Source organism: Helianthus annuus, chromosome 9, assembly GCF_002127325.2.
Source record: "Helianthus annuus cultivar XRQ/B chromosome 9, HanXRQr2.0-SUNRISE, whole genome shotgun sequence".
Lineage (NCBI taxonomy): Eukaryota > Viridiplantae > Streptophyta > Magnoliopsida > Asterales > Asteraceae > Helianthus > Helianthus annuus.
In genome coordinates this window covers 37,426,787-37,498,875 of record NC_035441.2, presented here as the reverse complement: position 1 = coordinate 37,498,875, position 72,089 = coordinate 37,426,787, and positions in this window count along the sequence as shown.

Here is a 72,089-nt window from a genome sequence, read left to right as displayed (position 1 = left end):
GTTAAAGGAATTAACAATTTACACCATGGTGTTTTGCTTACAATTATCCTATATATTATCCTATATATTAATAATAGAACCTTATGAATAGTAATTTTTATATTATAATAATATATAATTTTTTTCTTTATCTTTTAAGTTGGATAAGCCTGGTGTCAACCGGCACTGGTATCGAAGATACTGGTACGCTTTGGTTCGGTATCATTAGTGCATTTTATATTATAATAATTTTTAAATTTGTATCACGGGTTGAGATAAGCTTGGTGTCAACCGGTACTAGTATCGAAAATACCGGTACTCTCCGGTTCGGTATCGGTAGATGAAGGTAAAAACCGTCACCAGTCTGGTACAGAAAACGTCGAAAGTTGGTACCGAATTTATATTGAAAATCTTTTAGTTTGGGAAATTCGATACTGCTACCCGGTACCATTTCCTCATCCCTGATTACGGGCACCGTACGAACAACAACGGTATCGTACAACTTTTTTTTGTTGATTTTTATCAACTTTTTTTAATGATTTTTTTTTTTTAGTTTCAAGGGTAGGGATGAGCTCGGTGCAACTAATACTGAATTGGCACTGGTACCGAAAATACCGGTTATGGTACAGGTATATGAAGGTAAAAACCGGTATCAGGGACGCCAAGATTCAGTACTGAATTGGTACTTAAGATATAATTTGGGTTCGGGAAACTCGGTACTGGTACCCAATACCATTTGCTCATCTCTGACTACAAGTTTCATACGGACAACATCATTACCATACAACTTTTTTGGTTGATTTTTTTCGCTTATCTTTTGGTGTTTTTTTTCTACATTTTAATTTTATTCTTGTCAACGGTTCTGTGCGCAACGCGCTCGTAGTGATTTCAATACACAAGTAAACACAGACTAAATAATAAAAGAAGTTAGCCGCAACGCGGCGAGATGATAAAACTAGTTATATTAAATCCTAAAGTTTTGTAAAACCTATTAAATAAATAACATTATTTCCGTTAAATAAATAATATTATTTTTCAAATAGGTATTTTGAGCTAGGTATATTAATTTTTTAGATTTAATTTATAAATTAGTTGTTCGGAAGTTAAGAGTACTCGGCCTAGGCAAAGAGTATTCGAGGAGAACTCGTACATATTAAATTACAAAGAAATTAGTTTTCAGATATATGTCAATTAACAAAAATTTATTAATACTTATAAAAAAATATGTGAAAACCACCACCATGACCGGACTGCAACCCTAACCACCATGAAACACCTTCCTCCTTCACACCTTAACTTTGACCAATCCTATCACCAAAACCAATGTTGGCCTCCACACCACTCCCCCAATCACCAATCACTACCCTATTCCCTATCGAAAATCACCATCATGATCGGACTTCAACACGAACAGTTGCACTTCACTTACCACCTGTAAAATTTAATAATATTTATTCAAACAAAATAATTTAAACCGGTTCTATACACCAGTATAAAAGATATCATACAAGTTATAGAGATATCATACAAGTTATAGAGTATTAAGGACCACCGGTTAATGAATCGCTACTTTGATATAATGGTAGGCTAGTTAGTCTTGTTAGTCCTCTATTAAAATGATGATGAAACTCGTCGTTGAATAATCCCAACTATTTTTCGTTGGCCGCCAACAGTCTCAACTTTAAAAATAACTACTGACAGTATCAATTATTAACATATTGGCCTCCAATGGACGCTGATTAAAAGAACCCTAATGCCGTCAGTGTCCGGTCGCCGGAAAAACGTTTTTGGCCGGAAAACTCGATCTTTTTTGTCCCAAAGCTCTTTGTAACCTTATAACGGACCTTTAGGAACCTTTTCTAGTAAAAGCCACAACTATTGAAGTCGTCGGAAAAAAAAATTTCGCCAGAAATCTTCTTTTAGGTCGGAAAACTCAACTTTTCTGCCGGAAAACTCAACATTTTCATCTCAAACTTCTTTGTAACCTTTGATCGGACCTTTAGAAACATTTTTCTAGCCTAAAACGATCTTCTGACGACCAGAGACTAACGACGTTAGGGTTCTATTAGTTAGGGTCCATTGGTGGCCATTATGTCAATAGTTGGAACTGACAGTGGTTATTTTGAAGTTGAGACTGTTGGCGACTAACGACGAATTGTTGGGATTATTAAAATCCAATATTCCTTAATATATCATGTTTGTTACACTAGATATATATACTCTCACTTAAGGGTGTTGTTCGAGTTAATCGGGTTTACGGTTGATGATAAAACCCTACAAACTCTTATGTAATAAGCATATTTTTAGGGCATATAATATACATATTTTCAAGCGTTTTAAGTAAAATAATCCAAAAAAAGCGCCGAGAATTTCAATTACACTATGCGGCGGTTTCTTATGTCGTTATTTAATGACAATAGCGAGAAATGAGTTTGTTAAGTATAATATTCCAACAAGTTTAATAAACTTTGTATGTTATAATGTAATTAAACATGTTTCTATGATTTGTTTGGGTTTGTTAGCCTTTGGCTGGATTTATATACATTTGCAGCTGGTTTGTTGCATTTCAATAAAGCTAACTCTTTTTAATCTCTTTCTCCTGGGTAGTTGCCCAAAAAAAAATGATAATAATTTTGGGCGTATGTTCCTAAGTTTTGTTCGGTTCAAGAAAAGAAAATTAGGCTAAAGATTAAATACAAAGAGCCTTATCATATAAAAAGTAGGAAAAATATAAAAAGGTAAAAAAAATACAGTGGTATTTTCGTGATTATTTATTGAGTAAACTGTCATTTTGGTCCCTGTGGTTTGGTCTTATAGGGTAATTTTGTAAAATGACATTGTAGGGTAATTTTGATTTTTCAGGATAATTTAATAGAGTATCAAAGTTACTCTACAAATGATATTGTAGGGTAATTTTATCTTGTAAGGTAATTTTGATCTTGTAGGATTATTTTGTAGAGCATCACAATTAGTATACAAATTATCTTTTAGGGTAATTTTAATCTTGTAGGGTAAATTTTTAAAGTATCATAATTATTCTACAAATAATCTTGTATGGTAATTTTGATCCTGTAGAGTAATTACAATTAAAATAATTATGAAAATGCCACAGCGTACGTTTTGTACAATAAGAACATGATTTTTACCCAAGAAAATTAAACTCTTGTGTTTTCGAGCTATTTTTGGGTGTTTTTCTTGACCGTCAGCTACCTATTTTGGCCGGTTTTCAAACTACCAAGAATTCTAAACTCTAAAACATTTCACCATTCAAAAAAGTATTTTTTTTCTACTTGAGGGGTTACAGAAAGGCTAATGTGAACGTTGTAAGGCTCATGATTTTTTTATTTACAGGTTAATGAATCTATACACAACACATGGGTGCCATGTTGTATTAAATGTATTTCATTCACAACAGTTAGTTAAACACATGTTCCATCAGCTTGCATCGTTGGATCGTAACATGTTTAAAAATAAGTCCCAACATGTAAGATTACGTATATTTAAACACAACATGCAAAGCAAACAAATTAAAAATATACTTTTAGGGTGGATAAAATAATGGAGCGGCAAGTTAGGCACGTGATTCCTTCACTCTCGGCAAGTAGCATATGAGAAAGTAGCATATGAGAAGTTTAGATCAGCAAGGTTGTTAGCGGCTACGTGGGTTCCGATTTTTCCGGTGACGTCGAGAGAGGGAGGGCTTCGGGTGGGACCCTCCTCCTTCAACTAGCCACTGATTAAGAGGGTGTTTGTGGTTGAGTTTTGAAAATAGATTATGCGTTTTGAATAATCAGAATCAGATAATTAACTAATTAACCGGAACAAAACATGATGTTGAAAGATACTGTTTGGATTTAATTATGTTGATTGATATCACAATAATTAGATAATCAACTATTTGAGTGTCTGACAAATACATATTTAAAAAAAATAAACAAGTGAATATCCTTTTCTAAACGCAACAAATTAATTTTTGGAAAACCGCGTTTTGTTGCACTAGCCACTAGGGGGAGCTGCTTTTGAAAACTGCGTTTTGTAACTTTCTAAACGCAAATAATCAATTTTTTAATATTTTTACCCAAACACTCAAAACTGATTATTTACGATTTCAAAACTCAATAATCTAAAAATATCCTTCAAAACTCAACCTCCAACACCCTTTAAATCATCAAAATCCTTAAAACTTTTGCCGTCGGCTAAAAAGCTAACCCACCCTTTAGAACACGGGGAGTGGGGTGGCTTGGGTTGGGGCATGGAGCCACAAATGGCAAGCTGGTGGGGTCACATGGATGGTGCGGTGTGACGAGGCTGCTGGCTGGGTGTGGGTTGGCGTGGCCACACATGTGTTACTTCTTATTTTATTTTTTTAACTATTTAAAATTTCTTTTAAATAAAACAGAGAGTAAACTGCCATTTTCTTCCTTGAGGTTTGGGCAGTTTTATCACTTTAGTCCAAAACTTACATTTTGGTTCCTGTGGTTACAGTTTTGTGCCATTTTGGTCCAAAAGTTAATTCAGCTCATATTCCTCAAATTAAATCCTTGTTTTTTGTCCTTATCTTCAGGGGTAAATTGGTCATTATCATTTTATTATAACTGATTATTAATTAATAATAAAACTATATAAAAAATCTTCATCTTCCCCAAATGAGTCATAAGCAAACCCTAATCCAAATCCTAATTCTCTACAACCATCACCTTCGCCACCCCATTCTCCTCTCTACAACCATCATCTTCTACACCTCATTCTCCGCCACACCCACCATGCTCCACCACCACCCACATCCCACAGCCACCCGCCTCTAACCCACGAGTTTGTTCTAGCACCCAGATCATCAAAATAATCATCAAACTGAGTATCATCATTATCTCTTCTCCAAACTGCTACAACCATCATCTTCAAACAATTTACAGTTCTATGATATTCTCAAACAGAGTATCATCATCATCATCAATCAATGGGGAAAGAGGAAACCTAAATTCACAGGCAACACAATAGTTGTACTCGATGTTTCTCTCGCTGTTCGAACCAGAGCCAAAACCCTAGCATTACAGAAACTTCAAGCTCTCAATTTGTCCATCGCAACACCACCGTCTCCGGCGACGGTGACGGAACAACATACGGAATCATGTTATTTGGAACTACGCAGCCGTAGGCTGGAGAAGCCTGGCTCAACGATTAACGTGCTGCCGACAACGAGACACTAACCCTAGTGGTTTGAACTCTTCTTATTCCAGCGATGGCGGCTGGTAGCCTTCTAGGGCTCCGATCCGGTGGTGGGCGATGGCGGTTAGAGGTGGTAGAGTGTTTCTAGTTGGCAATGGCTATTAGAGGTGGTGGTGGATGTTATCCGGTTGGTGGTGGGTGTTTGATTAAGTTCTGTGTGTGTATGGTGATAGAGTTTAGAGAGAGAGAGGGGAGAAAGAGACTGAGTTTCAGTTTTTATAATTTAGTTTTTATTAATTTTAATTGATAATCAGTTATAATAAAACGTAAATGACTAAAATACCCCTGAGGAAAATGACAAAAGTTGAGGGTTTAATAGGGGAATCTAGTCTGTTTTCTTTCATTTTGAACCAAAATGGCAAGAAAATTGAAACCACAGGGGCCCAATTGCAAAAAGATTGAGATTTGGACTAAAGTGGCAAAATTGACCAAACAACAGGGACCAAAATGGCCGTTTATTTTAAAACAGAATACTAAATATAATTTTAAAAAAACTGCAAATAAAATTAGGAAAAAAAAACTACATAAAATAAAAAAAGGTACATAAAATAAAAAAAATAAATACTTCAAGATTCGCCCATATCAGATTTCTTTAAGATTTCTTGTTTCATCTTCAACATCATTTCCAATTATGGGCCGCTAAGGTGATCAACATTCGTGGGAGAAATTTCATGTCCTTGCGTTTTTATTTGTTATAAGCTTTTTTATCGTACGCGGCTTGGATATTTTTCCTGATCTTGATCCTTTGTTGTTCGATGAAATTGAATGTGTCGATTGTCATTCCAATTTCTTCCAACTGGTTAGTGTACAACCCTTTACCCGAGGCCGAGCTAGGGCCGAACCCGACCTCCCTCTTTGAACCCGCTTTTTTGACGTGTCTCTCTACCTGGTGGGTGAGGAGAATCATCAAAATCATCCAAATTTAGATCAAGCTCTTGATCACGAGCATCGAGCTGAGCTTGGGACGAGGGTATTCGTGCTCTTTTGGATGAAGTTGATTCGCTAGTAGTAGGAACTTTCGCCCATTTAGAAGCGTACCTACATACATATACATGAACTCATGCTTCTTGTTGTCTCTGTATGCTATAATGGCGTTCTCGATAAAGTCCGCATACGTTTCACCGCTCCTTGGCGAGGTCCTAGCCTTATGGATAAATTCGTTGAACGTGGTGGCTTGTGTATTTATGTCACCCCACTTGCACGAGAGATTATCATTTTCATGATACACCTCCTCGCTTTTCATTTGCGTATGAAAGGATCTCTTAATGCAATCCCAAAAATGTTGTTGCTGTCGTGAATTCCCTATTCCAAAAAAATAAGGCATTATAAAAAAGTTATATTAAAACTAAAAAAGTAATATTGTTATATAAAAATACATTCAATTGGATCCTGTGATTCGTTGATATAACATTTTGCCAACACGGTTTCTTTTTTGAGGCGTCCACTTTATTTGTGTTCATTAAGCGGCCGCTAGTGCTTTCTCCTCATCCATTTTTTTGTGACTTCTTTTTTTTCGTGGGTTTTGATGACGAAACGCTCATGTCTTGCGGTTGTGTTTCGGGAATGGAATCGGGTTGGGAAAGGTTAATGATGGGAATAGATGATTCGTCGTATGGAAAGTTCGTGTAAACACGGTTTCTTATAAACAACGTGATTCCCGCTAGGTTGGGAACCGGTGAGTAGATTAAACGGCCGCTAGGTCGGTTTGTTGGTTGACGTTTTTGTGGCGGGCTAGGGTTCGGGGTTTTTTGTATCCAAAAGGGTTGGCCGGATCATATCCACGATTATAAAGATGCATTGTAGAGGATGCGGGTTAAATTTATAAACAATATAGAAATTGAAGAAGTAGAGATGTAGAGAAAGTGGTAAAAAATGTAAAAAAGGGTAGTATTTATAGGGTATAAAAAGATTTTTTTTTTTAATTTAATAGCCGTTTGGTTAACAGCTACCCTCAACGATCGGATTTCCCCAACCAATCCCAGCTAGCCAGCTCACCCTCCCCCCCCCCCCCCCCCCCCGGCGCAATGCCGAGCTTCAAATCAACGTTGGCTGGACAACGCCAAACCAACACTGGCACGGAGTGGGCTAGCCAGCATTGCCTGACTTTTCCCGTCCAAACCAACGCCACCACTTCCCCTAGTTTTAGGTCAAAGGAATTAACAATTTACACCATGGTGTTTTGTTTACAATTATATTGAATCCTAATGTTTTGTAAAACCTATTAAATAAATAACATTATTTCCATTAAGTAAATAATATTATTTTTCGAATAGGTATTTTGAGTTAGATATGTTAATTTTTTAGATTTCATTCATAAATTAGTTGTCCGGGAGTTAAGAGTACTGGACCTAGGTGGAGAGTACTCGAACAAGTTAAAATACAAAGAAATTAGTTTTCAGATATATGGTTGATGTGTGTAAAATGCAACATATAAATCACATCAATTAAGGCATAAAACTAACCCTTTTTAAGTACTAATGTTGGAAAAAGAGTGTTTTTGTCTTCCTTTTGTATTTTCAGGATGAAATGAGCTCAAAATCACAAAAAAAGCAAAAAGACAACTAATTCTAGCATAAATACAAGAAAAGGAACAAAAGTAGACTGCCCGGACCCTCAACGGCACCTCCCAAGGCAAAGAAGAGAAAACAGAGACTGAACACGCCCCGTGTCCAGCGAACACGGGGGCGTGCCCAGGAAGCAGCAGAAAAGACAAACCAGTAGAAGCTTCCATTGCCCACCACGGGGCCGTGTCCAGCGGGCACGGGGGCGTGGTGAAAGTACAGCAGGCGCATTAATTGTAATTGCGAATTACAATTAATGAAGAGAGAGAATGTCAGACGGGCACGGGGGCGTGTCCAGCGGACACGGGGCCGTGCCCAGCCTTCTGTTCAGCCTATAAATAGGGGTGCTTGGCTTCATTCCATTTCATCCCTTGGCACACCACCTCTCTCACACTTCATCCACCACCCACCACCACCATAACACCATCATCCACCACCATCATCCATTGTCCATCGTAGAGTGTGTGAGTCATCTCGGGATCCAAGATTGATCGTAAGAGTTCTTGACAATCAAGGCCATGTTTGCCTAAGTCTCTTACATCACTTGGTGAAGACAAGTGTTTAGTATAATACTTTTTATTTTTAATCTTTTGCACTTTTTATTTGGTTTTGTATTAATGACTTTAATAACTAGTTACTTATGTTGAAGATGATCTTTCCTTATCGTTTGTCCGTGGTGTCTTGGCGTTATTTTACTGTCTATATAAAATAAAAGATTTTCACCATTCATATCTCCACGGTCTATATGGAGGTATGTTGGCTACCTGGTTGGGGGTTAAGGGAACGGTTTGGTAAGGGTCTTGCCCTTGTTCAGCGTTTAGAGGTCCTGCTTGGGACCTGGGTCAAATTTAGTAGGATCTCCTTCAATGCCCATAGGTATTGGATGGCGGGGATCCAAACTCTTTGACCCCCTCATAAGTTAACTACTATTAATACTATAACCCGGCTATTTAGGACTGTATCCCTGCTGACTCAGACTACTTAGCCGAGGGTAACGTCACCGCCGAAAGCGGGGCCTACCACAATTTGCATTAATAACTTAATTCATTATCTTTCAATAATCCGACCCTTTAGGATTGTATCCTTGCTGACTCAAACTACTGGGTTGAGGGTAACGTCGCCTTCAAAAGAGGGGCCTACTACAATAACTAAGATAATCTCTTAAACAAGTGCAAAAGTGCGAAAATAATCAAAGGTTATACTAATACACGTGTCGGATCCAAGTGATTCATCTTGTCTATCTGTTTTTATTTTATTTTATTTTTCAGCATTTAGTTAGTTTTTATTTTTCTTAGTTTAAAACATTTTTCTCACTTTTTGATTTGATTAGACGTTGAGGATAAACCGGTATTAAAAGCTCTTGTATCCTTGGACGACCTCGGTATCTTACCAACACTATACTACGTCCACGATGGGTGCACTTGCCCATATGTGTGTTTAGTGTTAGTAAATATCGTGTTTTATAAATTTAAAACTTGGCTAAAAGTGTAAAAAAGGGCTTAAATATACATCTAAAATATAACACACTTCACGCACATCAAGTTTTTGGCGCCGTTGCCGGGGACACAAGGATTTTAAGAAAGCTTAAAATCGACGGCCTAATCAGTTTTTCAAAACCTTTTCAAAACGCGCGCACATTTTTCTGCATTTTAGTTTAGTTTGCATTTACAGTAGCCTGAACACGGGGCCGTGCTCACTCAACACGCCCCCGTGCTGCATATTTTTAGAGTAGATACCCAGATACAGAGTCTGAACACGGGGCCGTGCTCGCTGAACACGCCCCCGTGCTCAACGTGACCAGTAACTTTAATTAAAACGCCCAGATACAGACCCTGAACACGGGGCCGTGTTCACTCAACACGGGGCCGTGTCCAGCTTCTGTTTCCGTCTTTATTTTTGTTTTCTGGTCCCGAGACTCAGTTGTGGTCTGTTGAGTGATTCTCATGGATCAATACTCAAGAGGTTACAACTACACCTATGATGAGGATGATTATAGGGGTAATTATTGCACTAATTGTCGTAACGCACGCTCGGTTCAATATAATACTTCATATCAACCATCCAATTCATACAACTACTATGAGGAGCCCAGGTACGAGCCATCAACTTCATACACATCCTATGAAGACCAAAGGTATGAACCTCCTCCCTCATACTCATATTTTGATAAACCAAGGTATGAGCCTTCATACTCATACTTTGAAGACTCAAGATATGAGCCACCACCTTCATATACTTATTATGAGGAACCATGGCGTGAACAACCCACCTCATATGAGTACTATGAAGAACAAAGTTTCGACCCTTATCCATCATATACTTACAATGAAGAACAATGGTGTGAACCATCTACTTCATATGAGTATTATGAGGAGCCAAGGATCGAACAACCGGATTCAAGCTTTGAGGATCCAAATTCTTTTTCTCTCACCGAAGTGACCAATAGGATATTAGAACACATTAAAACTATCGAGCGTTACATGAAAGAATCTCGCGCAAGGGAAGAGGAATCCCGCGCAAGAGAAGAATTAAAAAATGATAATAACGTAGAGATAGTTGAAAATGTAAAAATGGAAGAACAAGAAAGTGAAAAACCGACACATGAGTTAAACAACGAAAGAGGTGAGGTCGATAACGCTAAAATTCAAGAAGAGTCTAATTTTGAAGAAATTAATCTCTTGTCACCTACTTTCGAAAATCATTGTTTAGTAACCCCTCATGCTAAGTTTTTAAAAGAGTTAAACACTAGTGCTAAAATCAAAGAAATAGTGAGTGTTAAGTTAACTAATGATCAAACCTCGCTAATAAAAGAAGATCCTTTTGAAATTAACATTACACCGGTTCCATGTTTCTTTCAAAATTCCTTTATTAGTAATATCACCATTGATAAAGATCTTTGTGTTAACATAATGCCTAACTACATTTTTGAAAAATTAAGTATTAGTGATTTTACTCCACTTCAAATTCCCATTTTTCTATCCGATCGAAAAGTGATAAAATCAATCGGTGTAGTTGAAGATGTTTTGGTTCAAACAAATCAAATGGTAATCCCAACCGACTTTGTCATCCTTGATGACGCCCCGCTAGTCTTGGGAAAACCTTTTGTACAAACTCATAAAGCTTTGAAAAACCGGAAATTCAACAATCTACCTCTTCAATTAGGGGCATTCAAAAGGAGCATAGATCTTGAGCGTTCAATGAAATATCCTTTTGGCAACAATGACCCCCTAATTGAAGATAAAGCAGAACCACCCGATACAACTAACGAAGAAGACCACTTTGTCGAAGAAGAGATAGCCATAGAACAAACCTTTAAGGTTCTTAATCTAGATGAGCCACAAAATAAGGTGTCTTCTAAAGACCCACCCATTGAGCTCAAAGAACTTCCTAAAGGTTTGGAATATGCTTTTCTAGGCAAAGATGGTAGTTTACCTGTAATCATTTCATCTAAATTAAGTAACATAGAAAAAGAAAAATTAGTTAACTTGCTTAAAAAACACAAAAACGCGATCGCTTGGAAGCTTGTAGATATTAAAGGAATAAGCCCTTCCATGTGCACGCACAAAATTTTAATGAATGATGACTACAAAACGGTAATTCAACCACAACGAAGAGTGAACCCCAATGTTCAAGAAGTGGTTAAGAATGAAGTCATCAAACTACTTGACGCCGGACTAATCTACCCTATCTCCGATAGTCCGTGGGTAAGTCCCGTTCAAGTAGTCCCAAAGAAAGGAGGTATGACGGTAATAACTAATGAGAAAAATGAATTAATACCAACAAGAACCGTCACAGGATGGAGAGTTTGTATAGATTATAGGCGATTAAATGAAGCAACAAGGAAAGACCACTTTCCTTTACCCTTCATTGATCCAATGTTAGAAAGATTATCCGGTCATAAATTTTATTGTTTCTTAGATGGTTTTTCAGGTTACTTTCAAATACCGATAGCACCAGAAGACCAAGAGAAAACAACTTTCACATGCCCCTACGGAACTTTCGCATATCGACGCATGCCATTCGGTCTATGTAATGCGCCTGCAACATTCCAACGTTGTATGGTCGCCATTTTCCATGATATGATCGAAAAGACAATGGAAGTCTTCATGGATGACTTTTCCATCTTTGGAGACTCATATGACCAATGCCTCGATAATCTTGAACGAATGCTATCCCGATGTGAGGAAACTAACCTCGCCCTTAACTGGGAAAAATGCCATTTCATGGTAACAGAGGGAATAGTACTCGGTCACAAAATCTCAAGCGAAGGAATGGAAGTTGATCGAGCAAAAATAGAGACTATTTCTCGATTACCTCCTCCATCCTCCGTACGAGCAATCAGAAGTTTCCTAGGACATGCCGGATTTTATAGAAGGTTTATCAAAGACTTTTCAAAAATCTCAAGGCCTCTAACAAAATTACTTGAAAAAGATGCACCCTTCATCTTTGACAAGGAATGCAATCAAGCATTTCTAACCCTCAAGGAAATGCTAGTCAATGCACCTATCATGATAGCGCCAGATTGGAAACTTCCTTTCGAAATCATGTGTGATGCAAGTGACTTTGCTGTGGGAGCAGTCTTGGGACAAAGAAAAGAAAAGCATTTCCACCCAATTTATTATGCTAGTAAAACTCTTAATGATGCACAAGAAAATTATACAACTACAGAAAAAGAATTACTAGCAGTGGTATTTGCTTTTGATAAATTTCGTTCTTATCTTGTTCTTTCTAAAACAGTAGTCTATACAGACCATGCAGCCATCAGGTACCTCTTCAAGAAGCAAGACGCAAAACCCCGTTTGATCAGATGAATTCTACTCCTCCAAGAATTCGACATCGAAATCAAGGACAAAAGAGGAGCAGAGAACACTGCTGCAGATCATCTCTCACGCTTAGAAGACCCAGCTTTGGAGACAACCAGAGACGAGCAAATCAATGAGAAATTTCCCACGGAATCCTTGGAAATGATGGAGAGTAGACAAGAGCCATGGTATGCCGACTACGCTAATTTCCTAGCTAGCGGTATAGTCACCAAAGGATGGCCACATCATCAAAGAAAGAAATTCTTTGCTGATGTAAAGCATTACTTTTGGGAAGACCCCTATCTTTTCAAAATGTGTGCCGACCAGCTCATCCGAAGGTGTGTCCATGGTAATGAAGCACGAAGAATTCTCCGTCATTGTCATGAAGGTCCATACGGAGGACATCATGGTGCCGCAAGTACCGCACGAAAGGTATTTGATTCTGGATTTTACTGGCCAACCATTTACAAGGATGCACAAAACCTTGTAAAGACATGTGATGCCTGCCAGAGATCAGGTAATATTTCTTCCAAAAACGAAATGCCTCAAAATGGCATTCTCGTCTGTGAAATCTTTGATGTGTGGGGACTCGATTTCATGGGACCTTTCCCACCTTCAAAGGGAAACAAATATATACTTGTGGCAGTCGATTACTTGTCTAAATGGGCGGAGGCCGAGGCTCTTCCAACAAATGATGGAAGAGTAGTGGTAAAATTCTTGAAAAAACTGTTTTCTCGCTTCGGGACACCAAAGGCTTTAATAAGTGATAGAGGTACCCATTTTTGCAATCATCAACTCGAAAAAATATTAACAAGGTATGGGGTCTATCACCGGGTCTCAACAGCATATCACCCTCAAACAAATGGGCAAGCCGAAGTGACTAATCGAGGTTTAAAACGAATACTTGAAAAAACCGTAGGAATAAATAAAAAAGAATGGGCCGACAAATTAGACGACGCTTTATGGGCTTTTCGAACTGCTTATAAAACCACTATAGGCACAACCCCATATAAACTCGTCTATGGAAAAAGTTGTCACTTGCCAGTAGAAATAGCTCACAAAGCCTACTGGGCAATAAAAAACGTAAACTTAGATTTAGAAAATGCAGGTAAAAATCGATTTTGTCAAATAAATGAATTAGACGAGCTAAGGAATTATGCATATTCTAACTCCGAAATTTATAAAGAAAGAATGAAAAATCTACACGATAAATATATTAAATCTAATGAATTTCGGGTAGGAGATCAAGTTCTATTGTTTAATTCACGACTTCGATTATTTCCTGGTAAGCTAAATCTAGGTGGTCAGGACCTTTTTCCGTCACCCATGTTTTTCCACACGGTGCAGTAGAAATTAAAACTCGAAATGGGATACCATTTAAAGTCAATGGCCAACGGCTAAAACTCTACCGAGGATCCATTGAGGATGAGGAAGAGGAGATCTCACTTCAAACGGTTAACGAATAAACTCATACCCGACATGTTACAGGTAAGTGTACGTTTAAAAACCGGTAAGTCTTCTAGCCATTTTCGGAAATAATGGGCATGCACACGAGCACAAAAAAAAAAAAATTTCAAAACTTTGCTCGGCACGGGGCCGTGTCCGCTGGACACGGGGCCGTGTCGAGGCAACTGTCGGGATAAAACCCTCTTTTCCTATCAGTTACACCATTCCACACGCCCCGTATAGCCGAAAACGCTCTGGTTTGAGGCGATTTTCTGCAGTTTTTCAACGTCACCACCGAATCTAACAACGTCAAGGTATGATTCTATCCTCTTTAGTAGTTAGATTAGTTACTTGCATGTAGTTAAAACATCAAAAATTGGGGAAAAATCTAGGGTTCTTCATGTTCATCCGGATCGAACTCAAAATTTTTGATGAAATCTGTTAGTAGTAGTTTAGATTAGTATAGTAGGAAGTAAATAAACATGTATTGTTGATAGATTTGTTCGATTTCCAACTAAAACCCCAAACCCTTGTTCTTGAACCGAAAAACACGAAATTGAAAGGGTAAACGGTTTGTTTTGGGAAAAACGACACTTAGGGTTTCATTTTCGGGGGAAACCGCTACTATTGGGCTAAAAATTTTCAGGTTTTCGAAACCGGGACGAAAAATGAAATTTTTGGGTTACAGACGCCTGGACACGGGGCCGTGTCCGCTGAACACGGGGCCGTGTCCAGCCCACTGTTTGCAGTTTCACTCCGATTTTCCTTGTTTCGTACTAACTTTTGATGTATTCTTTCAGATGTCGAAATTCACGAGGTTTAACGCAAGTGAACTGGACGCTAGGGCACGGTACGAGATTCTACAAACAAGACCGGAGGAGTACCCGAGGCGGGCGTGTACCGACTTGCTAACCATGGTGAATCAACTTGACCGATTCAACAACATTGTGAGAGGTCCACTGGCTGTCGCATTGAACACCCGGCTTCGGTCGGTGCATCAATGCACGATGGAGTTCTACAGCACCTTCATTTTCAACTCGAGATGTGACCCGTTTGACCATGATGCGGTCACATTCCGATGTGGAGGGACCACGTTCACAACCTCCATGGCACAGTTTGGAGCTATCATAGGGCTATATAGTGAAGAGGAATCGGGAAATGAAGAGAATACTGGGGGATTACGAGACTTGGATGCAACTGAACGCCAAGCCGCATGGGCTCAAATAGGTGAAGGAATCTACAACCCAAGCAGCACCAAAAGCACCAAACTGAGGGACCCGCTTTACCGCTACATTCACAGGCTCCTCACCTACTCGCTGAACCAGCGTCACGACAGTAGTGGCGTTGTAGGGTTGAAAGATTTGGTTGTCCTTCACTGCATCCACAACCAGAAGCCTCTCGATGTTCCTTATCTCTTGCTACGGAACATGCACCTAAATCGCCTTGCTCACGCTCCTACACCTATCTTCTTCGGGGGATGGGTGTACCGTCTTTTCAAGCATTTCACGAATATCCCAAGGTCCTTTGAAAGGAGTCCATGGTCGGGACGGGTCGATTACCACATTTGCCGAGCCATGAACTTACTTTATGAGGCGGAAGACGGGACGGTGAGCTTTCAAAGGACGCAAGGCTATGCATGGAACCCGCAGGAGGCTCTAGTTCTTCATGCACCACCTCCCCATTTTCAGTACCCACCCCAAGGCGATCCGGGTCAATCCTCCTCTCAAGGAGGTGGTTTTCCTAACTTTCAAAGTTTACATGATCTTTTGCAGGAAAACCTTATGTGCACCAGGAACACCTACAATCTCGCCAACAACACATACCACCGGGTTGGAGCTATCGAGCGCAACATTAACGATATACAAGATGATATCGGTAGCATCCGGGAGTACATGGCGAGGCATGGGGGTGGAGGTGATGGTAGTGATGAAGACATGGAGTAGAAGGCTTGAAGGAACAAGGGGCAGGTTGGTGATGAGCCCACAGGTTTAAGTACCCTTCTCTATCGAACAATTTACGGCCTGCGTGCCGCTTGTTGAACAATTTACTTTCTTAACTATTCTTTTATCTTTGTTTTATTTTTACTTTATGCTTGGATGATACTTGACGATGGTAATTTAGGATGGTTTATGCTTGTTTGGTTTGGTATTGAGTGATTAAACAGGTGCAATGCAAGGGTTAGAGTGCTAAACATTAGCACTTGCAGCCCCAAAATGGAGAAACCGGGAGACAAAACCTGTTTTTCAGGCTCACAGACTGTCCACACGGGGACGTGTCCAGCCGACACGCCCCCGTGTTCATCTCCCAGACCTGCTGTTTGGTTACTGACCTGCAATTTTTTGCCAGACACGAGGCCGTGTCCACCCGACACGCCCCCGTGTTCATCTTCTGTAAGTTTTCGATACTGGCAGTTCACCACGGGGCCGTGTCCAATGGACACGGGGCCGTGTCCAGACTGCCAGTAACAAAATCTTTGCTTTTTAAACCACTTTTACACATTCTAATCAACCAAAAAACCTTATTTTTGGACACATTGAGGACAATGTGTAATTTAAGTGTGGGGGGGATGCTAAAACCTTGAATTTTGCAAATCCTAAACACAAGCCTTACACAAAACTCTATTGGAACCGCTAAACACCCCAAATTTTTTCAAAAACTTTTTCATTTTTTTTTATTTACTTGTCTTAGTTTAAGTTGGGAATAACAAGTTCTAAAAAGGTTATATTTTTACAAGTTTACAACCGATAGCGTCGTGATAACAAAGAACCAACATAAGAAAATTATGAAACGGCATAACAAGTCTAGTTAAAAATTCGATTATATATACTTGATCACATTAAAAACCCATTCCCACAAAAGTGAGTTTTGAGCCTTTATTGAGCATAAAAATATACATATTTAGATTAAATGCTCATTTTTCGTTTCTTGTGTGAATAGCCGCTTGGTTCTTACAAATCTAGAACTTGCCACGACAATACATTCCCGGTCCTTACCAACTTAAACCCAAGTAAGTAAATGATGGAGGCATTAGGACTAACCATTTTTCTTTCAAAACCATTATTTTTCATTTTTTTTATCACCTACCCAAAATCCCCCTAGATAGCCCCTTTGAGCCTAAACCTTTCATTTCATTACCCCAAAACCCTTTTACCCACCAAAAACCATTTTTTATTTTTCACCCTTTATTTTAGTAACAAGCTCGGTTTTTCGTAAAACTCGCCTTTTTATGTGATGAAAAAAAAAAATAATGATGAAGTCAAAAACAAACAAAAGCTATATAAAAGCTTGTTTGGAGAAATACTTCAAAATAAAAAGTCGCTAAAGACAAGGTATTTTACGAAAACCGACGCTTTTACGATTTTCGCCCTTTTTACTAACCACTAACCCAACCACCCACCTTTAACCCAAGCCTAACCCTTCACCCCAAAAGTCCTCTTGATATTTACAAAGGTAAAAAGTTAAAAAGGAGGAGGATTGATTGCTTGGCAAGCCTATGGAAGGCGTAAGTTCCATGCCGCTCTCGAGTGATTCACTAAAAATATACACCTTCGGCCGAGTGTTGAGTGATCCCCCGTGAGGTATGTGAACTTGTATATAAATGGAATTTTAATAAGGCATGCTATGCCCAAATAAGTAATTTATCTTATGAAACGTTCAAAATAAATCATAACGAATAGGATTGTAAATAAATAAAAATAAAACTTACAAAGACCTTGGATTCCCGACACTCTAGGACAAGCTAAAAACTTCTCTTCTACCTATTCCATTTGGGAGTGTAAGCCACATTTAAAGAGTTTTGCTTGAGGACAAGCAAAAGTTCAAGTGTGGGGGTATTTGATGTGTGTAAAATGCAACATATAAATCACATCAATTAAGGCATAAAACTAACCCTTTTTAAGTACTAATGTTGGAAAAAGAGTGTTTTTGTCTTCCTTTTGTATTTTCAGGATGAAATGAGCTCAAAATCACAAAAGAAGCAAAAAGACAACTAATTCTAGCATAAATACAAGAAAAGGAACAAAAGTAGACTGCCCGGACCCTCAACGGCACCTCCCAAGGCAAAGAAGAGAAAACAGAGACTGAACACGCCCCGTGTCCAGCGAACACGGGGGCGTGCCCAGGAAGCAGCAGAAAAGACAAACCAGTAGAAGCTTCCATTGCCCACCACGGGGCCGTGTCCAGCGGGCACGGGGGCGTGGTGAAAGTACAGCAGGCGCATTAATTGTAATTGCGAATTACAATTAATGAAGAGAGAGAATGTCAGACGGGCACGGGGCGTGTCCAGCGGACACGGGGCCGTGCCCAGCCTTCTGTTCAGCCTATAAATAGGGGAGCTTGGCTTCATTCTCTTTCATCCCTTGGCACACCACCTCTCTCACACTTCATCCACCACCCACCACCACCATAACACCATCATCCACCACCATCATCCATTGTCCATCGTAGAGTGTGTGAGTCGTCTCGGGATCCAAGATTGATCGTAAGAGTTCTTGACAATCAAGGCCATGTTTGCCTAAGTCTCTTACATCACTTGGTGAAGACAAGTGTTTAGTATAATACTTTTTATTTTTAATCTTTTGCACTTTTTATTTGGTTTTGTATTAATGACTTTAATAACTAGTTACTTATGTTGAAGGTGATCTTTCCTTATCGTTTGTCCGTGGTGTCTTGGCATTATTTTACTGTCTATATAAAATAAAAGATTTTCACCATTCATATCTCCACGGTCTATATGGAGGTATGTTGGCTACCTGGTCGGGGGTTAAGGGAACGGTTTGGTAAGGGTCTTGCCCTTGTTCAGCGTTTAGAGGTCCTGCTTGGGACCTGGGTCAAATTTAGTAGGATCTCCTTCAATGCCCATAGGTATTGGATGGCGGGGATCCAAACTCTTTGACCCCCTCATAAGTTAACTACTATTAATACTATAACCCGGCTATTTAGGACTGTATCCCTGCTGACTCAGACTACTTAGCCGAGGGTAACGTCACCGCCGAAAGCGGGGCCTACCACAATTTGCATTAATAACTTAATTCATTATCTTTCAATAATCCGACCCTTTAGGATTGTATCCTTGCTGACTCAAACTACTGGGTTGAGGGTAACGTCGCCTTCAAAAGAGGGGCCTACTACAATAACTAAGATAATCTCTTAAACAAGTGCAAAAGTGCGAAAATAATCAAAGGTTATACTAATACACGTGTCGGATCCAAGTGATTCATCTTGTCTATCTGTTTTTATTTTATTTTATTTTTCAGCATTTAGTTAGTTTTTATTTTTCTTAGTTTAAAACATTTTTCTCACTTTTTGATTTGATTAGACGTTGAGGATAAACCGGTATTAAAAGCTCTTGTGTCCTTGGACGACCTCGGTATCTTACCAACACTATACTACGTCCACGATGGGTGCACTTGCCCATATGTGTGTTTAGTGTTAGTAAATATCGTGTTTTATAAATTTAAAACTTGGCTAAAAGTGTAAAAAGGGGCTTAAATATACATCAAAATATAACACACTTCACGCACATCAAGTTTTTGGCGCCGTTGCCGGGGACACAAGGATTTTAAGAAAGCTTAAAATCGACGGCCTAATCAGTTTTTCAAAACCTTTTTCAAAACGCGCGCACATTTTTCTGCATTTTAGTTTAGTTTGCATTTACAGTAGCCTGAACACGGGGCCGTGCTCACTGAACACGCCCCCGTGCTGCATATTTTTAGAGTAGATACCCAGATACAGAGTCTGAACACGGGGCCGTGCTCGCTGAACACGCCCCCGTGCTCAACGTGACCAGTAACTTTAATTAAAACGCCCAGATACAGACCCTGAACACGGGGCCGTGTTCACTCAACACGGGGCCGTGTCCAGCTTCTGTTTCCGTCTTATTTTTGTTTTCTGGTCCCGAGACTCAGTTGTGGTCTGTTGAGTGATTCTTATGGATCAATACTCAAGAGGTTACAACTACACCTATGATGAGGATGATTATAGGGGTAATTATTGCACTAATTGTCGTAACGCACGCTCGGTTCAATATAATACTTCATATCAACCATCCAATTCATACAACCATTATGAGGAGCCCAGGTACGAGCCATCAACTTCATACACATCCTATGAAGACCAAAGGTATGAACCTCCTCCCTCATACTCATATTTTGATGAACCAAGGTATGAGCCTTCATACTCATACTTTGAAGACTCAAGATATGAGCCACCACCTTCATATACTTATTATGAGGAACCATGGCGTGAACAACCCACCTCATATGAGTACTATGAAGAACAAAGTTTCGACCCTTATCCATCATATACTTACAATGAAGAACAATGGTGTGAACCATCTACTTCATATGAGTATTATGAGGAGCCAAGGATCGAACAACCGGATTCAAGCTTTGAGGATCCAAATTCTTTTTCTCTCACCGAAGTGACCAATAGGATATTAGAACACATTAAAACTATCGAACGTTACATGAAAGAATCTCGCGCAAGGGAAGAGGAATCCCGCGCAAGAGAAGAATTAAAAAATGATAATAACGTAGAGATAGTTGAAAATGTAAAAATGGAAGAACAAGAAAGTGAAAAACCGACACATGAGTTAAACAACGAAAAGGTGAGGTCGATAACGCTAAAATTCAAGAAGAGTCTAATTTTGAAGAAATTAATCTCTTGTCACCTACTTTCGAAAATCATTGTTTAGTAACCCCTCATGCTAAGTTTTTAAAAGAGTTAAACACTAGTGCTAAAATCAAAGAATAGTGAGTGTTAAGTTAACTAATGATCAAACCTCGCTAATAAAAGAAGATCCTTTTGAAATTAACATTACACCGGTTCCATGTTTCTTTCAAAATTCCTTTATTAGTAATATCACCATTGATAAAGATCTTTGTGTTAACATAATGCCTAACTACATTTTTGAAAAATTAAGTATTAGTGATTTTACTCCACTTCAAATTCCCATTTTTCTATCCGATCGAAAAGTAATGAAATCAATCGGTGTAGTTGAAGATGTTTTGGTTCAAACAAATCAAATGGTAATCCCAACCGACTTCGTCATCCTTGATGACGCCCCCTAGTCTTGGGAAAACCTTTTGTACAAACTCATAAAGCTTTGAAAAACCGGAAATTCAACAATCTACCTCTTCAATTAGGGGCATTCAAAAGGAGCATAGATCTTGAGCGTTCAATGAAATATCCTTTTGGCAATAATGACCCCCTAATTGAAGATGAAGCTGAACCACCCGATACAACTAACGAAGAAGACCACTTTGTCGAAGAAGAGATAGCCATAGAACAAACCTTTAAGGTTCTTAATCTAGATGAGCCACAAAATAAGGTGTCTTCTAAAGACCCACCCATTGAGCTCAAAGAACTTCCTAAAGGTTTGGAATATGCTTTTCTAGGCAAAGATGGTAGTTTACCTGTAATTATTTCATCTAAATTAAGTAACATAGAAAAAGAAAAATTAGTTAACTTGCTTAAAAAACACAAAAACGCGATCGCTTGGAAGCTTGTAGATATTAAAGGAATAAGCCCTTCCATGTGCACGCACAAAATTTTAATGAATGATGACTACAAAACGGTAATTCAACCACAACGAAGAGTGAACCCCAATGTTCAAGAAGTGGTTAAGAATGAAGTCATCAAACTACTTGACGCCGGACTAATCTACCCTATCTCCGATAGCCCGTGGGTAAGTCCCGTTCAAGTAGTCCCAAAGAAAGGAGGTATGACGGTAATAACTAACGAGAAAAATGAATTAATACCAACAAGAACCGTCACAGGATGGAGAGTTTGTATAGATTATAGGCGATTAAATGAAGCAACAAGGAAAGACCACTTTCCTTTACCCTTCATTGATCAAATGTTAGAAAGATTATCCGGTCATAAATTTTATTGTTTCTTAGATGGTTTTTCAGGTTACTTTCAAATACCGATAGCACCAGAAGACCAAGAGAAAACAACTTTCACATGTCCCTACGGAACTTTCGCATATCGACGCATGCCATTCGGTCTATGTAATGCGCCTGCAACATTCCAACGTTGTATGGTCGCCATTTTCCATGATATGATCGAAAAGACAATGGAAGTCTTCATGGATGACTTTTCCATCTTTGGAGACTCATATGACCAATGCCTCGATAATCTTGAACGAATGCTATCCCGATGTGAGGAAACTAACCTCGCCCTTAACTGGGAAAAATGCCATTTCATGGTAACAGAGGGAATAGTACTCGGTCACAAAATCTCAAGCGAAGGAATGGAAGTTGATCGAGCAAAAATAGAGACTATTTCTCGATTACCTCCTCCATCCTCCGTACGAGCAATCAGAAGTTTCCTAGGACATGCCGGATTTTATAGAAGGTTTATCAAAGACTTTTCAAAAATCTCAAGGCCTCTAACAAAATTACTTGAAAAAGATGCACCCTTCATCTTTGACAAGGAATGCAATCAAGCATTTCTAACCCTCAAGGAAATGCTAGTCAATGCACCTATCATGATAGCGCCAGATTGGAAATTTCCTTTCGAAATCATGTGCGATGCAAGTGACTTTGCTGTTGGAGCAGTCTTGGGACAAAGAAAAGAAAAGCATTTCCACCCAATTTATTATGCTAGTAAAACTCTTAATGATGCACAAGAAAATTATACAACTACAGAAAAAGAATTACTAGCAGTGGTATTTGCTTTTGATAAATTTCGTTCTTATCTTGTTCTTTCTAAAACAGTAGTCTATACAGACCATGCAGCCATCAGGTACCTCTTCAAGAAGCAAGACGCAAAACCCCGTTTGATCAGATGGATTCTACTCCTCCAAGAATTCGACATCGAAATCAAGGACAAAAGAGGAGCAGAAAACACTGCTGCAGATCATCTCTCACGCTTAGAAGACCCAGCTTTGGAGACAACCAGAGACGAGCAAATCAATGAGAAATTTCCCACGGAATCCTTGGAAATGATGGAGAGTAGACAAGAGCCATGGTATGCCGACTACGCTAATTTCCTAGCTAGCGGTATAGTCACCAAAGGATGGCCACATCATCAAAGAAAGAAATTCTTTGCTGATGTAAAGCATTACTTTTGGGAAGACCCCTATCTTTTCAAAATGTGTGCCGACCAGCTCATCCGAAGGTGTGTCCATGGTAATGAAGCACGAAGAATTCTCCGTCATTGTCATGAAGGTCCATACGGAGGACATCATGGTGCCGCAAGTACCGCACGAAAGGTATTTGATTCTGGATTTTACTGGCCAACCATTTACAAGGATGCACAAAACCTTGTAAAGACATGTGATGCCTGCCAGAGATCAGGTAATATTTCTTCCAAAAACGAAATGCCTCAAAATGGCATTCTCGTCTGTGAAATCTTTGATGTGTGGGGACTCGATTTCATGGGACCTTTCCCACCTTCAAAGGGAAACAAATATATACTTGTGGCAGTCGATTACTTGTCTAAATGGGCGGAGGCCGAGGCTCTTCCAACAAATGATGGAAGAGTAGTGGTAAAATTCTTGAAAAAACTGTTTTCTCGCTTCGGGACACCAAAGGCTTTAATAAGTGATAAAGGTACCCATTTTTGCAATCATCAACTCGAAAAAATATTAACAAGGTATGGGGTCTATCACCGGGTCTCAACAGCATATCACCCTCAAACAAATGGGCAAGCCGAAGTGACTAATCGAGGTTTAAAACGAATACTTGAAAAAACCGTAGGAATAAATAAAAAAGAATGGGCCGACAAGTTAGACGACGCTTTATGGGCTTTTCGAACTGCTTATAAAACCACTATAGGCACAACCCCATATAAACTCGTCTATGGAAAAAGTTGTCACTTGCCAGTAGAAATAGCTCACAAGGCCTACTGGGCAATAAAAAACGTAAACTTAGATTTAGAAAATGCAGGTAAAAATCGATTTTGTCAAATAAATGAATTAGACGAGCTAAGGAATTATGCATATTCTAACTCCGAAATTTATAAAGAAAGAATGAAAAATTTACACGATAAATATATTAAATCTAATGAATTTCGGGTAGGAGATCAAGTTCTATTGTTTAATTCACGACTTCGATTATTTCCTGGCAAGCTAAAGTCTAGGTGGTCAGGACCTTTTTCCGTCACCCATATTTTTCCACACGGTGCAGTAGAAATTAAAACTCGAAATGGGATACCATTTAAAGTCAATGGCCAACGGCTAAAACTCTACCGAGGATCCATTGAGGATGAGGAAGAGGAGATCTCACTTCAAACGGTTAACGAATAAACTCATACCCGACATGTTACAGGTAAGTGTACGTTTCAAAACCGGTAAGTCTTCTAGCCATTTTCGGAAATAACGGGCATGCACACGAGCACATCAAAAAAAAAAAAAAATTCAAAAACTTTGCCCGGCACGGGGCCGTGTCCGCTGGACACGGGGCCGTGTCAAGGCAACTGTCGGGATAAAACCCTCTTTTTCTATCAGTTACACCATTCCACACGCCCCGTATAGCCGAAAACGCTCTGGTTTGAGGCGATTTTCTGCAGTTTTCCGACGTCACTACCGAATCTAACAACATCAAGGTATGATTCTATCATCTCTAGTAGTTAGATTAGTTACTTGCATGTAGTTAAAACATAAAAAAATTGGGGAAAAATCTAGGGTTCTTCATGTTCATCCGGATCGAACTCAAAATTTTTGATGAAATCTGTTAGTAGTAGTTTAGATTAGTATAGTAGGAAGTAAATAAACATGTATTGTTGATAGATTTGTTCGATTTCCAACTAAAACCCCAAACCCTTGTTCTTGAACCGAAAAACACGAAATTGAAAGGGTAAACGGTTTGTTTTGGGAAAAACGGCACTTAGGGTTTCATTTTCGGGGGAAACCGCTACTATTGGGCTAAAAATTTTCAGGTTTTCGAAACCGGGACGAAAAATGAAATTTTTGGGTTACAGACGCCTGGACACGGGGCCGTGTCCGCTGAACACGGGGCCGTGTCCAGCCCACTGTTTGCAGTTTCACTCCGATTTTCCTTGTTTCGTACTAACTTTTGATGTATTCTTTCAGATGTCGAAATTCACGAGGTTTAACGCAAGTGAACTGGACGCTAGGGCACGGTACGAGATTCTACAAACAAGACGGGTGAGTACCCGAGGCGGGCGTGTACCGACTTGCTAACCATGGTGAATCAACTTGACCGATTCAACAACATTGTGAGAGGTCCACTGGCTGTCGCATTGAACACCCGGCTTCGGTCGGTGCATCAATGCACGATGGAGTTCTACAGCACCTTCATTTTCAACTCGAGATGTGACCCGTTTGACCAGGATGCGGTCACATTCCGATGTCGAGGGACCACGTTCACAACTTCCATGGCACAGTTTGGAGCTATCATAGGGCTATATAGTGAAGAGGAATCGGGAAATGAAGAGAATACTGGGGGATTACGAGACTTGGATGCAACTGAACGCCAAGCCGCATGGGCTCAAATAGGTGAAGGAATCTACAACCCAAGCAGCACCAAAAGCACCAAACTGAGGGACCCGCTTTACCGCTACATTCACAGGCTCCTCTCCTACTCGCTGAACCAGCGTCACGACAGTAGTGGCGTTGTAGGGTTGAAAGATTTGGTTGTCCTTCACTGCATCCACAACCAGAAGCCTCTCGATGTTCCTTATCTCTTGTTACGGAACATGCACCTAAATCGCCTTGCTCACGCTCCTACACCTATCTTCTTCGGGGGATGGGTGTACCGTCTTTTCAAGCATTTCACGAATATCCCAAGGTCCTTTGAAAGGAGTCCATGGTCGGGACGGGTCGATTACCACATTTTCCGAGCCATGAACTTGCTTTATGAGGCGAAAGACGGGACGGTGAGCTTTCAAAGGACGCAAGGCTATGCATGGAACCCGCAGGAGGCTCTCGTTCTTCATGCACCACCTCCCCATTTTCAGTACCCACCCCAAGGCGATCCAGGTCAATCCTCCTCTCAAGGAGGCGGTTTTCCTAACTTTCAAAGTTTACATGATCTTTTGCAGGAAAACCTTATGTGCACCAGGAACACCTACAATCTCGCCAACAACACATACCACCGGGTTGGAGCTATCGAGCGCAACTTAACGATATACAAGATGATATCGGTAGCATCCGGGAGTACATGGCGAGGCATGGGGGTGGAGGTGATGGTAGTGATGAAGACATGGCGTAGAAGGCTTGAAGGAACAAGGGGCAGGTTGGTGATGAGCCCACAGGTTTAAGTACCCTTCTCTATCGAACAATTTACGGCCTGCGTGCCGCTTGTTGAACAATTTACTTTCTTTAACTTTTTCTTTTATCTTTGTTTTACTTTTCCTTTATGCTTGGATGATTCTTGACGATGGTAATTTAGGATGGTTTATGCTTGTTTGGTTTGGTATTGAGTGTTTAGACAGGTACAATGCAAGGGTTAGAGTGCTAAACATTAGCACTTGCAGCCCCAAAATGGAGAAACCGGGAGACAAAACCTGTTTTTCAGGCTCACAGACTGTCCACACGGGGACGTGTCCAGCCGACACACCCCCGTGTTCATCTCCCAGACCTGCTGTTTGGTTACTGACCTGCATTTTTTTGCCAGACACGAGGCCGTGTTCACCCAACACGCCCCCGTGTTCATCTTCTGTAAGTTCTCGGTACTGGCAGTTCACCACGGGGCCGTGTCCAATGGACACGGGGCCGTGTCCAGACTGCCAGTAACAAAAATCTTTGCTTTTAAACCACTTTTACACAACCTAATCGACCAAAAAACCTTATTTTTGGACACATTGAGGACAATGTGTAATTTAAGTGTGGGGGGGATGCTAAAACCTTGAATTTTGCAAATCCTAAACACAAGCCTTACACAAAACTCTATTGGAACCGCTAAACACCCCAATTTTTTTCAAAAACTTTTTCATTTTTTTTTTATTATTTACTTGTCTTAGTTTAAGTTGGGAATAACAAGTTCTAAAAAGGTTATATTTTTACAAGTTTACAACCGATAGCGTCGTGATAACAAAGAACCAACATAAGAAAATTATGAAACGGCATAACAAGTCTAGTTAAAAATTCGATTATATATACTTGATCACATTAAAAACCCATTCCCACAAAAGTGAGTTTTGAGCCTTTATTGAGCATAAAAATATACATATTTAGACTAAATGCTCATTTTTCGTTTCTTGTGTGAATAGCCGCTTGGTTCTTACAAATCTAGAACTTGCCACAACAATACATTCCCGGTCCTTACCAACTTAAACCCAAGTAAGTAAATGATGGAGGCATTAGGACTAACCATTTTTCTTTCAAAACCATTATTTTTCAATTTTTTTATCACCTACCCAAAATCCCCCTAGATAGCCCCTTTGAGCCTAAACCTTTCATTTCATTACCCCAAAACCCTTTTTACCTACCAAAAACCATTTTTTTTTATTTTTTTTAGTAACAAGCTCGGTTCTTCGTAAACTCGCCTTTTTATTTGATGAAAAAAAAAAATTTTACATATGAAGTCAAAAACAAACAAAAGCTATATAAAAGCTTGTTTGAGAAATACTTCAAAATAAAAAGTCACTAAAGATAAGGTATTTTACGAAAACCGACGCTTTTTACGAATTTTCGCCCTTTTACTAACCACTAACCCAACCACCCACCTTTAACCCAAGCCTAACCCTTCACCCCAAAAGTCCTCTTGATATTTACAAAGGTAAAAAGTTAAAAAGGAGGAGGATTGATTTCTTGGCGAGCCTATGGAAGGCGTGAGTTCCATGCCGCTCTCGAGTGATTCACTAAAAATATACACCTTCGGCCGAGTGTTGAGTGATCCCCGTGAGGTATGTGAACTTGTATATAAATGGAATTTTAATAAGGCATGCTATGCCCTAATAAGTAATTTATCTTATGAAACGTTCAAAATAAATCATAACGAATAGGATTGTAAATAAATAAAAATAAAACTTACAAAGACCTTGGATTCCCGACACTCTAGGACAAGCGAAAAACTTTCTCTTCTACCTATTCCATTTGGGAGTGTAAGCCACATTTAAAGAGTTTTGCTTGAGGACAAGCAAAAGTTCAAGTGTGGGGGTATTTGATGTGTGTAAAATGCAACATATAAATCACATCAATAAAGGCATAAAACTAACCCTTTTTAAGTACTAATGTTGGAAAAAGAGTGTTTTTGTCTTCCTTTTGTATTTTCAGGATGAAATGAGCTCAAAATCACAAAAGAAGCAAAAAGACAACTAATTCTAGCATAAATACAAGAAAAGGAACAAAAGTAGACTGCCCGGACCCTCAACGGCACCTCCCAAGGCAAAGAAGAGAAAACAGAGACTGAACACGCCCCGTGTCCAGCGAACACGGGGGCGCGCCCAGGAAGCAGCAGAAAAGACAAACCAGTAGAAGCTTCCATTGCCCACCACGGGGCCGTGTCCAGCGGGCACGGGGGCGTGGTGAAAGTACAGCAGGCGCATTAATTGTAATTGCGAATTACAATTAATGAAGAGAGAGAATGTCAGACGGGCACGGGGGCGTGTCCAGCGGACACGGGGCCGTGCCCAGCCTTCTGTTCAGCCTATAAATAGGGGTGCTTGGCTTCATTCCATTTCATCCCTTGGCACACCACCTCTCTCACACTTCATCCACCACCCACCACCACCATAACACCATCATCCACCACCATCATCCATTGTCCATCGTAGAGTGTGTGAGTCATCTCGGGATCCAAGATTGATCGTAAGAGTTCTTGACAATCAAGGCCATGTTTGCCTAAGTCTCTTACATCACTTGGTGAAGACAAGTGTTTAGTATAATACTTTTTATTTTTAATCTTTTGCACTTTTTATTTGGTTTTGTATTAATGACTTTAATAACTAGTTACTTATGTTGAAGGTGATCTTTCCTTATCGTTTGTCCGTGGTGTCTTGGCGTTATTTTACTGTCTATATAAAATAAAAGATTTTCACCATTCATATCTCCACGGTCTATATGGAGGTATGTTGGCTACCTGGTTGGGGGTTAAGGGAACGGTTTGGTAAGGGTCTTGCCCTTGTTCAGCGTTTAGAGGTCCTGCTTGGGACCTGGGTCAAATTTAGTAGGATCTCCTTCAATGCCCATAGGTATTGGATGGCGGGGATCCAAACTCTTTGACCCCCTCATAAGTTAACTACTATTAATACTATAACCCGGCTATTTAGGACTGTATCCCGCTGACTCAGACTACTTAGCCGAGGGTAACGTCACCGCCGAAAGCGGGGCCTACCACAATTTGCATTAATAACTTAATTCATTATCTTTCAATAATCCGACCCATTAGGATTGTATCCTTGCTGACTCAAACTACTGGGTTGAGGGTAATGTCGCCTTTAAAAGAGGGGCCTACTACAATAACTAAGATAATCTCTTAAACAAGTGCAAAAGTGCGAAAATAATCAAAGGTTATACTAATACACGTGTCGGATCCAAGTGATTCATCTTGTCTATCTGTTTTTATTTTATTTTATTTTTCAGCATTTAGTTAGTTTTTATTTTTCTTAGTTTAAAACATTTTTCTCACTTTTTGATTTGATTAGACGTTGAGGATAAACCGGTATTAAAAGCTCTTGTGTCCTTGGACGACCTCGGTATCTTACCAACACTATACTACGTCCACGATGGGTGCACTTGCCCATATGTGTGTTTAGTGTTAGTAAATATCGTGTTTTATAAATTTAAAAGTTGGCTAAAAGTGTAAAAAGGGGCTTAAATATACATCTAAAATATAACACACTTCACGCACATCAATGGTCTATTAACAAAAATTTACTAATACTTATAAAAAATACGTGAAAATCACCACCATTACCAAACTACAACCCTAACCACCATGAAACACCTTTTTCTTTCCCACTCAACTATGAAAAATCATCATCACCAAAATCAATGTTGACCTCTACACCACTCCCCCAATCACCTATCACTACCACCTTCCCTATCGAAATCACCACCATGATCGGACTGCAACACTAACCCTTGCACTTCACTTTCCACCTGTAAAATTTAATAATATTTTGTTCAAACAAAACAATTTAAACCGGTATAAAAGATATCATACAAGTTATAGAGTGTTAAGGACCGCTGATTGATGAATCACTACATTGATATAATGGTAGGCTAGTTAGTCTCGTTAGTCCTTTATTAAAATGTTGATGAAACCAGTACAAATATTAAGTCTATTAACCGAATAGTGATTTGTACCGGTCCGATAACCGTTACATTAAATGTTAAACACATCTATTAAATGGTGCTCTTTGTATTAGTGAATATGATTTTTCTTAGGGGGCTTTTAGTTGGAGCACTTGAGGGGGACCACTAGAGCGGTCGGGATATATTTTTTTCAAGGTTGGTGCTCGCCACCCTTAGTGGTATAGGGCATATTTGGCTAAGCTTTTTAAACAACTTATTCACTTATTGGCTTTTTGAAAAAGTTAGTATGCAGTGACTAATTGACTTATTGGTTTTTTCCCCTCACATACACCCTTATTGCCTAACATCATTTTGGAACTTATAACTTTTCAAAAAGCCAATAAGTCAATAAGTTGTTTCAAAAAGCTTAGCCAAACATGCCCATAGTGCGTCCGCCCCTGATAGTTAGGTATCAGTTTTTAATTCGTTCAATTGGCAAAGAGGACACTTTTCGTGATATATATATATATATATATATATATATATATATATATATGGGAATGTTCATTTGAGAAGAAATTTAATATGAGAAGAAAAAGAAGAAAGAGCATATTAGTAAAATACTATTTCATTTATAACTCATATCATTAATTTTTCTCTCTTTAATTAATTAGTTAACTAATTATTAATTATCCTACATATAGTCTACAAGACCTACACATATCAAAATTTTCCTACATATACCCTACACAGTATAGAATTTTATCCTACACAGTCGAAATTTATCCTACACACCTTGAAATATATCCTACCCAACTCGTAATTTATCATACACAACTAGTAATTTATTCTACACTTTAAATTAAGTTGTTTTTTTAATTTAGAAAAAGTATATATTTTGAAAAGGAGTTACAAATTTAATTTAGTTAGTTATTAAAGAGAAAGAATACAAATTAATGATTTATGTGTGTTTACCAATATACCCTTATATTAAAATTAAATGTAAATATTAAATGAAGTAAAATAAAGCATTCTTCTTTTTTCTTCTTACAAAAATTTTTTTCTCATTTGAACCTTCCACTATATATATATATATATATATATGTAGGGGATGTAGGACCGGTTTTGACGCCGTTCGATTGCGTAACAAACGTTTCACGTGCGGAATCCGTGAACGAACGTGACCGAACACACGATAACGTACTACTAATGTGATTCCAATGCTAAATTTGACGTGTACGGTACAAGAATCACAAATATACAACTTTCTCTCTCTACTTTCTCTCTCTAGAAAGTCTTCTCTCCAAGTCTTCTCCAAATCTTCTATCAAGAACTCTATCAAAATCTCTATCCAAATCTTCTAACTAGAACTCCAAAAGTCTAACTAAACTAGTGACATAATCTCCTATTTATATGGTCAAGGCAACTTAATGAAAGTTCACACTAATTACAAGTTTGCCACCTTGCCATTTCTAACTAAATATGACATTATGCGCTTGATTCCTTCCGGCTTCTCACTACGACTTGGATTGACGAAGGCGATAGACAATAAATGCATCAACAATCTCCCCCTTGGATATTGCCGTAGTCAATCTCGTAGTGAAACTCGTAGCGACTTGACTTTCTCTCTCTCTTGAGTTCCTCTTGCTTGAACAGAATCCCGGTGGATCTGTCTTCAGCTTCCGTTGCTCTCTTTCTTCAGAATCTTCAGGCTCCCCCTTTCGTCAAGCTTCCATGCTTTTGGGATCGACACCTGGCTTTGCGTATCAACAGATTGAATGTTGACGGAATCTTCAGTAATTCTGCCTGGATCTTTCTTTCTTTGGCTATAACTTTCATCAGACTTCCCCTATCACCCTGCTAGGATAGACATCTGGGATTTGTTACCACCATAGAAATTATCTCCTGACTTCTCTCTGTTCAGCTCATCATCTGCATCATCTGCATATATCTCAAACACTCTATCACAAACCAATAAAGTTGTGATTCAACTTAATGAATCAACAAATCATTTGAGAATTTTTACAAATTAAACACTAATCACAAATTTGAAACATTTCAATTTCTAATTCAAATTAAAAAAAATTAATGAATCATTTTAAACATTTCAAATGTCTTAACCAACCTGTATGTTCATCAAGTTTAGCCTTTGAGATTTTGAAAATCAGCTCTTCACCATCAGTTGTCGAAAATCTTTTTGGATTTTTGAAAATATGAAACATAAATGCAAAGACAGAAATTTAAATGCAAAACAAACATATTTTTGTGAGTTTGTGCAAGAGGATCATATCAGTTTTTGAGACATAACACAAGCACCGTTAAGCTTATAATCGTTTTAAGTTCTAAACGATTCACGTAGATTGAAGATATAATTGTCCTCTTAAATTTTCATACAATTTTCAATCTATTCAGGATACTATTTAGGTATTTTATGAACTTAGTTCAATTCATGTGTCCCACCTCTTGAATATACTCCCGTATCCAGAATCCCAATATTCAGTCTTACAGGTATGAACACTACAATGATGTCTGTACATAAATTAGGGGAAAGATGCGAGAACTGAGGGATCTCAGGTCAGAACTTCCGTTCAGCAGAGAGATATCAGCTTCGACTTAGCAGTGTGTCCCCTTTAGAGGATCTTTTCAGCTACAACAGATGATTATCAATTTTATTGTCTAATCAACTGAGGGCTTTATGCTATATTTCAAGCATTTTGTGAAAAGTATTAGCCAAGGACTAGGTCAGAACTACCGTTCAGCAGAAGTCCCGGAATAATACCCCAGACATCATAGAGTATTAACACCTAGTATATCAGAATACGAGACCTTTCAAACGAGATTTCAGGGGTTACCTATATATCCAAGTAGTGTTCCCCACGAATTTCACAAGTTTGAAATTTTAGGTTTATATCCCGAATAAATCTACTAAATGTACAAAAACCTATCGTCACATCATCAGTGAGACCGTTTATTACATTTGACATTACATTTCTTTAGCATGCTGTGATAGTCCACTGATGTACTATCATTTCCTCTTTTTTACAACAAAACTCATTTTTAAATTTTTAATGTTTTTGACATTTTCAAATTTTCTAATTTTTTTAAAATTTTTCTCCCCCTAAAATCAAAATATGTTTCAATTTTGATTTTCTGGGAAAATTTGAAACAAACTGTACAAACTTGACAACCTGATGAGAATCACTTCAATTCTCTATCCACCTGGCATAAACAATCAGAACTCCCCCTCACAACAAACTATTTTCCCATTGTGATTTCAAAACACTTAAGTTTGTTTTAATCAAAATGGCTTTTCCGGAAAACTTAGTTTGTTTACCAAACAGTTTAGGTACGGGGTTACTTCATCATCTTGTTTTCTACACAAAAGAAGGAAAATCCAAGTACAAGTTAATGTCCTTGATTTACCATATGCAGTCCAGAATCCTCTGTACCACTTGTAAAACATTCACAAACACAACCAAACCTCTTTACCGTTTGCATGATTGACGTTACCGAATAAAATTCAAGAAAGATGCCGATTCATGATCCACGATACCATCTTGGGATCTCCGGCAATTCCTGCAAAATCTTCAAACACAGATTTTTAAAAAAATGCCGATTCATGCTCCACGCTTACAAACCTGGGAGCTCCGGCAAGTCAGGTTTTTCTATTTGAAAAGTTTCACCCAAGCCTGACCAGCCTTGGGTGATTTTGAATTCTTGTTCAACAATGGTGGAAAATTTTTCTCATCCATTGTTAAACTAGAATTCTCGACCTTTACCTCAACACATGGCTCTTCTGGTTTTAGCATACCAGAATCATTGCCTGAATGTGGCTTGTCTGACTTTAATGAGTCAGATTCATCGCCGACATGTGGCTCCTTTGTTTTCGAAGAAACAAATCCATCGCCAGGAAGTGAAAACTTCACTTTCTTCTTTTTCTCCTCTTTTGTCCTCAGATTTGCATCTGATGAATTCGGTTTTCTTGACTTTGCATCCGAGGGAGTTGATTCATCAGAACTTATATTCTTTCCAACGGATGAACCTGAGGACAAAATCTTCTCCAGATATTCTCTGGCCTTCTTCCTCTTCTTTCGCAGTTTGTCTTTTTGCCCCTGAGAAAGCTTCACTTTCTTTTCTTGAACTTTAGGTTCTTGGACCTTCTGTTCTTTGACTTTCTGGTCTGAAACTCTCAGTTCCTTTGGCTTGACAGTGACTGGTTTCTTTGCCAATTTCTGAGAATTAACCCTCAATCTTTCACTTGATTTCCTTGGGCAATCTCTGGCAATGTGTCCTTTGATTTGACAATTATAGCATCTTCTTGTCTCAAATCTCTGTCTCTGGCAGTTAACAGCAATGTGTCCTTGATAACCACATTTGTAACATATTCTGTTATCGTACCAATCACCATCTTCATACCAAACGCTCAGATCAAAGCACTGTTTGGCTTGGTGATATTCCTTTCTCCTCTTGATTGTTGGATTTGTCTTTTGAGCACTGTGGTCAAACCTGCACTACTTATTACCAACAATTTTTGAATTTCCATTTTTTACTTTTTGTAATTTTTTCTTTTGATTGGATGATCGATCTGATGAACTTTTATTATCTTTTTGTTTCTGTTCCACTTTCTTCTTCAAAGGTTTCTGTTTAGAACATTCACCTTTTTCAGTCGATTGTAGAACAGTTTTCTGAAATTTTTCTTTTAAATTTAAAAACAATTTTTGTTTTTCTTTTTTAACATTTTCATCATCAGGTGTCTCATCACAATCTTCAACTTTGACAGTGTCAAAGTTTGTGACAATGTCACTTATTGGAACTGAATTGATCGGTTTTGGACAAGGAATATTCAACTTGTCGGATTTCATCGCAAAACAGATCAATTTCTTCTCAAGTTCATCTATCTTGATCCTGGAATTCTTAGCTTCTTCCTCAAGCTGAGATATTCTCTCAAGATGAGACTTGATAGAATTTTCATTCTCAATTTTCAAATTTTCAAGAACAGATGTTTTATCTTCCAGAACTTTTATCTGTTCTTGAAATTTTGATTCATTCGCTTTCAAGTTCTTGTTTTCCAACTTGATCCAGAAATCTTCATCTTCTGAAGATTTCTGTTTACTTTCAATCTCTTTTTCCAACTCTTTAATTCTCATTTGAGCATATTCACCTTCTTTTTCAAGTATGATAATTTTCTGAAGATGGGAATTTATCATTTTCTGTTTTTCAATGTTGTTTTTACTAAACACATTTCTCCCATCTTCAAGAATTTTCATTTGCTCTTCAAATTCTTGATTTTTCAAAGTTAAACTGTTAAAATCATTTAACAATTTGTCATTTTCTGTTTTTAGTTTCTCACAATTTTCATGTAACCAAAGAATCTGGTTTTCAGCAGCGTGCTTCCCGTCGTTCAGCTTTTTGACTTCAGATGCCAAACTTGTCATGTCTTTCACGAGTTTGTCATTATCAGTCTTGACGTTATCGCACTTTGAGCACTTTGTTTCATTCTTCACCGATTCTTCAGCTTTTGGACTTTCTTCTTCCTTTGCTGTGAATGTCCCTGCACAGAACATTTTAACGAAATCAAGAGGATTTCCATTATTATTAATATAACAACCTCGTTTGAAATCGTATTTCAGCACATGTTTTGCCCTGATACATTTAGTAACCCTTTTGTGCATCTCTTCAATCACATCTGAACTTAGATCTAGCACATTATACTCCAAAACCTTGATCAAATCTTTCTTTTTCTTTCTAACTTCAAGTTCATGAGCTTTAAGTTTGCTGATGAATTGATTTAGAGGTAGTTTTGAAAAATTTGAGTTCTCCCTTAAATTCTTCAAACATTCACCCCATTCAATCGGTAATGCATCTGCAAATTTCTCCAATTTTTCAACATTTGACGGATATATCTCATGATCTTTCAGATAATTCAGTAAAACACTATATCGGTCTTTAAGATCATCCAACGTTTCGTCTTTTAAACACACGAAATATTTAAACCTTTTTGCCCATCCATCTTTGCTCACTTTTCTATAACCCTCATCTAGAAATCCGTGATGCCAATCATTAAATCTTTCGAAATAATAGTTCTCCTGTTCATCAAACACCTTTGCCATTTTTCGCAGAAACAAACCCGACACGTGTTTACCTTCAAATGGCAGCACCTCCAGTCCACTACACTAATCAATAATTGGGCCGATATGACTAAAACAAAACGAGATTGGGTCTTTTGTGCGGTTTGGGCGGTGGATATTAATGATCAGTGAACAAACAATAACTGGATTGGGCCTTGATGAATTAATGGGGCGGTGGGTTTAGTCTTCACATGGGTCGGCAACTATCAATTATGGACAGTGTATTAATGGGTTGGGCGGTGTCTAGAACTGCTATTGGCCACAAGTTTAGTGGGCGGTGGGTTGAAAAGATAATGGCGGTAACACTAAACTGGATTGAGCAGAATTTTAAACAAGTGGGCGGCACACCTTAGTAGTCTTCTACTGTTTGAAATATGCAGTGAATTAAAACAATTGATTGGGCCTCATGATTGACGGTGTCTTTTTTTTTTCAGATCTCACGTGAAGAAGACGACACATAAGCGAAACACAATCTGACACAAAAGCGGTTCTGAGTTTTTCTTAAAAGCGAGCCCAAGTCTGTCTAATAAGCGGTTCAAACGTAGAATCTATAAGCGGTTCATAAGTGACTTATCAGCGATCCAGAACAATTTCACACCTTTTGAGCGGTTCAACACATTGATTATGAGCGAACCACAATGAAAACCAAATAAGCGGTCCTGAAATGTTCAAAAAGGCGATCCACAGCTGCGAATTCGGACCGAAAAATCGAGATTTCTCCAAAACGGCTTGGAGTTTCAAGCTGAAACTTGGTAGGGTTGTAGATCGGGTCTATGCGCACAACATATCCAAAAAATCAGACGAAATGGACCGTATTTACCCGTTCAATTTGACTAAAAACGATGAAAAACGTGAAAAATAGGTAGAAGATGAAGAAATCGACGAAATCGGATCTGATTTGGCTCTGAATACACTGAGATCTGTACGAGAACGACGTTTTGATCAAGCAATCGAGCTCCTAGCTCTGATACCACTTGTAGGACCGGTTTTGACGCCGTTCGATTGCGTAACAAACGTTTCACGTGCGGAATCCGTGAACGAACGTGACCGAACACACGATAACGTACTACTAATGTGATTCCAATGCTAAATTTGACGTGTACGGTACAAGAATCACAAATATACAACTTTCTCTCTCTACTTTCTCTCTCTAGAAAGTCTTCTCTCCAAGTCTTCTCCAAATCTTCTATCAAGAACTCTATCAAAATCTCTATCCAAATCTTCTAACTAGAACTCCAAAAGTCTAACTAAACTAGTGACATAATCTCCTATTTATATGGTCAAGGCAACTTGCCATTTCTAACTAAATATGACATTATGCGCTTGATTCCTTCCGGCTTCTCACTACGACTCGGATTGACGAAGGCGATAGACAATAAATGCATCAACAGGGGAGGACTATGTAGAAAACCCTAAAAATTTAAGAAAACTCTGAAAACTCCCATTTTTACCCAACCTCCCGACGTTTTTTTTTTGAAAAAAATAACACATGTAATATACATGTTTCTAGGAGTTTTGGGCCAAAAAAATAAAAAAGCGCCGAAGGGATGTTTTAAAAAAAAATAAACAAATTTTAGCAATGTCCGGGTAACTAACATGTGTTAGGCAACAAAGACTGAAACATGCTGAATTTTTTTTTTTTTAAAAAGATTCCTTCGGCGCTTTTTTGTTTTTTTTTGGCCCAAAACTCTTAAAAACATGTATATTACATGTGTTATTTTTTTCAAAAAAAAAAAGTCGGGAGCTTTGAGTTACCGGGTTTTCTCAAAATGGAGGGTTTTCTACCTACCTTTATCCTATATATATATATATATATATATATATATATATATATATATATATATATATATATATATATATATATGTATAGGGGACCGCTAAAATGAAAAAAACTTCTAGTTGTAAGAACCATGAGAACTACACCGTACGGGTCGAGTTGGACCAATTTTTTTTTCATAAACGTAGATGCGTGTATTATAAACACATTTGTAAAGAAAATGTCGTGTGCGTAGTTTTGAGCACCACAAGTTTGTGTAGTTTTGGTCCAACTCGCCCTGGATCAAAAAGTTCTCATGGTTCTTACAACTGAAGTTGGTTTTCATTTTAGCGGTCCCTATATATATATATATATATATATATATATATATATATATATATATATATATATATATATATATATATATAGGATTCGGTTTAAGGAGGAACCACTATTAGTTGTAAGAACCATGAGAACTCCTATCATCTAATAAGATTTTAACACATAACTTATATTCAAATTAAATCAAAAGGGCAATATAGTCTTTTACTCTCGATGTCACATCATTTCTCTCTCTCTTCTTTTTTAAAAGTCACGTCTATTCTCTCTCTCTCTCTCTCTCTCTATATATATATATATATATATATATATATATATATATATTTCTTTTATATTAGAATATTCCTCTTTCTTCTAATATTTCTGATTCTCTCATTTTACATTTATAAAAAGCAAATGGAGATCCAAAAAAAATGTTTGATTCATCATATTCAACATGTACAAAAAGCAAATCGAGATCCACAAGAAAATTCCCAGAAGTTAGACTCAAATCGAGGTGGTTGTGAAGTTCGAAGGCGGCGTAACCACCGTGGAAGACGAAAAGGGGTAGGGTCGCCGGTGATGGTGGCGGATTGGGTAACGGATCCGGGACAGATGACTAATCGGGGTGATGTAGACGGCGACGGCGGTGTTGAAGGCAGTGGAAGGGGTGATGTAGACAACGGCGGCGGAGATGGTTCTGTGACGGAGATGGTGGTGGCACGACGATGGTGATAGCGTCGTTGGTGGTTTTGTCGATTTCAGATGTAAAAGTTTTTTTTTTTTTTTTTTGAAAATGTTTGCATATGTAAAAATGTTCTTGTGTACATTAGTGAAAGACAACACGCGTAAAAAAACACTCAACAACGTACTTAAAAAAACATTCGATACCGTATGTAAAAAAACATTTGATAACGTGCGTTAAAAAAACCTTTCAACAAGCGGGGGTTTTGTCGTTTTCTTATTGTTAGGATCTGAGTTTGGATTGATTATGATTTGTGTTTGAATTAAGATGAACAATGAAAGAGGAGTGCAGCGGAAATTAGATGGAAACAAACTTTTCACAATCAAACAGGAGAAATGCTTTCAAACATACATTTTCAACAGAGAATCAAATGCTTAAATTTATTTCAAACTTTGATTACACTTGCATGAATGCTTACAAACTCCCCCTCAGCCCGAGCTCAGTAATTTGTTCGTGCAGGAAGAAGATGGTGAATGAGCTAATAGAACAGTACAGAGCACTGTTCTATTTATAGGCACGAGCAAACCACTAAAGCATCTAAGCTGACGTCACCAAGAAAGTGACATCTAACCTCCTAACAAACTCTAACCTCTGACCTATACAAACACTGATTATGCTAACTACTGATATTACAATACATTACATAAAGTGAACAAAACTACTGCTACATCCTTCCACTGTTGTGAACCCAGCAGTACTTGTCATGATCAGCAGTGCTTGACTCAAGGCAGTAGATTGGCAGCAGGGCCTAATTCTTCATCAGTCTTTGACTTGATCAGCAGTTGTAGGTCAGCAGTTTGTATGATCAGTAGATAGGAGGCCAGCAGATGTTGAAACCACTTTCAAGGGGAGAGACTTGTATGCATAACATCTGCTTATTCTGGATCCACTATTCTGATCCAGTTTTGGCTTTGATTATCTGTTCCTTTGGCAGGGTTCAATCCCAACAATCTCCCCCTGGAACAGATAATGCCAAAACTCTCCATTATTGGTAGATCTTTATTGCCTCATCAACCGTTTCCTTATTTGCCCTTTGAGTTGTAATTCAAAGGTTAAGGCATCTGTGTCATCATCATCCCTGCTAAGTGGAAGATCAAGGAGATCCTGCAAATCTTCAAGACTTAGGCCAAGAGCTGGTTCCCTTGATATATTCTTCACTTCTCCATTAGACTTGAGCAATGGCAGTACGTGGGTCTGTTTGTCAGTTTTCCACTTTAGTACTTTTGAGTCTGATAGGTTTCTTGGGAGATTTTTATTTGATGAGGAATTTGGTGATGCAGGCCTATTCATGACTGGCTGAGCAGTACTTGAAGGTTGTTCCAATATAAGTTTTTCTTTAATCATTATCTTAATGCCCTCTTTTACAAGGTCATCACCAGCCATTAAATCTTGGATTGTTTCAGCACCCAACTGTTTTTGTGGCCTTCTTTTAAAGATGGCTGCACCAGCTGGAGTAGTGGATCTCCTGATTTGCAGCTTTGATGGTCTTTTTGAAACCTCTGCTTCAGGATAGTCAGGCTTTTGTGGAACTGTTGGATCTTTCTTCCTAAGTTCCTCCAGCTTTTTTTAGGTGGCCCTGACCCTATCTTCTCCCCACTTTGACACAGAATTCTTTGACCCATAATCAGCTGCTACCAGCTCCTCTTTCATTCTCTTCAACTCTAAAGCTTTGTCAGATTCAAACTGTTTGAATTTTTCAGGAGGAGTCTGCTTTACCTTATTTTTGATCATTTCTTGAATCCTGGCTGCCTCACTTTCAAGCTCAGGAATGGTCCAGTTTTTGTACATGTTTTTCTCCCCCTTGTATTTCTTGGTTGCCATGATGCTTTCAATGTAGTCTTTTCTTAGAGTTTCATCTGCTCTCTCTGAGATTTGTTGACATACATTTTTTGCAAATTGCTCTAAGGATCTGACTTGTGTGAGCAAGAATTGGTAATTCTGCTGAATTTCTCTATCAGATTTTCCTTGAGCATTTCTTTTTGAGATTTCCTCTGCTTGTTTAGCTTTAACTTTAAAATATTGTTCAATATTGTATGGCCTTGGATATCCTTCAACTGATGGCAAACTCCTTTTAGCAGGGTCATCTTCATAGTAAAAAGACTTGATTTCTTCTCTGACTGTTATAAGTTCAAGAGGAAATTGAACACCTGCAGGAGGTAAGGGCTTGTGAATTTGAGCTGAAGAGAGAGGAATGTGATTTGGAATTGTGACAAGTGCTTGAGATTTTGAAGATGTTGGTGGTGGTGATGGAGAATCATCATCTGGTATGATAATCCTTCTCCTTTTTATTTTAGGAGAGGCAGATGATGTTTTGGGTGGAACAGTGGTGGTGACTTGAGCGGCAGTGGTTTGTGATTGACTAACGGTTGTTGAAATAACTAGTGTTTCAACCACTGTTATCATTACAACAGATGCTGTAACATCCGCCGTCTTCTGCTTTTTGGCAGGAGGTGATGGTGGAGATGTTGTTTTTGGTGGTGATGATGGTGGTGGTAGGGCAGTGGTAGTGGTGTGTGTTGAAGTGATAGCAGATGTTGCAACAACTGAAGTACCAGCAGATGGTGATACAACAGGAGTTACAACAACTGTTTGGGTGGAGGTTTGATGTTGGGGGCTTTTGGACAGTGGTTTTGGAGTATGCTTTGTGAGTCTGGATGGTGTGGACTTGGGTTCCCTTACTTTTCTTGTAGGATTTCTTTTTGGCACAGGATTTTGAACATCCTTTAGCCCAGAACAACCCTGCGCATACAACTCCATGTGAGCTCTTTTCTCCTCATTCCACCATGACTTATCCTTTGCGGCTCTGTCCCCTTTTACACTTGCTACAGCTTCATCAAGTGCATTTTGGGTAACATCAACCTTTTTACTACCATCTGGTAAGGGAATTTTTCTGTTCATAGCATCCTTTTGAGGTTCAATATACAACCCATCATCTATGCCCTTCTTTTTCCACTCCTGAATTTTCTCCCCCTTTTTGGCATTATCTGGGGGCAGTTCATCAATAAATAGAACAGTTGGAGGAGCAGTGCCAGTGGTTTCCAATATGTGGGCCTTGAGTGCCTTAATATCTGCTTGTGTGTTCTTGAACCTAGACTCCATGGCATTTCGCAGCTTTTGTACATGTATCTCATGTTGCTGATCCGCCATTTCTTTTTATTGTTGGAGAAAAGGTTGAAAGAAGTTCCATAGCTCATCTGCAGCAACTGCTTGTGGTGGAGCAGGTGCTTGAGGTGGAACAATAGTGGATTGCACCTTTTGTACTGTCAACAACTGCTGCAACATATCTTTGATTTCTGCAACAGAAGTATCTAGTTTTTCAACTCTGGCCGTCAATTCCTGGTACTTTAAACCATCACCCAATTTAATGGGATCATCTGATTTCCCACTTGCAGTGGTTTTATCAGTGGTCGAGGTAGGGAGTGTACTCCAAACATTAACCACTGATGCCCTTTTTTCTTGGTACTGGGGTCTTCTTCCTTCAACACTTGACAACCTTTTGATGTTGCCAGTGGGCCAAATGAACCCACTGGTGGATGTCAATGGTGTTATGGAAGGAATTGCCTCCAAGGAAGTCTTAATGATGTAACCACTGTCCAAGTGTAAACCAGTGGGTTCAACACTTGTAGTGGCTGCTTCACTTGGATTACCACCAAGAGTTACTTGTAACTCAAGGGGTGTAACCTCCTCAGGTTGTGTTGGTGGGTTAGCAAAGATTGATATAGCAGGCCCAGTCTTTTGTTGAGGTATATTCTCATGAACAGGTGATTGAGAAGGATTAGTTTGTGCCTGGCTCAAATCAATTGCATCCAACAGAATTTTTGTATTTGGTGGAATTGTGGATGTAAGGGCAGGTGTAGAAAGAGAATTTGCCCCGGGCATTGGGTTGTGGATGATGGAAACAAGTGCTTCCAGAGCATCATGATGTGGTGTCCCTATTTGTACAACCTGTTCTTTTTGAGAAGAAGCAGGAGGAGTTTCAGCCATGGTTTGAGATATTTTTACCAACTGCTGTGAGGAAATAGCAGCAGTGGTTTCTTGTGACTTTTGTTTTGTCACAGGCAGTTGCTCTGGTATCTCATCCTCCAGAGTTGCCTTTTTGGTAGGTTTTGGGGGTTTTTGAGTTTTCTTTTTCTGTGGCTTTTTGGTGATTATAGGTGTGGGTTTCAAGGCAGTTGTTTTGCTACCTTGATCACCTTGAGCAGTGGGCTCAGCAGCAGATACCTGAGGAGCAGTGTTTGCTGCTAAATTCTGCTCAGGCACCTCTGCTTGTGTTTTGCAAGGTGTTGACATTCTTGTAAAAGTTTCAGCAGTTAAGCTGTGCATTTGGAAAAATTCACCTTGGTTTATTACAGAAATATCATCCTTACTGAATTTCTTTTCAAAATAATAGCTTAGAAATCTTGGAAACAGTAAGAATGATTTTGTTTCAACATTTTTAACTAAATCATTGAAGATTTCCTTGGAATATTTAAAATTTTCTTCTTGAAGAATAGCATATCCCAAGTTTTGAATATTCAATGGTATTTCATTAAAAGAAGTGGTTTTATTTGAAACACACATTAGGAGGGTATGAAATAAAAATCTTGTTGCAGGAGGGAAGAAACCTTTTTGTAAGGTATCCCTCTTCATCATTGTGTCTGCATACCCTCTTTCAATGAAGTCAATTTTTAACTCATTTTTGGAAAAGAACTTTTACCTTCCTGATCCTTGAGTTGAAAGACTTCCGAGATGGATTGTGGTATGATTTGGACAGCTTTACCCTTTAGAGAGGAGTTGATAGTAGTAACAGTTTCACCTTGTTTTTCAAGGGTTGCATTTTTCCAAAACACTCTTTGCTTAGCCAAGTAAATTGGTTCATCTGCTATCAATAAAGTTTTGTACTTTGATGCAGAGATGGTATCAATGATGGAGTCGAAAACATCGGTGGTTCCGGGTTTTGTGAGAAGACCCAGAAGATTGTGAGATGTTTTATGCGGGATTTCGTTGGGTTTAGCCTTTTGAGAGGCTTCTTTGGAAGATGATTTTGAAGTGGATTTTGCAGAGGGCTTCGATTTAGTCATTTTTGAAGAAGACGATCGAAGAAATTTTTGAAGGAATTTGATGAAATGCGAAGAAAACTGCTTTGAGAAGAGAATTTTTGTGAATTCAATTCGACAGTAAAACCTTGTTTGGGTTTTGAAAGGGGGTTTTATGGAGAAAAAGTGAGTGCTGACGTGGCAGTAGTTACAAAAGGTCTGACCACTATGTACTGTCCACGTGCCACCCCTGGTGAAATGAAGGACAGTACTTTTGTGAAAACTACTGGTGAAGACAGTGGTTGCAACGGTAATGGAGGCAGTGGATGATTTTTACTATCAGTGGATAGCATATCAGTGGATACACCACTGATTTTGAACAACAGTGCTTATCAGAAATATGAAGGAACAGGGGATAACTTTCAGAAGTGGACAGACTTTTGAAGTAAAACAGACTTTTGAACCCATCAGTGGTTATGGCAGACTTTTAAGGATTTTAATGAAAAATTCATTTTTAGCTATTTTTAAGGAGGGATTTTTGATTTTCTGAAAACATTTTAATGCTTTTATTCATAGAAAATCAGGATTTTGCCTGTTATTCCATGTTTAGCATGCCAATCCTAGAGATCAAGCTTTCAAAGGTGGATGTGTCTAATGCTTTGGTTAGCACATCTGCCAGCTGATCCTTAGTTGGAACATGATGCAGAGAAATCAAACCTTTTTCATAGCAATCCCTCACAAAGTGATGTCTGATGTCGATGTGTTTGGTGGTTGAATGAGAAACTGGATTTTTGATGATATTTTCTGCTGCCTGGCTATCCAACATGAGTGGTGTCTTCAAGGCAGCGATACCAAAATCCAGCAGCTGATTTTGAAGCCAAAGCAGTTGGGCTGTATAGCTTGCAGCAGCTATATATTCTGCCTCAGCAGTGGATGTGGAACCAGCTGCTTGCTTTTTGCTTTGCCAAGACACTAAGCAATTGCCTAGGAATTGGCACCCTCCTGAAGTGGACTTCCTTGTCTTGTCACATCCAGCAAAGTCACTATCTGAGAAACCTGAAAGCTCAATTTTACCATCAGCTGGATACCAGATACCAAGTGTGGGAGCACCTTTTAGGTATCTGAATATCCTTTTTACAACAATAACGTTTGACTTTCTTGGGGCTGATTGGGATCTTGCACAGACACATGTTGCAAACATGATGTCTGGCCTAGATGCAGTTAGGTACAATAAAGACCCAATCATGCTTCTATATAAGGTCTGATCAACCAAATCATCCTTTTCATCAGACATAACTAATTTATTGGTTGCAATGGGTGTACTGCATGGCTTACAATCATCCATGTCAAATTTCTTTAAAAGTTCTTTGGCATATTTGCCTTGATGGATGAAAGTGCCATTTTGCAGCTGCCTTACTTAGAGACCAAGAAAGCACTGGAGTTCACCCAATGCACTCATTTCAAACTCAGCTGTCATGAGTTTCCTTAACTCTTCACACATTTTATTACATGTGCTTCCAAAGATGATGTCATCCACATAAATTTGGACAATCATCAAATATTTCCCTCTGCATTTTAAAAACAGTGTTTTGTCAATTCTGCCTCTGGTGAAACCAATGGAAAGTAGAAAGGTGGAAAGAGTTCGATACCAGGCCCTTGGTGCTTGTTTCATGTGACACCTGTGTCACTTCAGCCATCATACAAATACCAAACCAATGAAATATTGTATTTCATACTTGGGATTTGTATAAACATGTGTATCATTTGCACATATCAACTCTTGTTCGATTTCGGGCTTTAGATCGCTTTCTGGAGGGTTATAAGCGCACTGCAGCGTAAATATAACCAGTTTAATGCAACAAACACTCCGGAATAGTGACATAGGCTTAACATACCTTAAGTAACCTTTACATAACTTAGAAATAAGTTTTGGAAGGTTTGGTATGCCGAAATCAAGTTTATTCGCTTACAGGGACTAAAATCGACAAACTGCGAAAGTATGCCGATTCGTACTATAACGAACATCCCGGAACTTGACCATAAGTTAAACATACCCTAAATATCCTTGACATAGCTTAGAAATAGGCTTTGAGGTGTTCGGTGTGCTAAAATAAACTTTTGGGACATTCAGGGACTAAAAGCGTCAAAAAATGCATAAGTTTGCATTTTCGCTCATATCTTACGTTCTGAATACATCCGGACATCCAAAAATTTATGTAAGCATCCTTATATTACGCCTTTGTGTTTGGCATGAGAAAAATCCATTCGTCGCGCAATTTGGACCGTTTTTGCGTTCGTTACGACTTCCGTCGTAATTAACCGAACAACGCAATCATACGGCCAAACGAACCGACATCCGGAATATTTTTGAGCACATTTTAAGTTCCCTATACTTTAACTTCATTTTAGAGCTTTGAAATAGGGTTAACGGGGCTTAAACGTGTCAAAAATGAGCCAAAATGCAAGTTTTGCAAGTTCAGGGGCTAAATTGTCATTTTTGAAAGTTGCTGGTCTGCAGGTCCCTTAAGGACCGTATGGACATGTGCTTACGGTCCGTAAGCAGTCACAGATCACCAGTATTTCAGAAACATTGAATCTGGCCTGTTCCAGCAGTTTTGATGGTTTTAATCCCTTGTTTTCAATACCATTTGATGGTTTTCATGTTCCCATTGTATTCTAATACCTTGGGCCCAAGTGTAAGGTTGAGATTCAAGCTCGATTTTCGAGGAACGATCCTAACGGTTGTGGATTTCCTATAAATACCCACTTGCTTTCACTTGGTTTCCTCACATTTGATCTGATTCTTGCTCTCTAAGTGGAAGTAATTGCTTCCTACTTAAGAGTGAATCGGGTCCAAGCTTGCGGGGACCATTTGTAAGTATTCCTTCGTTCTTTTCGTTCGTCTCTATCGTTAAAGTCAAACTGTGTTTGACTTTCTGCTTTGACCAGTTTATGGTCAACGCGAAGTTCGTTTGAACTTCCTAACATGAGCGTAATCACGATGGTTATAGTCCCTAGTGACTATACCTACTGATTACCACGTTATCTAGGCTCAGTGACGAGTCGTAGTTTCCGCCAAAATGCGTTTTCTCGCGTATTTTGTAACCAAACTACTCTAGGGTATTAAAACCGGTTGTTTTAATACCAAACCTGTTTTCTAACTTTACTAAACATGTTCTAGCATGTTTAGCTCGTCGCTTTTAGATTTGTGCTTGTTTAGGGTCGTAAAGGTAAGCGATCTAATCAATCGCTTATACTTTCGAACCCGACCCATTTGGTCGATCATTAGGATCCGACCAAACACTTTAGGTGACCATAGTTGTATAGGGAATAACCTTCCGAGGTTATACCTTATGGTCACATCGTTTAAGTAGTTGTATGATAAGTAGTTCTTATGCCTTAGGTAAATTACCAAAATGCCCTTTTTGCACCAAAATTTATTTAAAGCATATGTAACCTAAATTTTGACATCTAAACTAATTAGGTAACTATATTAGACATGTTAAGGCATATTTTACTTGTCATAGGACTAGTTAAGCGGTCCGAACGCGTTTTACGCGAACGACGCGTTAAAGTAGCATAAGCTACCTAAACGGGTCGTAATGGGTCGTAAGCACTTAGGTTAGGTTTCATTCTAGTATGTGGGCTTTGATTAACCATATCATATGAGTTCCAATACTCATTTGGTTTACGAAACCTCATACTATCCAATCCCCCGATTTAGGTCCGGTTATTTATGTAGTTATCTATATAGGGTGCCGTTTGATTTCCGTGATCCCTCTAGCTTTGCTTGGTTGTTGTTCAAGACTTCTAAGCACCCTCAGGTGAGTACATAGTCCCCTCTTTTACTGTTTTCCAAACATTTTGGGGTGAAACACATGTGCCTACTTGTTACTTTCATGCTTTTCATGTTTTCATATCATATACTTGCTATTTTCATTAGTACACTATTAGTACACGATTTCATTATGTTTTGCTCTGTATGTTTACTTAACATGCTAGCACATTGTTTTACATCACATTTCTTTTGCTATGTATGTTTACTTAACATGCTAGCACATTGTTTTACATCACATTTCTTTTGCTATGTATGTTTACTTAACATGCTAGCACACTGTTTTACATCACATTTCTTTTGCTATGCATGTTTACTTAACATGCTAGCACATTGTTTTCACTACTTTTTCTGCTATGTATGTTTACTGTGCATGCTAGCACATTGATTTACATGACTTTTCTACTTTGTATGTTTACTTTGCATACTTAGTACATTTGATTTACATTTACCTTTTTCATGCTATGTATGTTCATTTAGTCCATACTTAGTATATTCACATCACATCACATGCTTACATTCGGTAAAACATTTGGTTTGTTTAAACGGTTCTTTTACTACATTCATTAACATTAGCTACGCCGCTCGGTAGTAAGTAATGGTACCATAGGACTTGACAAATCCCGTTCCTGACATCCTAGGTTTGTTTGGGTGTAAGGAATGACTGAATCCGTGAACATTTTCACTTTGATAACCTTTACTCTAAAGTTATCCTGCTGTCTCAAGGCTTGAATGTATTGCGTTTAACATACCGCATAAGTGTTTATATCGGTATAGCATGCACATCCACAAAACATAACATTGATCTAAACTGAGCTTTACTTCAATACTTTGTTTTGTGCATTTCACTTGCCATACATGACTTTTTGATACATATTTCACTTGCCATACATGACTTTTTGTTTACACATTTCATGATTACATTTGACATAGACATTTTTGACATGGTTTTTACTATGACATTTGAAAAATGGTTTAGACATGGGCAATTTACATTGGTGGTTTGTTTGGGTAAGTGATTTGAGTAACGAGACGTGTGTAATGTGATAAAGCATGGTGGATACGCCGCTGGTACTTCCTATATATAAGTGCTTGTATTATATTACATGTCGTAGCGTTATTTAAATCATTCAGTTTGGACTTATACATTTTATACAAATAACATATTTTTCACAAGACATTGCTTTACAAAACAGTTTGATTTATACAAATTCATTTTACTGGGTTATTCATTTAACCTTACATTATTCTTTTAAATATACATATCTATCATCGCTTTTCAAATGATTTATAAAGCAAAACATTTTACAAGGATCATGACTGACTTTTGTTAAACAACTTTTTCTAAACTTATAAGTCCTGAATCCTAAATCAATAAAACCTATGTACTCGCCGGCATTTTTATGCTGATGTATTTTCACATGTGTTTCAGGTACTATAGTTGATGATATTGATACATGCTCACGTAGGATTGGACGAGGCCTTAGTGACATTAAAAGATGCAAGACTAGTTAATTATGTTATACTACTTTGTTTGTTAGGACGTTGTAACTCTTTATATCAATAAAACAACATTTCAATTTTCCATGTGTTATGAAACAATGATTCTGTTACAACACTCCCCGACGATTCCGCCACGTTTTGTTGTTTTACGTGGTCGGGGTGTGACAGAAAACTTGGTATCAGAGCTCATGGTTATAGGGAATTAGGTTATTAGTAATGCTTTGACCTAGTCTATAACCTTCCTAGGACCTTAACGCGAGTTTACTTGCGTTTAGTCATAAAACAATACCGTCACTTATTAGGTGACAACCAGAACAAGAACATAAATTTGATCCGCTTTGAAAACTAATCATCTGTTCTAGGATGATTGATTACTAGGTTTTGAACCCTTTGTTATAAGGTTTTGAACCCTTCCAGTTTGACTCATATTTGGCTTAGTGCCTTTCGAGTTTTCAAAATCCCGTCAAAGTTTGGGTCTAAATGATGTGAACACGTGCAAACTGGAAGAGTGAATGCCTGTACTCTGAGTTTTCTTTCTAAGGCTAGAGTGTTCGTACAAATCCGCAGTATCGGACCAGTCACTCTTACCTGGGAACTCTTGGGGTGAGTGTTCACTTATAGGGGAGCATGTCTTCAGCGATACATTATTATGACCCGCTTGCTTTGATTTGTCACTGCCTCATTTGTTTGCCTTAGGTAACAAACAAATGATCGCAATTCGTATGCATTGCCTTTCTGTTTGTTTATCCGATAACATTTCATTTGTTGCTTCCTATGTCTTTCATTTTCCCCTAGAATGTCTCTTTACCTCAGCAACGGTCAAATGACCGAGAAAACAGCCAAATTTGCCCAGCAAATAGGAGAGGTAATCCTGAAGTCTGTGGATTTAGGTATCGCCATGTCTCGTCTAAAAAATAGAGCCACTCAAGAGTCACCGCGGGAAGCAGAAGTCGAGCCTGCACCAAAATCAAAGAAGCGTAAAGCTTCAAGGAAACCCGCTGCTGTCACATCAAATCAAACGGGACCTAGCCAAGTGGCAACACCACTAGCTAAGAAGCCCTACAACGGAACTGCACCGATATGCAACAAATGTAACGCACACCACTTAGCTCACCTACAGTGTCGTTTGTGTGCATCATGTGGGCGACTCGGTCACCTGGCAAATGCTTGTCGATTTACCCCAAAGCAAGGTGGTCCAAACCAACCTCAAGTAAATCCTGCACAAGCTCGTTCTTGCTACATCTGAGGCGAAATGGGCCATTTCCGAAGAGATTGCCCGAAGACTGTCAATGCAAATCCAACCCTTGGATGAGCATTTGACTGAGCAAAAGATATTGATGTCTTATGCGTTTGTTTCTTCTGTTTTCTTGTATTGTGAAACAATCTGCCTTGTTCATAAATAAAAGTCGTTGTTCGCATTTCTAATATACAAATGTAGTTACATATGTGTATGGCATTTCCCTATGATATCTACATCAAGGAGCTATGCTCTTTACAAACTACTCTTGTGATTCTCCCTTTCAAGTGATCACTCATGATTTCCTCGAAAATTTTAAGTACTCGTTTCATTCTAGAGACGAAGTACAAGAAATAAAGCGAAATTATGAGTAATCGTGCTTCTGCACATCTGTGCCTTTGAACCTTTGGTTAGATAACTAAGGTTATTTTCAAATCTCATACCTATTACGTTCTGATTTATCAACATGCATAACATGAGTTTTCAAAACAACATTCATAATTTCAAAAACATTTTATATATAGTTCGAAAACATTTTTAATATAGTATATTTACTTAACATATCAAATGCATGATTTCAAAAGCATGTCTATATTTTCAAAAAAAAAAAAAAAAAAAAACAACCTCCATGATTTCAAAAACATTGTCCATGTTTTCAAAAACAACCTTCATGATTTCAAAATGTTATTAATACAGTATAATTACTTATACCAAGTGCATGATTTCAAAAGCATCATTCATGTTTTCAAAAACCTTATACATAATTTCAAAATTCATCTTGCATGATTTTAAAACATTTTTTTATATATACCTACCTAACACACCTACTTTATGATTTCAAAAGTATTATATAAGGTTCCAAAAACATTGAACACGTTTTAGAACCCCATGCATAGTTTTCAAAGTATTTTCCTCATTCATTGACTTAACCTTCAAATTCCGCTTCATATGTCGCCTTGGCATATCTAGCATCTCAACTTGATAAGCATTTTATATCTCATGTTTTGATTTGAGCACATCCAGTGCAAGGTTTCAAAACACCCTCAACTTCTAAAATCCATATGGGATCTTTTTATCTTCATAATTAGATCCTTGTGGATATTTGTCATTCAAATCAGAATCCTTAATTGGATTCCTTGTGTACCTAAATTCGAACATCTCGATTCTTTATAATCGAAATCGAATTTCCTCTTTAAGATCTTTCTATTTTCATAGTTAGATTCTTGATAATGTTTAAAGCACCAATCAAAATCCACTGATTGGATACCTGGTGTGCTTTAAATACATGTGCTCTGTTAGCAGAACAAATTAACAAAATCATGACAAGTTTAAAATCAAGATAAACAATTTTGTGGTTATGTGACTATGTGTTTATGCATTTTGCGTTTTCTTTTATGCATATTTTGTGTTTTATACTCTGGATATTCGTTATCCAAATCCTCGTAGAACCTTTCATATCTTCATATGAGGGATTCGTAGTAGGATATTCATAAGGTACTACCTTAAATCCTTAATGGGCTTCTATGTAATCGTTAAGACCCTTGGATTATATAGTACCATTCCATAATTCAAAGAGACCCCTTTTAGTGGTCTAGTCAAAAGATTGATTTAGAATCTGGTTAAGAATGACATATGGTGATATAGCTGAACAGACTCTTGGTAGTCTATTTAAATCATTCGTTGATTTAATTAAAAGACCCTATGGTGGTCTAGGCACAATCATCACCGGCTCATCCATTGTTTCCTTCCCCTACACATTATAAGATGCACTACGTGACTATGCAAGGAATTACGTAATTATGGATGCATACATAATTACAAAGTTCAGTGCACGGAAACCATGGTAAGACTTATTATGTGTAAGAACCAGTAGTGGCAATCATAACAAAATGTGAACAATGTAATAGAGGTACGGTGGACGCACCAATAACGCTTTATATACTTGTATATAAGTGACCCTCTCACATTGCAAGCATGATGTTATTTAAAGTTACTAGAAGTTCAGGATTCTAACCAGTGTTGTTCGATCTTTTCAACTTCATGTTTCAAGCTCTCACAAGTTTCCTCTAAATAAATTTCGGGACGAAATTTCCTGAAGTAGGGGAGACTGTGACACCTGTGTCACTTCAGCCATCATACAAATACCAAACCAATGAAATATTGTATTTCATACTTGGGATTTGTATAAACATGTGTATCATTTGCACATATCAACTCTAGTTCGATTTCGGGCTTTAGATCGCTTTCTGGAGGGTTATAAGCGCACTGCAGCGTAAATATAACTAGTTTAATGCAACAAACACTCCAGAATAGTGACATAGGCTTAACATACCTTAAGTAACCTTTACATAACTTAGAAATAAGTTTTGGAAGGTTTGGTATGCCGAAATCAAGTTTATTCGCTTACAGGGACTAAAATCGACAAACTGCGATAGTATGCCGATTCGTACTATAACGAACATTCCGGAACTTGACCATAAGCTAAACATACCCTAAATATCCTTGACATAGCTTAGAAATAGGCTTTGAGGTGTTCGGTGTGCTAAAATAAACTTTTGGGACATTCAGGGACTAAAAGCGTCAAAAAAATGCATAAGTTTGCATTTTCGCGCATATCTTACGTTCTGAATACATCCGGACATCCAAAAATTTATGTAAGCATCCTTATATTATGCCTTTGTGTTTGGCATGAGAAAAATCCATTCGTCGCGCAATTTGGACCGTTTTTGCGTTCGTTACGACTTCCGTCGTAATTAACCGAACAACGCAATCATACGGCCAAACGAACTGACATCCGGAATATTTTTGAGCACATTTTAAGTTCCCTATACTTTAACTTCATTTTAGAGCTTTGAAATGGGGTTAACGGGGCTTAAACGTGTCAAAAATGAGCCGAAATGCAAGTTTTGCAAGTTCAGGGGCTAAATTGTCATTTTTGAAAGTTGCTGGTCTGCAGGTCCCTTATGGACCGTATGGGCATGTGCTTACGGTCCGTAAGCAGTCCCCAGATCAGCAGAATTTCAGAAACATTGAATCTGGCCTGTTCCAGCTGTTTTGATGTTTTTAATCCCTTGTTTTCAATACCATTTGATGGTTTTCATGTTCCCATTGTATTCTAATACCTTGGGCCCAAGTGTAAGGTTGAGATTCAAGCTCGATTTTCGAGGAACGATCCTAACGGTTGTGGATTTCCTATAAATACCCACTTGCTTTCACTTGGTTTCCTCACATTTGATCTGATTCTTGCTCTCTAAGTGGAAGTAATTGCTTCCTACCTGAGAGTGAATTGGGTCAAAGCTTGCGGGGACCATTTGTAAGTATTCCTTCGTTCTTTTCGTTCGTCTCTATCGTTAAAGTCAAACTGTGTTTGACTTTCTGCTTTGACCAGTTTATGGTCAACGCGAAGTTCGTTTGAACTTCCTAACATAAGCGTAATCACGATGGTTATAGTCCCTAGTGACTATACCTACTGATAACCACGTTATCTAGGCTCAGTGACGAGTCGTAGTTTCGGCAAAAATGCCTTTTCTCGCGTATTTTGTAACCAAACTACTCTAGGGTATTAAAACCGTTTGTTTTAATACCAAACCTGTTTTCTAACTTTACTAAACATGTTCTAGCATGTTTAGCTCGTCGCTTTTAGATTTGTGCTTGTTTAGGGTCGTAAAGGTAAGCGATCTAATCAATCGCTTATACTTTCGAACCCGACCCATTTGGTCGATCATTAGGATCCGACCAAACACCTTAGATGACCATAGTTGTATAGGGAATAACCTTCCGAGGTTATACCTTATGGTCACGTCGTTTAAGTAGTTGTATGATAAGTAGTTCTTATGCCTTAGGTAAATTACCAAAATGCCCTTTTTGCACCAAAATTTATTTAAAGCATATGTAACCTAAATTTTGACATCTAAACTAATTAGGTAACTATATTAGACATGTTAAGGCGTATTTTACTTGTCATAGGACTAGTTAAGCGGTCCGAACGCGTTTTACGCGAACGACGCGTTAAAGTTGCATAAGCTACCTAAACGGGTCGTAATGGGTCGTAAGCACTTAGGTTAGGTTTCATTCTAGTATGTGGGCTTTGATTAACCATATCATATGAGTTCCAATACTCATTTGGTTTACGAAACCTCATACTATCCAATCCCCCGATTTAGGTCCGGTTATTTATGTAGTTATCTATATAGGGTGCCGTTTGATTTCTGTGATCCCTCTAGCTTTGCTTGGTTGTTGTTCAAGACTTCTAAGCACCCTCAGGTGAGTACATAGTCCCCTCTTTTACTGTTTTCCAAACATTTTGGGGTGAAACACATGTGCCTACTTGTTACTTTCATGCTTTTCATGTTTTCATATCATATACTTGCTATTTTCATTAGTACACTATTAGTACACGATTTCATTATGTTTTGCTATCTATGTTTACTTAACATGCTAGCACATTGTTTGTTTTACATCACATTTCTTTTGCTATGTATGTTTACTTAACATGCTAGCACATTGTTTTACATCACATTTCTTTTGCTATGTATGTTTACTGAGCATGCTAGCACATTGATTTACATGACTTTTCTACTTTGTATGTTTACTTAGCATACTTAGTACATTTGATTTACATTTACCTTTTTCATGCTATGTATGTTCATTTAGTCCATACTTAGTACATTCACATCACATCACATGCTTACATTCGGTAAAACATTTGGTTTGTTTAAACGGTTCTTTTACTACATTCATTAACATTAGCTACGCCGCTCGGTAGTAAGTAATGGTACCATAGGACTTGACAAATCCCGTTCCTGACATCCTAGGTTTGTTTGGGTGTAAGGAATGACTGAATCCGTGAACATTTTCACTTTGATAACCTTTACTCTAAAGTTATCCTGCTGTCTCAAGGCTTGAATGTATTGCGTTTAACATACCGCATAAGTGTTTATATCGGTATAGCATGCACATCCACAAAACATAACATTGATCTAAACTGAGCTTTACTTCAATACTTTGTTTTGTGCATTTTCACCTATGGTTTAGTTGATACATATTTCACTTGCCATACATGACTTTTTGTTTACACATTTCATGATTACATTTGACATAGACATTTTTGACATGGTTTTTACTATGACATTTGACAAATGGTTTAGACATGGGCAATTTACATTGGTGGTTTGTTTGGGTAAGTGATTTGAGTAACGAGACGTGTGTAATGTGATACAAGCATGGTGGATACGCCGCTGGTACTTCCTATATATAAGTGCTTGTATTATATTACATGTCGTAGCGTTATTTAAATCATTCAGTTTGGACTTATACATTTTATACAAATAACATATTTTTCACAAGACATTGCTTTACAAAACAGTTTGATTTATACAAATTCATTTTACTGGGTTATTCATTTAACCTTACATTATTCTTTTAAATATACATATCTATCATCGCTTTTCAAATGATTTATAAAGCAAAACATTTTACAAGGATCATGACTGACTTTTGTTAAACAACTTTTTCTAAACTTATAAGTCATGAATCCTAAATCAATAAAACCTATGTACTCGCCGGCATTTTTATGCTGATGTATTTTCACATGTGTTTCAGGTACTATAGTTGATGATATTGATACATGCTCACGTAGGATTGGACGAGGCCTTAGTGACATTAAAAGATGCAAGACTAGTTAATTATGTTATACTACTTTGTTTATTAGGACGTTGTAACTCTTTATATCAATAAAACAACATTTCAATTTTCCATGTGTTATGAAACAATGATTCTGTTACAACACTCCCCGACGATTCCGCCACGTTTTGTTGTTTTACGTGGTCGGGGTGTGACATTTCAGGCCATACAAAGCTTTATTCAGCTTGTAGACATGATTTTGATTAAATGGATCCTCAAAACCTGGAGGTTGACAGACATAAACCTCTTCTTGAATCTTACCATAGAGGAATGCACATTTGATATCCATTTGATACACCTTGATGTTGTGGTTGACAGCAAAGGCCAGAAATAATCTGATTGCTTCAAGTCTTGCAACAGGGTCAAAAGTTTCATCATAGTCAATGCCCTCTTCTTGTCTGAAACCTTGAACCACAAGCCTGGCTTTATTCTTGACAACAATGCCCCTTTCATCAGTTTTGTTTTTGAAGACCCACTTTGTGCCAATAGGACTTACACCCTCTGGCAGTGGTACAAGCTCCCATACTTGTTGTCTTTTGAACTGTTGGAGCTCCTCTTGCATGGCTTCTACCCAGCTGTTGTCTTTCAGTGCCTCTTGGTACTTGACTGGCTGATGGAGTGATAGAAAACCAGCAAAAAAACAAATGTTTTGGGATTGACTTCTTGTGAGCACTCCTTCATTGATGTTGCCAATAATTTGATCTGATGGATGAGATTTCAAGAAGATGAGCTCCCCTTGGTATGGAACAATGGCATTGAGTGGTGAGGGCTGCAAATGTGTATCATCTGAGCTAACCACTGCTGGTGATGTGACAACTCGTACTTTAGACCTATCTTGTAACGTTACGTGAGCTACTCTAATTGAATGAATACATGTTTACGTGATATGTGTTCCTATTGTATGTTACGAGTTAAATGCTTGTATGTATATTACTTGAACTCAAACCGCACAACATGAACAAAACACACAACACCCACCACTCGCACAAGCCCTTTGGGCCGTAGAACTTGTAACCGGACTTTAAGGCGACCCGGGTGAAGGGTTCGGCCCATCCCCTACTCGTATACAATTGAGATGTGATTACCATCTCACACTTTTACAAAACACAATACATACACAAGAACCCTAGCTCTCTAGAAGCCGGCGGCAATCACCTTGTACCTCGAAGCTCTTTGAATTCGTTTTCTTCCAATCGGTTAGTGTGTTTATGTTTGTGTTCATGGTTGATTAATGATACGATTCATATGTGAAATTACTCATGTTCATGCTAATCGGTTTGTTCTTAATGTTTGTATACCGAATGATTTTAATCGGCAGTATGGTTATTATGATCGATTATGTATTGAGAGATAGTGTTTATGATAATCGGATCACATGTATGCTTAATAATGCTCATACGATTGGATTGCATGATCTAGAGTAGAACTGAATGCATAGTAATCGGTTGAGATATGGTATAAGTCGGTTGTATGTTAATATTTGGGTTGATGTTCATGCTATGTTTAGTCTAGGGTTCATAAGAATTAAGGTTCGGAAATCCCTGTTTGATCGATATTGTGTTAACTGCTTTGGTGGAATTGTGTTAATTGATTTGGTGTATGTTTGGAAACTTGTTAAATGATTGTAACCGACATGCTAAATTATGGAAATCAGGAAAGTTGTTACAATCTGCTTGTATCGACCAGGGTTGCGAGTCGAGAACCCTCAGTCTCGACTCGAGACCACCTTATCAAAACAAACAACACAAACCGAGACCACGGTTGCGGGTCCGGTTGCGACTCGAGACCGTGTGATCTCGACCTGATCATGACAACCCGAGACCTGCATTTGCGAGTCCCGTTGCGACTCGAGACCTGACTCGTGACCACCTAGTCTCGAGTGATTTAGGCACAAGTCGAGACCTCCTTTTGTTGCGACTCGAGATCCCTAGTCTCGACTCGAGACCAGCTACACATGCACACTGTTTGGACTTGCACTGTCACGAGCCCAATTGATTGGGCCGGATACTTGGACTTGTTTACGTGTCTACTATTGGACTGCTATGAATACTTGTGCATGCCATGATTACATTTGCCACAATACGTGTAGAACCTATGTGCTATATTCGAATACGAACCTAACTTATATGGTAACCATGGTAGGACGTGGTTAACCACCAAATAGCTTGATTTAACTTGTCTGTGTATCTTCCGAGCAACCCAAGGTGAGTTCACACTCTTACCAAGGCATGGGATTCCCGGGGTGTTGGAAATGGGATTGAAAGGATAAGGTTGAATAGATTCATACGGATGCCATTACTAGACTACCATACCATCGTCCTCGGTTGTGCAGGATACATACGTAAAACCTACGTATACCTAAGTTACTCACTGTCCTCAGGTTGCGAAGGACACTCACTTAAAACCTACGTGAACGGATACTCACTACTGCCTCGGTTGTGTTAGGCACTTACGTAAAACCTACGTAAACCCCCCCACGTACCCCTATCCTCGGTTGTGAAGGATACTTACGTAAATCCTACGTAAATTGTACGTATTACTGTTCTCGGAATATGTAGAACACTTATGGTAACACATAGTCTAGTGGATTAATAACATGGGAAGCCCCCACCAATAGAAACCTATATCGGCCCAGTAGAGCCACCTGATACTCATGAACTTACTATTGCGCATTTACTTTCTGTGAACTCGCTCAACTAGTTGTTGACTCTCTGCTGCATGCCTTGCAGGACCTTAGGTACTTTTGGAGCTTGCACAAGGAGGGGCGGGTCGTTGTGGGCAAAGGATCGTGGTTAATTATTAAACACTATTGACATTTCAAACGTTAATACTTATGTTGGGTTTTCTACATTAATGCTTCCGCTATATTTACTTTGTTGGTTTTGATAAACACCTTTCGTATTGATGGATAACTTTTACTATTTAATTACATGTTCAATATGATTGGTGGCTTGATCCTGGTCATGTCACGCTCCCAAGCGGTGGTACTCCGCGGGTGGATTTTTGGGGGTGTGACAGATTGGTATCAGAGCCATTGGTTATAGAGAACTCGGTTTTAATATGGGAAACGTTTTATTAAAACCAGACTATAACCAGAACAGTGCTCTCAACGATCCACAACGACGCTTCGCTCCACGTGCAAGACTCGACATCCTAGGTAATATGCTTTATGTTTATTACCTGCTTGCTAGAAACGTATAGAACTTTGCTCGTAGTACGCTTAGATACACATGACCCTATTACATGAGAATACCTACGTGCTTACACTTTTCTGTCATCGCCCTACTCGCGAACCATTCTTACTTACACTACCTTTACTATGAAGATCATGTCCGGACGTGTGAACATGACTCAAGCCCAGTTGGCGGCTCTCATCCAAGAACAAGTTACTGCGGCACTTGCAGCGGCAAACGCAGGAGGTCAACACGTTCAACAACCTGTGTGTACCTTCAAGAACTTCATGGACTGTCGTCCAAGTACATTTGGTGGCACTGAAGGAGCGGTTGGACTCCTCCACTGGTTTGAAAAGCTCGAGTCTGTGTTCGAGATGTGTGAATGCACTGAGGCTCGCAGGGTGAAATACGCCACTGGCACGCTAGAAGGAATAGCACTAACTTGGTGGAACGCCCAAGTTCAGATTTTAGGGTTGGCAGCTGCTAACGCCACACCCTGGAATGATTTCAAGGAACTGATCAAGAGAGAGTACTGCACTCGGGAAGACATCCATAAGTTGGAGGACGGGCTTTATCACTTGAAGATGACTGGGTCAGAGATCGAAGCTTATACCAAAAGGTCAAACGAACTGGCCGTGCTGTGTCCAACTATGGTGGACCCTCCAGTTAAGCGCATTGAGTTGTATCTCAAAGGGTTGGCGCCAGAGATCCAGAGCCATGTTACGTCGGCTAATCTTGATAACATCCAGGCTATTCAACGCCTCGCTCATCGCATCACTGATCAGGCAGTGGATCAGAACAGACTGCCTAAACGTATCAGCGCTACTGCTACCGTTACTACTTCAGCTACTCCTACTACTCCCAGTGACAGCAAGAGAAAATGGGATGGGGATTCCAGCAAGGGATCAACCTCAGTTCAGTCTCAGACCCAGCAGCGGAAGACTGACAGTTACCAGAGTCCTGGTCAGCACTCATCGGGTAGTCACAGGCAGGGCGGATATCGCGGGAACCTCCCAAAGTGCAATAACTGCGGCAGACACCACAGTGGCCAGTGTAACAAGGGTCGCTGCCAAAGATGCCTCAAGATGGGTCATGAGGCCAAGGATTGTAGAAGCCCTCGGCCTGCGAATCAGAATCAGCAGCAGCCACAAGCACAGCAGAATCAGCAGCAGGGCAACAAGGGATGTTTTCATTGTGGTGCAGAAGGTCACTTCAAAAGGCATTGCCCTCAGCTAAATAGGAACCAGAACAACAACAATCACAACAATCAGGGCAATGGCAACAACAACAACGGGGGAAACAACAACGGCAACGAGGCAAGGGGTCGTGCGTTTGTGTTGGGGCAGGGTGATGCCAGGAATGATCCCAACGTCGTTATGGGTAAGTTTCTTCTCGACAACATTTATGTTACTGCTTTGTTTGATTCGGGTGCGGATACAAGTTACATGTCTTTGAAAATGAGTAAATTGTTAAAACGTACATCAACACCCCTAAACACCAAACACGTCGTAGAACTAGCTAATGGTAAGAGTTTAGAAGCCACGCAAATAGTCAGGGGTTGTAGTATCGTCTTAGCCGGTCAAACATTCTCGATTGACCTTATTCCCATAGTCTTGGGAAGTTTTTATATCGTTATTGGGATGGATTGGTTATCCCAACATCAGGCAGAGATCTTATGCAGTGAGAAGATCATTCGCATTCCCCGTACTGGTCAAGAACCTCTCGAAGTTCAAGGCGACAAGAGTGGTGCTGTGGTTGGCATCATCTCTTTCTTGAAGGCTCAGCAATGTTTGCGGAAGGGTCATACCGCAATCTTGGCACTCCTTCCAGATGCATCAACGAAGGAAAAGAAATTGGAAGACATTCCAGTTGTACGCGACTACCCTCAGGTGTTTCCTGAAGACTTACCTGGCTTACCGCCTCATCGTCAGGTCGAATTTCAAATCGAGCTCGCTCCAGGAGCAGCACCATAGCTCGCGCACCATATCGTCTAGCTCCATCAGAACTGGAAGAACTGTCGAAGCAGCTACAAGAGCTCTTGGAAAAGGGCTTTATTCGTCCGAGCTCATCGCCTTGGGGAGCTCCAGTACTTTTCGTGAAAAAGAAAGACGGTACGTTCAGAATGTACATCGACTACCGTGAACTGAACAAGGTAACGGTGAAGAACCGTTATCCTCTTCCACGCATAGATGACTTATTCGACCAGTTGCAAGGGTCGTGTTACTACTCCAAGATAGACTTAAGGTCAGGGTATCATCAGCTGAGAGTCCGGGATGAGGACGTCTCCAAAACCGCATTCAGAACTCGCTATGGTCACTACGAGTTTCTTGTCATGCCGTTTGGGTTAACGAACGCGCCTGCAGTTTTCATGGATCTTATGAACAGGGTGTGCAAACCCTATCTTGACAAGTTCGTCATTGTTTTCATCGACGACATTCTGATCTACTCCAAGAGTCAGGAGGAACACGAGCAGCATCTACGCCTTATTCTGGAACTCCTACGGAAGGAGCAATTGTACGCCAAGTTTTCAAAATGCGACTTCTAGCTTCGTGAAGTCCACTTCTTAGGCCATGTAGTGAACAAGGATGGGATCCATGTCGATCCATCCAAGGTAGACTCGATCAGAAACTGGCCTGCACCACGTACGCCAACGGAAATACGCCAATTTTTGGGTTTGGCGGGGTACTACAGACGGTTTATTAAAGACTTTTCAAAGATTGCTCAGCCGCTTACACTACTGACACAGAAGGGTGTCACCTACCGTTGGGGCAACACGCAGGAAACTGCTTTTCAGCACTTAAAGGATAGACTTTGCAGTGCACCTATCCTCACATTGCCAGAGGGCACGGACGATTTTGTGGTCTATTGTGATGCATCCATCCAGGGTCTTGGATGTGTGTTAATGCAGCGCGACAAGGTCATTGCTTACGCTTCGCGCCAACTTAAGATACATGAACGAAATTACACGACGCACGATTTAGAGCTGGGAGCTGTTGTTTTCGCGCTCAAGATATGGCGACACTACCTGTACGGTACCAAGTGCACAATTTACACCGATCACAGGAGTCTCGAGCATATCTTCAGGCAGAAGGAATTGAACATGCGTCAACGACGATGGGTTGAACTACTTAACGATTACGAATGCGCCATCAAGTACCATCCAGGCAAAGCCAATGTTGTGGCTGACGCTCTCAGTCGGAAAGACACTTTACCTCGGCGCGTGCGAGCGCTGCAGCTTACGATTCAGTCTAGCCTTCCTGCACAGATACGAGATGCACAGGCAGAGGCATTGAAACCAGAAAACGTAAGGGCAGAAGCCCTACGCGGCTCACGACAGCGGTTAGAACAGAAGGTAGACGGTGCCTACTATGTAACGGGGCGTATTTGGGTCCCACTTTATGGCGGTCTACGCGAGCTGGTAATGGATGAAGCTCACAAGTCTCGCTACTCGGTACACCCAGGGTCGGACAAAATGTACCACAACATCAGAACTACTTATTGGTGGCCTAGCATGAAGGCCCACATCGCTACTTACTTTGGCAAGTGCTTGACCTGTGCGAGAGTCAAGGTGGAATACCAGAAAGCAGCGGGCCTACTTCAGCAACCCACGATACCGCAATGGAAATGGGAAGAAATTTCCATGGATTTCGTTAGAGGCCTACCTAGATCTCAGCGTGGGAATGATACCATATGGGTGATCGTGGATCGACTCACCAAGTCTGCACACTTCCTAGCTATAAAGGAAACGGATAAGTTCTCCACTCTCGCAGACATCTACCTTAAAGAAGTTGTTTCGAGGCACGGGGTGCCCACTTCCATCATTTCGGATCGGGATGCACGATTCACGTCAGAGCTATGGCAAGCAATGCACAAATCCTTCGGCTCACGGTTAGACATGAGCACAGCATATCATCCTCAGACGGATGGGCAGTCTGAGCGAACAATCCAAACTCTTGAAGACATGCTTAGGGCATGCGTTATTGATTTCGGCAACGGCTGGGAAAAGCATTTCCCTTTGGTGGAGTTCTCGTACAATAACAGTTATCACACTAGCATACAAGCCGCTCCATTCGAGGCATTGTACGGACGTAAATGCCGGTCACTTCTCTGTTGGGCAGAGGTGGGGGATAGTCAGATTACGGGTCCAGAGATTGTAGTGGACGCCACAGAAAAGATTGCACAGATACGACAACGCATGGCGGCAGCACGCGACCGTCAGAAAGCCTACGCGGATAAGCGTAGAAAGCCCTTGGAATTTCAGGTCGGGGACCGGGTTTTACTTAAAGTCTCGCCCTGGAAGGGTGTGGTCCGTTTTGGCAAACGGGGCAAACTAAATCCGCGGTATGTCGGACCGTTCGAGATCATAGAGAAAATAGGCAAAGCGGCCTACAAGCTAAACTTACCAGCTGAACTCGGCGCAGTTCACAATGTATTTCACGTGTCGAATCTGAAGAAGTGCCTATCAGATGAGACCCTTATCATTCCTTTTAAGGAACTCACTATCGACGAGCGGTTGCAGTTCGTCGAGGAGCCAGTTGAAATCACGGACCGGGATGTTAAGGTCCTCAAACACAAGAGAATCCCTCTTGTCCGAGTTCGTTGGAACTCCAAACGTGGCCCAGAGTACACCTGGGAACGCGAAGACCAGATGACGGAAAAGTACCCCCAGTTATTCGGAACCAATGCAACCACTACTGAGGCTGAAGCTACTACTGCGGAATTTCGGGACGAAATTCCAGATCAACGGGGGGAGGATGTGACACCCCAGGGAAACCAGTGAACAATATAACTTACCTAGCTTCCTCAGTGAGTGCGTACCAAATTTCGGGACGAAATTTCTTTTAAGTTGGGGATAATGTGACAACTCGTACTTTAGACCTATCTTGTAACGTTACGTGATCTACTCTAATTGAATGAATACATGTTTACGTGATATGTGTTCCTATTGTATGTTACGAGTTAAATGCTTGTATGTATATTACTTGAATTCAAACCGCACAACATGAACGAAACGCACAACACCCACCACTCGCACAAGCCCTTTGGGCCGTAGAACTTGTAACCGGACTTTAAGGCGACCCGGGTGAAGGGTTCGGCCCATCCCCTACTCGTATACAATTGAGATGTGATTACCATCTCACACTTTTACAAAACACTGTAGGTCCCCCTTGATGTTATGGATCTTCACAGAATCGTCTATCTAACCTAGAGTGCAGAATCCTCTAGATCAGATTGTAGCAGAAAACGTGTAGAACAGCAAATCACTTTCAACCGGGTTTCTATTGATTATCAAACAAACGTATTACAATCAATCAAACCCTAACCCTAATTTTCGTCCAAGCCTAATTGCTCTCACGAAAATACTCTCTCACAAACTGTTTTGGCTGATTAACTGATTAAACCCTAAAGCCTAGCCTTGTTTATATACCACAAGGTTTACAAGTGGGCTAGGGTTTCCTACATGGGCAAAGCCCAATTCGTTCCCCCTTGACCCAAATGGGTTTAGTTTAGCCCAAACTCTATAATCTCACTATTACAAAGCTAAACCCGCTAACCGTTTATCGTATAACTAATTACAAGATATCCAAAGACCAAATCTAAGCTGTTGTCACAAACATGCACCAACAAACACAATACACACACAAGAACCCTAGCTCTCTAGAAGCCGGCGGCAATCACCTTGTACCTCGAAGCTCTTTGAATTCGTTTTCTTCCAATCGGTTAGTGTGTTTATGTTTGTGTTCATGGTTGATTAATGATACGATTCATATGTGAAATTACTCATGTTCATGCTAATCGGTTTGTTCTTAATGTTTGTATACAGAATGATTTTAATCGGCAGTATGGTTATTATGATGAGAGATAGTGTTTATGATAATCAGATCACATGTATGCTTAATAATGCTCATATGATTGGATTGCATGATCTAGAGTAGAACCGAATGCATAGTAATCGGTTGAGATATGGTATACGTCGGTTGTATGTTAATATTTGGGTTGATGTTCATGCTATGTTTAGTCTAGGGTTCATAATAATTAAGGTTCGGAAATCCCTGTTTGATCGATATTGTGTTAACTGCTTTGGTGGAATTGTGTTAATTGATTTGGTGTATGTTGGGAAACTTGTTAAATGATTGTAACCGACATGCTAAATTATGGAAATCAGGAAAGTTGTTACAATCTGCTTGTCTCGACCAGGGTTGCGAGTCGAGAACCCTCAGTCTCGACTCGAGACCACCTTATCAACACAAACAACACAAACCGAGACCACGGTTGCGGGTCCGGTTGCGACTCGAGACCGTGTGATCTCGACCTGATCATGACAACCCGAGACCTGCATTTGCGAGTCCCGTTGCGACTCGAGACCTGACTCGTGACCACCTAGTCTCGAGTGATTTAGGCACAAGTCGAGACCTCCTTTTGTTGCGACTCGAGATCCCTAGTCTCGACTCGAGACCAGCTACACATGCACACTGTTTGGACTTGCACTGTCACGAGCCCAATTGATTGGGCCGGATACTTGGACTTGTTTACGTGCCTGCTATGAATACTTGTGCATGCCATGATTACATTTGCCACAATACGTGTAGAACCTATGTGCTATATTCGAATACGAACCTAACTTATATGGTAACCATGGTAGGACGTGGTTAACCACCAAATAGCTTGATTTAACTTGTCTGTGTATCTGCCGAGCAACCCAAGGTGAGTTCACACTCTTACCAAGGCATGGGATTCCCGGGGTGTTGGGAATGGGATTGAAAGGATAAGGTTGAATAGATTCATACGGATGCCATTACTAGACTACCATACCATCGTCCTCGGTTGTGAAGGATACATACGTAAAACCTACGTATACCTAAGTTACTCACTGTCCTCAGGTTGCGAAGGACACTCACGTAAAACCTACGTGAACGGATACCCACTACTGCCTCGGTTGTGTCAGGCACTTACGTAAAACCTACGTAAACCCCCCCACGTACCCCTATCCTCGGTTGTGAAGGATACTTACGTAAATCCTACGTAAATTGTACGTATTACTGTTCTCGGAATATGTAGAACACTTATGGTAACGCATAGTCTAGTGGATTAATAACATGGGAAGCCCCCACCAATAGAAACCTATATCGGCCCAGTAGAGCCACCTGATACTCATGAACTTACTATTGCGCATTTACTTTCTGTGAACTCGCTCAACTAGTTGTTGACTCTCTGCTGCATGCCTTGCAGGACCTTAGGTACTTTTGGAGCTTGCACAAGGAGGGGCGGGTCGTTGTGGGCAAAGGATCGTGGTTAATTATTAAACACTATTGACATTTCAAACGTTAATACTTATGTTGGGTTTTCTACATTAATGCTTCCGCTATATTTACTTTGTTGGTTTTGATAAACACCTTTCGTATTGATGGATAACTTTTACTATTTAATTACATGTTCAATATGATTGGTGGCGTGATCCTGGTCATGTCACGCTCCCAAGCGGTGGTACTCCGCGGGTGGATTTTTGGGGGTGTGACAGGTGACTTTGATGACCCAACAGTGGCTTCAAAAGGTGGTGGCATAGGGGGTGAAGGTGTGGACACATGTTGACTTTGGTCCACTGTTTGAGGACTTTTATCAACAGTGCTTGATGATGTGGAAGCAGTGGTTAATGGGCTACTTTGGTCAACAACTGTTGAGGTAGCAGTGGTTGAGCTTTGACAGCTGTTTTGGACATCTGCTGCTCTTCCCATTGTGGCAGACTTTTGTTGAGAAATGATGATCTCATACCCATAGTGTGGTGATGAATTTTCTGATGGACCTGCCATGTTAGTCTTGACAGCAGTATTTTCAAAAGTGAATTTTTCAAAACAAACAATTCTACAGGGTTTGCTGGGATTTTCATTGATGAAAGTTCATTGAACTTTACATTCAAAGTCTCTTCCACTGCTTTGGTCCATGTGTTAAACACTTTGTAGGCCTTAGCAGTGGTTGAGTATCCCAGGTGGTATCCCATATCAATTTTGGCTGCAAACTTTGAGATAGAATCTTTTAAGTTTAAAATGAAACATGGGCAACCAAAAACTTTGAAATATGAGATTAATGGCTTTATTTTATACAGCAGTTCATAAGCAGTCTTTTGATGCCTGGGGTTGATTAAAACTCTGTTTTGAACATAACAAGCAGTGTTTACTGCCTCTGCCCAAAAACTTAATGGCAAACCTGAATCTGCAAGCATGGTTTTGGCCGCCTCAATCAAAGTTCTGTTCTTTCTTTCAACAACCCCATTTTGTTCTGGTGTCCTTGGAATGCTGTACTGCCTCACAATTCCTTTTGACACACAGAAATCATCCAACTCCTTATTCCTGAACTCTGTGCCATTGTCACTTCTGAAGATTTTTACTGGAAGGTCAAACTGCTTTTCAACCTGTTTCACAAAGTCTTGCAGTATGCCTGCAGTCTCATCTTTTAAGTGTAAAAAGTAAGTCCATGTAAACCTAGAGAAGTCATCAACAATAACCAAACAATATCTCTTTTTCTTGAGACTCATGACTTTCACTGGGCCAAACAAATCCATATGAACCATTTGCAAACATTTGGTTGTTTTGGACTCATCAATGGATTTGTAGGAGCTTTTATGTTGTTTTCCTTTTAAACAGGAAACACAATGCTCAGGACAGGTGAACAGTTTTTGAGGTAAACCCCTTACCAGACCCTGTTTGGAAATGGCAGTGATTGTCTTAAGATTTGTGTGCCCCAATCTTCTGTGCCACAGTTCTGTCTCTTTGTTTGATGCAGCTGAGAACAGGCATGCATCAGTTCTGGGACACTCTTTTGACATATCAACAACATAAACATTGCCACTTCTTTGAGCAACAAGTTTAGTTTTGCCATTTTTGATTATTGCTTTAATCTTTTCAACCATTTCTGGTCCAACAATCCTACAACACTCCTTTGTGAAGAATGACCCATACCCCTTATCACTCATTTGTGAGACACTCAGGAGGTTGCATTTCAGATTGTCTATCAGATTGACATTTTCAAATTTTACATTTCTAGACTGAACTGTACCAGACCCCAGAACCTTCCCTTTGTTATTATTCCCAAAGGATATATCACCCCATCCATGGATTTTGAAATCTTTGAGTAGGGCTTTACATCCTGTCATGTGCCTGGAGCCTCCACTATCTACATACCAAAGACTATCTAAGCATGCAGAAGCTCCCTGCACATGAAGTAAAAGGATTAGTTCATTAAGGTCTCCAAAGCCAATAAGGCTTTGGATGGGGTCTCAACAGTATCTGGGATGGTGGCAGATGCATGGACAGTGATTAGCTCAGGGGTTTGAACATTTTTGGGAATTGTTTTTCTCTAACCACTGTTGGGGGTCTTGGCCAATCACCTGTTGATAACCAAAAGGATGCCTATTCACTCTTGGTTTAGAGGGCTTTTTGTAAGCCTCATAAACATGTGGGATCCTTTGGTATGATGGCTGTGCTTTACCTCTCCTGAATTGATTTGCAGGAGGTGCATCAGTCACTTGAACATCTATTTGGACAGATGTTTGATTCAGCTGTTTTGTGACAGCTGTTTGGACTGGGACAAACAGTGGTTGTTTCTTGGTGAATTTGACAGATGATGCTGATGAACTTAAGGATGTTTTTGCAATGTACTCATTCTTTTTCTCATCAAAGTTTTTGAGATACACACATTCCTTAGTTTTGTGGTTATTTTTACCACAGATGGTGCAGCTTTCAGCAGGTACAATGCCACTTGTTTTGTTTAGATCATGTGCTTTTAAATGAAAATAGTCTTTTGTTAGATGATTCCTTTTTTCACAAAAATCACAAAACCGATTTTTAATCTTTTCTCTCTTCTTCCTTTTCTCAGATTCCTTTGCAACAGAGTTTTGAACCACTGTTGGGATATCTTTGATAGGAATGATCTTTGCTTTTGGAGCTTTTACACCATAAGTGGTTATGAAATCCATTAGTTTAAAGTTTTCCAGGATGTCACACTCATCAGACCATGTGGGTTTAAATTGGTATTTCTCAATCTCCTCAAAAGTTGAGGATCCCACAGATCTTTCCAGAGTAATTTTGTTACCAAGTTTGTCAGTTATTTTAACCTCTTGGCCATTCTTGTTGGTTGGTATTATTTCAGATGAACCAGCTTGTTTTTCAGCAGTGTTTACAAGATCATCATATTTTCTATATCCTATACCAAACTTGACATTGCTTTCAAGCTGTTTGCAAGCACCCTTTACAAGATTCCACCCATCTTTCATAGGTGATCTGGGTGGACTCCAACTTCTTTTTGCAAACTTGGTATTTTTCTACCATAGTTTGTTGTTGAGTTTTGGTTATGCTCTGCTCTTCTTTGAGACTGCTGATCTCTTTATCTTTTTCAGCTAATTTGTTTCTAAGTTCTTTTAATAACTTTTCAAATTTGACTTCATCAGACAAGACTTTATCCCTAAGGTTTTCATTTACCTCTTTAATGTTAGCAAATGCAATAATACATTTGTCTGAACACAGTTTTTCAAGAACTTGAGGTGATACATTGGCAGCCATCATGGCACAATCACATTGATGATCACCTTCATCATCTGCTCTCCCTTCTTCCTCACCAGCTTTCTTCACTTCTTCTTTCTCTTTGTCTTCCTTGGACCAAGGGTCAAACATTGGTTCAATCAGGGTTTCTAAATTTTCTCCCAGCAGTAGTTCACCAGCAACTGCAGTAACCACTACTTCAGCAGCTTCATCCACTGTTTCAGCACTTAGCTGTTCACCTTCAGTTTCAACCCCTTCTGGTATTGACTCTAATGCCATCAAACAAAATTCATCATTAAAATTTTCATTAGATGCATAGAGTGCAAAATTTTCATTACCAAGTTCATCAGGCAAGCTGCTCCAGTCAACAAAGCCTTGGGTAAAGAAACTTTGTTGGTCTAGTTGTACAACTGTTGGAGCAGCTTGTTGAGGTGCAGCAGGTTGCACTTATGCCTGAGGGACAGGGGCTTGAACATACTGAATTTATGGAACAGTGGTTTGAACATAATGCACTGGCACAGGGGTTGCAGCATAGTGAGCAGTGTTAAAACATTGGTTCAATCAGGGTTTCTAAATTTTCTCCCAGCAGTAGTTCACCAGCAACTGCAGTAACCACTACTTCAGCAGCTTCATCCACTGTTTCAGCACTTAGCTGTTCACCTTCAGTTTCAACCCCTTCTGGTATTGACTCTAATGCCATCAAACAAAATTCATCATTAAAATTTTCATTAGATGCATAGAGTGCAAAATTTTCATTACCAAGTTCATCAGGCAAGCTGCTCCAGTCAACAAAGCCTTGGGTAAAGAAACTTTGTTGGTCTAGTTGTACAACTGTTGGAGCAGCTTGTTGAGGTGCAGCAGGTTGCACTTATGCCTGAGGGACAGGGGCTTGAACATACTGAATTTATGGAACAGTGGTTTGAACATAATGCACTGGCACAGGGGTTGCAGCATAGTGAGCAGTGTTAACATGTGCTGCAGGGGTATATTGGGTATATTGTGCAGTGCTTTGATGTTGAGATCTAGGGTTTGAGCTGGGATGAGTTATTATTGGACCAGTGGTTTGACTCCTGCATTCCCTAGCAAAATGACCTAGCCTATTGCACTTGTAACATTTCAGTTTTGATTTATCCAACCCCACCCTTAAATTCCCATGAAGCCCTGGGAATTTTCTCCCTGTTCTTTTGTAGAATTTGCTTGTTCTAACACTAAGCAAAGCCAATTGATGCAGAATGTCCATCTCTTCTAAGTCAGTGGGATCAAAATGTTGCAAATCATTTAGTTCAAAGCACAAGTTATCTGACATCTGGTTTTCACAATTTGCAGTGAAAGCATAATTTGCAGAGTGAGGATCAGAGTTGTTAAAACCAGCAGTTATGTTAATAAAATGATCAAAACTCTGATCCTTACTGCTGCTACCAGATTCTTCCTGACCAAACAGAGCTGTGCTGCCAAATGAATAGTCATCAGCAACTTCACCAGACTCTTGCAACTTCCTTTTCTAGTTTAACTCCCTTTCATAGGTCAGGAGTCTACCATGGAGTTGGGTCAGGGTCAGATCTTTGAACTCAGCTAAATTTCTGGTGACAAAAGCAATTGTATCCCACTTTTCGGGTAATGATCTAAGGAACCTGCTATTTTGAGTTACATTTGGAAATGTAACTTTAACAAGCCTTAGTTCACTAATGAGACAGCTGAAACGTTCAAATTGTTGGGTTAATGATTCACCCTTGATGTGACAAAATGTTTCATACTGCTGATTCAGAATTTCCCTGTTGTTTTCAATAACCTCTTCCGTCCCCCCAAATTGTTCCTTCAATGCATCCCATAATTCTTTGGCACTGTTATAATGTAACAACCCAGCATAGATTTAATTTGGTAATGCAGATGCTATGATGGTAAATGCTTTGGCATCGAGTTCGAACTTTTGAAAATCAGTTTCAGTATAGTTTTCAGTTGGTTTAGGAACGAACTTCTTTGCATCCTCGGCACTTGGCACCATAG